This window comes from Bufo bufo, chromosome 7 (genome assembly GCF_905171765.1).
Source record: "Bufo bufo chromosome 7, aBufBuf1.1, whole genome shotgun sequence".
NCBI lineage: Eukaryota > Metazoa > Chordata > Amphibia > Anura > Bufonidae > Bufo > Bufo bufo.
Window position 1 is genome coordinate 174063270 of NC_053395.1, and position 72089 is coordinate 174135358.

A 72089-nucleotide genomic window follows, 5' to 3' on the forward strand; every position below is an offset into this window, starting at 1 on the left:
ACAGAGTAGCAAGGTGACATAGTGTGGATGTGGCGGCAGCATCAGGAGGCCACAGAGTGGCAAGGTGACATAGTGTGGATGTGGCGGCAGCATCAAGAGGCCACAGAGTGGCAAGGTGACATAGTGTGGATGTGGCGGCAGCATCAGGAGGCCACAGAGTGGCAAGGTGACATAGTGTGGAGGTGGCAGCCACATGAGGAGACCACAGAGAGGCAAGGTAAAATAGTAGTGAGGTGGAAGCAGCATTTGGAGACCACAGTGTGGCCTAATCACAGAGTCTGTAGGTCGTAGCAGCATCAGGAGGCCACAGAGTGGCACAATGACATAGTATGGAGGTGGCAGCAGCATCAGGAGGCCACAGAGTAGCAAGGTGACATATAGTTGAGGTAGGAGCAGCAGGAGGAGACCACAGAATGGCAAGGTGACATAGTGTTGAGGTGGGTGGCAATACCAGTACCCACTGAAGATGGGTGAAAGAAGGAGCACTTGGCATCAGATGTGTGGTATCAGGTGGGTGAGGCAGGTAGCCAGAAGAAACCAGTCGCTTTTGTCAAGGTGCTTGTGTGGCACCATGGATTATCTAGTCTGATGCATCAGGAATTGGTGGGTGGAAATACTGGCTGATCCACGCCTGATTTATCTTGACAAAGGTCAGTCTCTCCACATTTTAGGTGGACAGGTGAATTCTTCTTGAGGTAACTATGGCCCCACCGCACTAAACACCCACTCTGATGCCACACTACTGGCCGGGCAGGACAGCTTTTCCAGGGCAAACTCGGCCAGTTTTGGACACAAATCCAGTTTGGCTGCCCAGTAGTCCAGTGGATCTTCAAGGTCGGCTGGCAGGGTACACTCCATGTATGCCACCACCTGCTGGTTCAGGTTCTGCTCTATGTCTAGCTGCTGTTGAGTAGTTTCTTCACTATGCGGGTGAAGAAAGCTGCTCATCAGCGACTGTAGACTCAGGCTGCTGCTGATGGAGCTAGTACTGCTCCTGCCACCCCACCCCTCCCCAGCAGCCATGGCAGTGGAATATAAGCACAGAGGCCCCCCCCTTCCCCCCCCCACGGTCAGACCTGCGAGAGGATGGACGATGGCGCAGATAGGCAGTGGCCAACTGACTACATAGGATGTCTCTATAGTAGTACAGTTTGTCATCCCTCTTAGCGGGTGTGAAAAAGGCCCTCATTTTGGACCGGTAGTGAGGATCAAACAAGGTGGAGAGCCAGAAGTCATCCCTCTGCCGAATGGTGACAATTCGGCTGTCACTACCCAAGCAAGTGAGCATGCAGCAGGCCATTTGTGCAAGTGACTCTATCTCCACTGCATACTGCCACAGTGTGTCTGGGTCCTCTGCCTCATCTTCCTCATCGCCCTGTAGCTCCTCTGGCTGCTCCTCCGGCTGCTCCTCCTCTCCTGTCACCTGTGTAGCAAAGCCACCTATTTCGTTAGACATTGCTTGTGCTCCAATGTCCTCCTCCTCCTCCAGTTCAGCCCCCACAGGGCTCATGTGGCCGTGAGATCTAGGCGCAATGTCTCCAGTGCCCTGACCAGCCATATTTACCAGCATCTGTTCCAGGACATGAAGCATTGGAATGACATCATAAATCCCGTTGTCCTGGTGACTGACAAATAATGTGGCCTCCTCAAAGGGCCTGAGCAAACGGAAGGTGTCATGCATGAGCTGCCACTGGCTGACATCGAAGTTACACAGGGGAGTACTCCTGTCCGCTTGAATCATCAGGAAATCGTTGATGGCCTTTCTTTGTTCGTACAGTCGGTCCAACATATGGAGGGTGCAGTAAAGGACATGTATTGTCCCGGACCGTAGTTACAGTGTTATGCAAGCGGGTGTGGACCCACTGCACCACTGACTGGGTATACTCTGGAGGGGCGTAACTAAGCCACTACCTGGTCTTCACTAGAGCCTCTGATGGTAAGGATAGGCTTGGGCCATTAGGGTAGTTGCCAGGGGCTACTCCAGAGCAGTACCCGAGTCAGTGGCAAAGTACTCGGTGCAAGCACCGAGGGGATATCCGTGGCCAGGAGCTTCCGGGTCTGGACAGATGGCAATCATTTAAAGTCAATAAGAGAAGTCCGAGGTCAGAGGCAGGCGGCAAACAGGCAATCCAGAAGTTTAATAAGCAAGGTCCGGTACACAGCGAAGCAGACACAAGAGACACCTTAGCACTTGGAGATAGACAAGCTAAAACCATGAAGTTGCTCAGGCATCTTCCTGTGGTAGGAAGCGCCTTTAAATACCTGCTGCAATCCAGGAATAGGCTGCTGAGACAGAGGGCGTGTACAGTCTTGTGAAAAAATTAGGACACCCTTTGAAAGCATGTGGTTTTTTGTAACATTTTTAATAAATGGTTATTTCATCTCCGTTTCAACAATACAGAGAGATTAAAGTAATCCGACTAAACAAAGAAAACTGAAGAAAAGTCTTTTCAAGATCTTCTGTAAATGTCATTCTACAAAAATGCCTATTCTAACTGAGGAAAAAGATAGGACACCCTTGCCCCTAATAGCGAGTGTTACCTCCTTTGGCTGAAATAACTGCAGTGAGACGGTTCTTGTAGCCATCTACCAGTCTTCGACATCGGTCTGAGGAAATTTTACCCCACTCCTCAATGCAGAACTTTTTCAGCTGTGAGATGTTTGAGGGGTTTCTTGCACGTACAGCCCTTTTCAAGTCACCCCACAGCATCTCAATGGGATTCAAATCTGGACTTTGACTTGGCCATTCCAGGACTCTCCATTTCTTCTTTTTCAGCCAATCTTTGGTTGATTTACTAGTATGTTTTGGGTCATTGTCATGTTGCATGGTCCAGTTCCGCTTCAGCTTTAATTTTCTAACTGATGGTCTCACATGTTCTTCAAGCACCTTCTGATACACAGTAGAATTCATCGTGGATTCTATGATGGTGAGCTGACCAGGTCCTGCTGCAGCAAAGCAGCCCCAAACCATGACACTTCCACCTCCATGCTTCACAGTTGGTATGAGGTTCTTTTCTTGGAATGCTGTGTTTGGTTTACGCCAAACATGTCCTCTGCTGTTGTGTCCAAATAATTCAATTTTGGACTCATCTGTCCAAAGAACATTATTCCAGAAGTCCTGGTCTTTGTCAACTTTATCGCTGGCAAATGTCAGTCTGGCCTCGATGTTTCTCTTGGAAAGCAAAGGTTTCCTCCTTGCACACCTCCCATGCAAGTTAAACTTGTACAGTCTCTTTCTGATTGTAGAGGCATGTACTTCTACATCAACAGTAGCCAGAGCCTGCTGTAGTTCTCGAGATGACACTTTAGGGTTTTTGGATACCTCTTTTAGCATCTTGCGGTCTGCTCTTGGGGTGAACTTGCTGGGGCGACCAGTCCTGGGCATGTTGGCAGTTGTTTTGAAAGCCCTCCACTTGTAGACTATCTTCCGGACAGTGGAATGGCTGATTTCAAAATCTTTTGAGATCTTTTTAAATCCCTTCCCAGACTCATAGGCTGCTACAATCTTTTTTCTGAAGTCCTCTGACAGCTCTTTTGCTCTCACCATGGTGCTCACTCTCACTTCAACAGTCAGGAGCACACCAAACTAAATGTCTGAGGTTTAAATAGGGCAAGCCTCATTCAACATGCAGAGTAACGATCTACTAATTATGTGCACCTGGTGTGATATACCTGTGTGAGATCTGAGCCAATTTAAGAGGGAATACATGTGAGGGTGTCCTATCTTTTTCCTCAGTTAGAATAGGCATTTTTGTAGAATGACATTTACAGAAGATCTTGAAAAGACTTTTCTTCAGTTTTCTTTGTTTAGTTGGATTACTTTAATCTCTCTGTATTGTTGAAACGGAGATGAAATAACCATTTATTAAAAATGTTACAAAAAACCACATGCTTTCAAAGGGTGTCCTAATTTTTTCACATGACTGTATGTGCTGCTTCATAGGTGGAGAGAGTCACACCCATACAAGTTCAAACACCAGTACAAGTCTCCAGCAGGAAGGAAACTCTGGCATGGAACACAGATACCATAGTTAAGGGTACTTTCACACTAGTGTCGCTGGATTCCGGTAGGCAGTTCCGTCGCAATCTGTATGCAAACGGATACCATTTGAAGACGGATCTGTAGACGGATCTCTCCGGTTGTCAGCCAGAGAAATGGATCCGGTATTTATCTTTTTCACATTTTTAAAGGTCTGCGAATGTGCAGACCGCAAAACTGGATGCATTTTTCCGGAACACTTAGGGCCGGATCCGGAATTAATGCATTTCAATGTAAAATAATGCCGGATCCAGCATTCCGGCAAGTGTTCCGTAGCATGCTGCGGTATTTTCTCCGTCCAAAAACCGTACAGTGACTGAACTGAAGACATCCTGATGCATACTGAACGGATTGCTCTCCATTCAGAATGCATTAGGATAAAACTGATAAATTTTTTTCCGGAATTGAGCCCCTAGGACGGAACTCAATACCGGAAAAGGAAAAAGGCTAGTGTGAAAGTACCCTAAGCTATCTCCTGGCCACGCTTGTCAGCACGGTGCATGGCGGCAGGGAAAGAGGGAGCCCGGCACCCTTGCCTGCGCTCAGGGGGAGCAGCGCCCGCTAACAGTATACCCCCTACACCCCCTCTCCTCAGGCCTGGTCCTGGACAAGAAGTTTTTCAGAACAAGAGGGGCATTGATGTTTTCTCTAGGTTCCCAAGATCTTTCCTCAGGACCAAAGCCCTTCCAATCCACAAGAAACAGGGTTTTAACTCTACTCTTCCTCATCCCCAGAATAGCTTTTACCTCATAGATGTTTTCATCACTGACCGCAACAGGAGCTGAAACAGTTTTTTTGACAAAACGATTCATTATGACAGGTTTCAGCAGGGAGACGTGGAAGGAATTTGGTACCCGAAGAGAGGCTGGCAGCTTAAGCCTGTAGGAAACATCATTAATTTGCTTGAGGATCTCAAATGGAGCAATGAAGCGTGGACCCAATTTGTAATAGGACATTTTAAGCCTAATGTCTTTGGAGGCAAGCCACACTTTATCACCAGGATGGAACTGAGGAGAATCTCTACATTTTTTTTTAACAGCAGCCTCCTTCATGCGCACGGAAGCCTCTTTCAGAGCTGCCCTGGTCTCCTCCCAGATTTTAGAGAACTCTCTCAAAGTTGCATCTGCTGCAGGGGTACCAGAAGTAGAAGACACCGGGAGTGGGATGTTAGGTTCTTGACCGTAAACAACAAAAATTGTGATTTCTTGGAAGACTCACTGACATGGTTATTATACGAAAACTCAGCCCAAGGTAATAACTCGACCCAGTCATCATGATGGAGGATGGTGAAATGTCGCTAAAAATTGGTCAGAATTTGATTGACACGTTCAACTTGACCATTAGACTGCAGATGAAAAGCTGAAGAGAAATCCAGAGACACATTCAAAAGATTAAAAAGAGATCTCCAGAACTTAGACGTGAACTACACACCTTTATCTGACACAATACGGCGGGGAAAACCATGGAGGTGAAAAATGTGTTCAATAAATTTTTTCGCCAGCTGAGGAGCAGAAGTAAGACCAGGCAGAGGGACGAAGTGCGCCATTTTGGAAAAAACTATCCACCACTAGTGATAGCCTAGCGGTTAACCCGGCAGTTGGTTCGCGGTGAAATTTGCGCGTTCGTGATCCGCAGAACATGCGAACATATGGCGATGTCTGCGCTCGCCATATTCTTTTGCACTGCGCTGAACTTTGACCCATGACACATCCATCAGGTGGGACAGGACAGCCAATTGAGACTTTTCAGCACATGGACACACCCTCAACCCTATAACAGAACCCGATTTGGCAGCCATTGTACATTATGTGTTTTGCCAGTGTAGGGAGAGGTTGCATTTTGGAGCAGGGACAGGCTGTTAGGAACTTAGGGACACCAAACGCTAGCTAATAAAGCCACAAAAGTCATTTTAAGGACTGGTAACGTTGTGCTATCGATAGGTGGGATACAAAGAGGGGTGTGATATACTTATAATATACTTTCTAAGATAGAAATTATATTATTGTGCAATTGTATGCTTCCAGAAAATACTGATTGAGGGCTGCGATCTATCAGCTTCCACAAAATAGTGATTGAGGTTTTCCATATACCTGCATCCACAAAATTACTGCTTGAGGGTGATATACCAGCTTCAACTAACAACTGATTGAGGCCTTCAATATATCAGCTTCCACATAATAGTGATAGAGGTTTTCCATATAACTACGTCCACAAAATACAGATTGTGGGTTTTGATATACCTGCTTCAACTAACAACTGATTAAGGCCTGCCATATATCAGCTTCCACAAAATAGTGAGAGAGGTTTTCCATATACCTGCGTCCACAAAATTAGTGCTTGAGGGTGATATACCAGCTTAAACTGACAACTGATTGAGGGCTGCCATATATCAGCTTCCACAAAATAGGTATAAAGGTTTTCCATATACCTGCATCCATAAAATACAGATTGCGGTTTTTGATATACCTGCTTCAAATAACAACTGATTGAGGCATGCCATATATCAGCTTCCACAAAATAGTGATAGAGGTTTTCCATATACCTGCATCCACAAAATTACTGCTTGAGGGTGATATTGTCACGGCCACGGTTTTGGCCGTGACTCCTTGGGAGCCGCATACTGTTGCCCGCGGTTTTGGGTTGTAGTGTCAACCGCAGCTTGAGGCATAAGGTTGTTAGCCTCAAGTGCGGTTGCCGCGGACAACAGCTATGTGTGCGGTTCCCTCGGAGTTGTGTGCGCGTTTATAAGCACTTTTGTATGTCTGTGTGCACTTTGTTTATGTTTGGTGTGCACTGACATTTTGCCTTCACTGTGGCTGTCCGTGGGAACGTTTGGTTGTATGTTGTACATGTGGTGGCAGTGTCCCGGCCTTCGGGCTGACTCCCAGGACACGCTGGCCACCCATGTCGTTGCCTGCGGCAACAGCCACAGTATGTTTGTTGTTTGGACACTTCCCCTTTAAGTTATGTTTTCCCTTCTGTGGTTTTGGAAGGGTTAACTCCCTTTCAGTGTGTGTGAGTCACGGGGTGTGTCTGATTGTTGGGTGTGGCCTCTTGGCCCTATAAAGCCTCAGTTGTAGACAGTAGCCAGAGAGGGTGTTTCAGCCATGCTGGCTGTAGACATCCTCCTGGTTACTTACCAACTGCCAGTGGGGGCCAACCTTCTGGTCATAAGCAAATATATATGTCCTTTGGTGTCTTGAAGATGTGTTTGGTTTTATGTTTCTTTATTGCACCTGTGGTCCTGGGTTCCCGTGTGTTGTGTGTTTGTGTGCTGAGTCCTGCTGTCTGTGGGCTGTACATCCACATGGGTTCCAGGCTTGGTTGTCTGTGGTAGGTCTCTGCTATGTTTGTGACAAGTACCTGCCATTGCCATAGGTTGCATTTGTTTCCCCTTGCTTGCAGCTTGGCCAGTGAGACTCCTGTTCCTCCGGATCCAGAAGGAACAGGATGTCTTACCCTGACTCCTAGCCCAGGGACCGGTCGGAGGGTAAGTCAGGGCTCCGAGGTTCCTGAGCATGGGTCCTCCTACCTTCAAGGTCGGCCCATGCAGGTAGGAGTTAGGGTCAGGTTAGGGACGCTGTAGGAGGTGACCTGCTCCCTAATCCTGTTTGTCCTGGTCAAGCAGCGACCATCATCCCTCGGCACACGGCTGAGGGTTTCCCCCATCCTCAGCCGTGACAGATATACCAGCTTCAACTAACAACTGATTGAGGCCTTCCATATATCAGCTTCCACAAAATAGTGATTGAGGTTTTCCTTATACCTGCATCCACAAATTACAGATTGCGGGTTTTGATATTCCAGCTTCAACTAACAACTGATTGAGGCCTTCCATATATCAGCTTCTACAAAATAGTGAGAGAGATTTTCCATATACCTGCATCCACAAAATTACTGCTTCAGGGTGATATACCAGCTTCAACTAACAACTGATTGAGGCCTTCCATATATCAGCCTCCACAAATTAGTGATAGAGGTTTTCCATATATCTAGGTGCACAAAATACAGATTGTGGGTTTTGATAAACCTGCTTCAACTAACAACTGATTGAGGCCTGCCATATATCAGCTTCCACAAAATTGTGATAGAGGTTTTCCATATACCTGCATCCACAGAAAACAGATTGCGGGTTTTGATATACCTGCTTCAACTAAAAATTGATTGAGGCCTGCCATATATCAGCTTCCACAAAATAGTGAGAGAGGTTTTCCATATACCTGCCAACACAAAATTGGTGCTTGAGGGTGATATACCTGCTTCAACTAACAACTGATTGAGGCCTTCCATATATCAGCTTCCACAAAATAGTGAGAGAGGTTTTCCATATACCTGCATCCACAAAATTACTGCTTGAGGGTGAGATACCAGCTTCAACTATCAACTGATTGAGGCTTTCCATATATCAGCTTCCACAAAATACTGATAGAGGTTTTCCATATACCTGCATCCACAAAATACAGATTGCGGGTTTTGATATTCTAGCTTTAACTAACAACTGATTGAGGCCTGCCATATATCAGCTTCCACAAAATAGTGATAGAGGTTTTCCATATACCTGCGTCCACTAAATTACTGCTTGAGGGTGATATTCCAGCTTCAACTAACAACTAATTGAGGCCTGCCATATATCAGCTTCCACAAAATAGTGATAGAGGTTTTCCATATACCTGCTTCCACAAAATTAGTGCTTGAGGGTGATATACCAGCTTCAACTAACAACTGATTGAGGCCTTCAATATATCAGCTTCCACAAAATAGTGATAGGGGTTTTCCATATACTTGCATCCACAAAATTACTGCTTGAGGATGATATACCAGCTTCAACTAACAACTGATTGAGGCCTTCCATACATCAGCTTCCACAAAATAGTGATAGAGGTTTTCCATATACCTACGTCCACAAAATACAGATTGTGGGTTTTGATATACCAGCTTCAACTAACAACTGATTGAGGCCTGCCATATATCAGCTTCCACAAAATAGTGATGGAGGTTTTTCATATACCTGCTTCCACAAAATTAGTGCTTGAGGGTGATATACCAGCTTCAACTAACAACTGATTGAGGCCTTCCATATATCAGCTTCCACAAAATAGTGATAGGGGTTTTCCATATACTTGCATCCACAAAATTACTGCTTGAGGATGATATACCAGCTTCAACTAACAACTGATTGAGTCCTTCCATACATCAGCTTCCACAAAATAGTGATAGAGGTTTTCCATATACCTACGTCCACAAAATACAGATTGTGGGTTTTGATATACCTGCTTCAACTAACAACTGATTGAGGCCTGCCATATATCAGCTTCCACAAAATAGTGATAGAGGTTTTCCATATACCTGCTTCCACAAAATTAGTGCTTGAGGGGGATATACCAACTTCAACTAACAACTGATTGAGGCCTTCCATATATCAGCTTCCACAAAATAGTGATAGAGGTTTTTCATATACCTGCGTCCACAAAATTACTGCTTGAGGGTGATATACCAGCTTCAACTAACAACTGATTGAGGCCTGCCATATATCAGCTTCCACAAAATAGTGATAGAGGTTTTCCATATACAGTCCTGATCAAAAGTTTAAGACCACTTGAAAAATGGCAAAAAATCTTATTTTACATTGTTGGATCTTAACAAGGTTCCAAGTAGAGCTTCAACATGCAACAAGAAGAAATGAGAGTGAGACAAAACATTTTTTGAGCATTCAATTAATTGAAAATAACGAATAAACTGAAACAGGCTGTTTTTCAGCTGATCCAAATTTTAGGACCACATGCCTTTAAAAGGTTAAATCTGTGCAAAGATGTGGATTCATTGTCATTTTCTGTCAGGTAGTCACACGTGATGGCAAAGGCAAAAAAACTCTCCCTTTTTGAACGTGGTCGGGTTGTTGAACTGCATAAGCAGGGTCTCTCACAGCGCGCCATTGCTGCTGAGGGGGGACGCAGTAAGACAGTCATTTGGAATTTCTTAAATGATCCTGAGGGTTATGGAACAAAAAAGTCAAGTGGAAGACCCAAAAAAATTTCATCAGCACTGAGCCGGAGGATCCAATTGGCTGTCCGTCAAGACACTGGACGATCCTCGACCCAAATTAAGGCCCTTACTGGTGCTGACTGCAGCCCCATAACCATCAGACGGCATCTGAGACTGAAGGGCTTCAAAGACAAAGAACGTCTTCAAAGACCTCGTCTCCTTGAACTCCACAGAACTGCTCGTTTGGACTTTGCAAGAGAGCACCAAACATGGGACATTCAAAGGTGGAAGAAAGTTTTATTCTCTGATGAGAAAAAATTTAACCTTGATGGTCCTGATGGTTTCCAATGTTACTTGCATGACAAGCAGATCCCACCTGAGATGTTTTCTACGCGCCACAGTGGAGGGGACGCCATAATGGTCTGGGACGCTTTTTCCTTAAGTGGAACAATGGAGCTTCAGGAAGTGCAGGGGCGTCAAACGGCCGCTGGCTATGTCCAGATGTTGCAGAGAGCATTCCTCATGACTGAGGGCCCTCGTCTGTGTGGTAACAACTGGGTTTTTCAACAGGACAACGCTACAGTACACAATGCCTGCAGGACAAGGGACTTCTTCCAGGAGAATAACATCACTCTTTTTGCCCATCCTGCATGTTCCCCTGATCTAAATCCAATTGAGAACCTTTGGGGATAGATAGCAAGGGAAGTTTACAAAAATGGACAACAGTTCCATACAGTAGATGGCCTTCGTGCGGCTGTCTTCACCACTTGGAGAAATGTTCCCACTCACCTCATAGAAACACTTGCATCAAGCATGCCGAAAACGAATTTTGGAAGTGATAAACAATAACGGCGGAGCTACTCATTACTGAGTTCATGTTTGGAAGTTGGAATTCTGTTTTGGGGGGGTTTAGTTTTTTTTTGGAGGTGTGGTCCTAAACTTTTGATCAGCTGAAAAACAGCCTGTTTCAGTTTATTCATTGTTTTCATTAAATTGAATGCTCAAAAAATGTTTTGTCTCACTCCCATTTCTTCTTGTTGCATGTTGAAGCTTTACTTGGAACCTTGTTAAGATCCAGCCATGCTAAATAAGATTTTTTGCCATTTTTCAAGTGGTCTTAAACTTTTGATCAGGACTGTACCTGCATCCACAAAATACAGATTGCGGGTTTTGATATACCAGCTTCAACTATCAACTGATTCAGGCCTGCCATATATCAGCTTCCACAAAATAGTGATAGAGGTTTTCCATATACCTGCGTCCACAAAATTACTGCTTGAGGGTGATATACCTGCTTCAACTAACAACTGGTTGAGTCCTTCCATAAATCAGCTTCCACAAAATAGTGATAGAGGTTTTCCATATACCTACATCCACAAAATACAGATTGTGGGTTTTGATATACCTGCTTCAACTAACAACGGATTGAGGCCTGCCATATATCAGCTTCAACAAAATAGTGCTAGAGGTTCTCCATATACCTGCGTCCACAAAATTAGTGCTTGAGGGTGATATACCAGCTTCAACTAACAACTGATTGAGGCCTGCCTTATATCCGCTTTCACAAAATAGTGATAGAGGTTTTCCATATACCTGCGTCCACAAAATTAATGCTTGATGGTGGTATACCAGCTTCAACTAACAACTGATTGAGGCCTTTCACATATCAGCTTCCACAAAATAGTGATAGAGGTTTTCCATATACCTGTGTCCACAAAATTACTGCTTGAGGGTGATATACCAGTTTAAACTTACAACTAATTGAGGCCTGCTATATATCAGCTTCCACAAAATAGTGATATAGGTTTTCCATATACCTGCATCCACAAAATTACTGCTTGAGGGTGATATACCTGCTTCAACTTACAACTGATTGAGGCCTTCCATATATCAGCTTCCACAAAATAGTGATAGAGGTTTTCCTTATACCTGCGTCACCCAGCGGAAGAGGAGGTAGCAAAGGCCGCCACCCAGCGGTATGACGGCAGTACCCAGATCAGCCCAAGGAGGTGGGTTCCCGCTGTTGCTGCCTACTCCGAGATCTCTAATGTCAGTGATGGTGAAGGTGACGATGATGACATGTCGATGGACGTCACGTCGGTGCCCACAAGAGAGGAAGAGGAGGGGAGTTTAGAAGGAGAGACGGAGCAGCAGATAGGGAGGAGAAGGAGGAGAAGCAAGCAGAACTCGCAGTGCACAGGAGGCAAAAAGCAGACTGCAAATGTATCTAGAGCAAGCCATCCACCATGCACGGTCACATCTTGCGCTCCCAGGACGCCGATACATGGCTCTGCAGTGTTGGCTTTTTTTAACGTGTCAGCTGCTGACAATAGTGTTGCCATCTTCAGCCTGTGCTGTCAACGCATAAGTCGCGGTAAGCCCAACACTCACCTAGGGACAACCGTCTTAAGAAGGCACCTGGCCTCCCATCACCAAGCCCAGTGGGAGCAACGCCGTCAGAACCCACAAAGCCACACTCCCAGATCTCCACGTACTGACTCTTCTCCTTCTCCTCTCTCCTTCCATTTATCCTCCAGTCCACCATCCACCGTGCCATCGTCGCATTCATCTGGCACAAGGCCCAAATGTTCGAGCATAAAAAAATGATGACGCCGGATAATCCTCTTGCCCAACAGCTGACCGCTGGCTTGTCGTAACTGCTAGCCCGTCAACCAGGGGCGTTGCTAGGTTAAAACATTCGGGGCCTGGGCCCCTGATATTTTGGCACAGGCCCCGAATGTCCTGGCTGCCTGCTAGATACAACTGTATTGCCATCCACAGGACAGCAATACAATTGAATCTAATGCGGTGGAAGAGCTGAAGGACCTGTGGTGACATAACAGATCATGTGACCAGTAAAACAGTCAGTGGTTGAGAAGGACCTGCGATGATGTCACCATCATGTGACCAGTGCAGGATAGGGCGGCAGTGAAGAGGGAAAGAAGCTGTGGTGATGTCTGCTACTTTAGGAGAGGTAAGTGAAGGGAGAGGCAGAGCAATGCTGGGAGTTGTGGTTATTTAACTGGAACTGTATGCTAGGGCTGAAGGGAGGGATGTTATTTACATGGAACTGTGTGTTGGAGGTGGCTGGGGAGGGGGTTATGTTATTTATATGGGACTGTATGTTGATAGTGGCTGTAGGAGGGAGTGATGTTATTTACATAGGACTGTATGTTGGAGAGGGCTGGGGCAGGGTGATGTTATTTACATGGGACTGTATGTTGAAGGCGGCTGTGGTAGGGTATTATGTTATTTAAAAAGTCCAGCAAGGGTACCCTGTTATAATATAAGATGGCTAAATTTAATAAGAAAAATGGAAGTATACATAAACAAAAAGTCTAAATATTATATCCGAGGTAAGAGGCCAGTATACAGCCAGATGCACTGGGTAAGTGGTGGGGAACGAAATCCCTAGCACTGATACCCTAAACTGGTCCTCTGCCCAGGGACGTCTCCTGATGGTGGGGACGCCCTGTCCACGTGCCTATTCTCAACCTCCTGGCTGTCCCTGGTAAGGTGAACAGTGGAGGGAGATAGGTAAAGAGTGGTATCCTACCGGATAACTAGCACATAATAGGAAATTGAGAAAGGTGTCCACTGTATACTACCCTCGTGACAGTTAGCCAGGAGGTACAGGGTCCACCGAGAGGATAAAAAATATACAAACAGACACACGCACAGATAGACACAAATATGATGACAATAGGTGACCTACAACCCCGACGCGTTTCACCCACAGCAGTGGGATCATCAGGGGGTGATAAGGGGTAGGTTTGCTGGGGACCGGAACCCGTGACACTGGTGATAACAGGCCCAATCCAAAGAAGTGTGCGTAAATAAATGCGTAGATATACAAACACTTATAACGCGGAAACAGACCCAAATTACTAAGTAGTTGCCGAATGGCAGATTACATACGGTAAATCAGCGGCACGATTAGTGAATTCAAACGCCCAGATGCAGACTGCAATTCTATATAGAGAACAAAAACATGAATAAGAGTATATAGAACAAAAAGTATACACATATAGCGCTAAACCGTCCTAGTAAGTACCTGAGATTGGCGATGGCAATCAGATCGCGTCAGGATAATATGTGAAGAGGCACATGCAGGGGCATAAATAATAATAATCAACCCCGAACCTACCTAGCAATACAAAACACAGATTGAGCATAATGATCCTTAACCGAATGACCCTCGACCCATATAGCCAAGATAGAAGAGTCCTATATCAATACCTAGTAAACACTCCAGGAGTATGATAGCGAGGTTCGTAGCTCCTCAGGTGTAGGGCTACCCGCCAGGGAGATGCCTAAAATGCATAAGTACCTGAAGTTAAACTCACTCCTGCATCTAAGAATATGTATATATAGTCATTATTCTATCTTTATCTCCCTTGGCACATTATTCCCCCCGCCCCCTTTCTCCTAATATTCCCTGGTTCCTTTACGTTACGCCCATTTCTCTTACCATTACCCTCTCTAGTATTTATCCCATGTGTGGCCGTGGTTGGGGTACATGGAGAGCTTGGGTTACCATCCCCTGCTGTCTGTATATTAAATACACGAGTGAGGTTCTTCCTTCCGTGCTTTATTATCATGATTATTATTATTATTTTTCTCCACGCCCCCAATATGTGCACCCACCCTAGCCCACTTATGGTTCCTCTGGGCATTCGGAGGTATGCGGTCCACATACCGCACCTCCGGCCCGGTAGCAACTCAGCTTCGTCATGCCGGGGTGCGTTCCATGCTGACACGCATGTTATACGCTACACACCACACTTCCGGTCTTGCAGTAACTCGGCGTGCGTCACTTCCGGCGTGCGTTCCACGCTGGCACCCACGCCGTATTGCCAGCCACATATGGGTTGGCTGTATTACACTTACCGGATATCCGTCCGGCTAATCACCTGTCTAGGACGCAACCTAGCGTGCGTTCCACCTTGGAACGCAATAATCATGCATCGGAGCTGTCTCTCTCTTTCTTTCCCCCCGGGCATCCGCCTTATCCTATGGAATGGGCGCATAGGGTATTTAAAGGGCGGGGCTATACAGCATTACCGCCTCAGACCCACCCTCCGACACCTACGGCGGCAGCATGTAAGTACCAGTATACTTTATCCATTATAGCCTCTATACGGCCTAGTTCCTGAGTTTAACTTCAGGTACTTATGCATTTTAGGCATCTCCCTGGCGGGTAGCCCTACACCTGAGGAGCTACGAACCTCGCTATCATACTCCTGGAGTGTTTACTAGGTATTGATATAGGACTCTTCTATCTTGGCTATATGGGTCGAGGGTCATTCGGTTAGGGATCATTATGCTCAATCTGTGTTTTGTATTGCTAGGTAGGTTCGGGGTTGATTATTATTATTTATGCCCCTGCATGTGCCTCTTCACATATTATCCTGACGCGATCTGATTGCCATCGCCAATCTCAGGTACTTACTAGGACGGTTTAGCGCTATATGTGTATACTTTTTGTCCTATATACTCTTATTCATGTTTTTGTTCTCTATATAGAATTGCAGTCTGCATCTGGGCGTTTGAATTCACTAATCGTGCCGCTGATTTACCGTATGTAATCTGCCATTCGGCAACTACTTAGTAATTTGGGTCTGTTTCCGCGTTATAAGTGTTTGTATATCTACGCATTTATTTACGCACACTTCTTTGGATTGGGCCTGTTATCACCACTGTCACGGGTTCCGGTCCCCAGCAAACCTACCCCTTATCACCCCCTGATGATCCCACTGCTGTGGGTGAAACGCGTCGGGGTTGTAGGTCACCTATTGTCATCATATTTGTGTCTATCTGTGCGTGTGTCTGTTTGTATATTTTTTATCCTCTCGGTGGACCCTGTACCTCCTGGCTAACTGTCACGAGGGTAGTATACAGTGGACACCTTTCTCAATTTCCTATTATGTGCTAGTTATCCGGTAGGATACCACTCTTTACCTATCTCCCTCCACTGTTCACCTTACCAGGAACAGCCAGGAGGTTGAGAATAGGCACGTGGACAGGGCGTCCCCACCATCAGGAGACGTCCCTGGGCAGAGGACCAGTTTAGGGTATCAGTGCTAGGGATTTCGTTCCCCACCACTTACCCAGTGCATCTGGCTGTATACTGGCCTCTTACCTCGGATATAATATTTAGACTTTTTGTTTATGTATACTTCCATTTTTCTTATTAAATTTAGCCATCTTATATTATAACAGGGTACCCTTGCTGGACTTTTTGGTTTTCTATACTAATACTCTGATTCGGTATAATACTTGTATCTTCATTGCTGGACTCCTTTATTATGTTATTTACATGGGACTGTATGTGCGAGGGGGCAGGGGGATGTCATTTACATGGGACTGTATGTTGGAGGCGGCTGTGGGAGGGAGTGATGTTATTTACATGGGACTGTATATCGGAGGGGGCAGGGGGAGGCAGTGATTATTTATCTGGGACTGTATGTTGATGGCAGGCTATGGGAGGGAGTGATGTTATTTACATGGGACTGAATGTTACAGGGGTCTGAGGGAGGGAGTGATGTTATTTACATGGGACTGAATGTTGAGGGGGTGATGTTTACATGGCAATGCATGTTTAAGGCGGCTGGGGAGGAGGTGATGTTATTTACATGGGACTGTATTTTGGAGAGGGCTGTAGATAGAGAGGGATGTTATTTACAGGGGACTGTATATTGGAGGGGGCTGGAGAGATGGTGTGATGTTATTTACATGGGACTGTATGGTGGAGGGAGGGAAATAGTGTTATTTATATGGGACTGTATGTTGGAGGGGGTGAAGGGAGAGGCTTGATGTTATTTACATAGGACTGTATTTTGGAGGGGGTAGGAGAGATGGTGTGATGTTATTTACATGGAACTGTATGGTGGAGGCGGGAATATAACAACAGGGTGCACTGCAAATCCAGGGGACATTTTAGGCGTTCTTATTACTACTGAGGGCTCTATAGGAGGGACTTATACAGGGAGTGCAGAATTATTAGGCAAGTTGTATTTTTGAGGATTAATTTTATTATTGAACAACAACCATGTTCTCAATGAACTCAAAAAACTCATTAATATCAAAGCTGAATATTTTTGGAAGTAGTTTTTAGTTTGTTTTTAGTTTTAGCTATTTTAGGCGGATATCTGTGTGTGCAGGTGACTATTACTGTGCATAATTATTAGGCAACTTAACAAAAAACAAATATATACCCATTTCAATTATTTATTTTTACCAGTGAAACCAATATAACATCTCAACATTCACAAATATACATTTCTGACATTCAAAAACAAAACAAAAACAAATCAGTGACCAATATAGCCACCTTTCTTTGCAAGGACACTCAAAAGCCTGCCATCCATGGATTCTGTCAGTGTTTTGATCTGTTCACCATCAACATTGCGTGCAGCAGCAACCACAGCCTCCCAGACACTGTTCAGAGAAGTGTACTGTTTTCCCTCCTTGTAAGTCTCACATTTGATGATGGACCACAGGTTCTCAATGGGGTTCAGATCAGGTGAACAAGGAGGCCATGTCATTAGATTTTCTTCTTTTATACCCTTTCTTGCCAGCCACGCTGTGGAGTACTTGGACGCGTGTGATGGAGCATTGTCCTGCATGAAAATCATGTTTTTCTTGAAGGATGCAGACTTCTTCCTGTACCACTGCTTGAAGAAGGTGTCTTCCAGAAACTGGCAGTAGGACTGGGAGTTGAGCTTGACTCCATCCTCAACCCGAAAAGGCCCCACAAGCTCATCTTTGATGATACCAGCCCAAACCAGTACTCCACCTCCACCTTGCTGGCGTCTGAGTCGGACTGGAGCTCTCTGCCCTTTACCAATCCAGCCACGGGCCCATCCATCTGGCCCATCAAGACTCACTCTCATTTCATCAGTCCATAAAACCTTAGAAAAATCAGTCTTGAGATATTTCTTGGCCCAGTCTTGACGTTTCAGCTTGTGTGTCTTGTTCAGTGGTGGTCGTCTTTCAGCCTTTCTTACCTTGGCCATGTCTCTGAGTATTGCACACCTTGTGCTTTTGGGCACTCCAGTGATGTTGCAGCTCTGAAATATGGCCAAACTGGTGGCAAGTGGCATCTTGGCAGCTGCACGCTTGACTTTTCTCAGTTCATGGGCAGTTATTTTGCGCCTTGGTTTTTCCACACGCTTCTTGCGACAATGTTGACTATTTTGAATGAAACGCTTGATTGTTCGATGATCACGCTTCAGAAGCTTTGCAATTTTAAGAGTGCTGCATCCCTCTGCAAGATATCTCACTATTTTTGACTTTTCTGAGCCTGTCAAGTCCTTCTTTTGACCCATTTTGCCAAAGAAAAGGAAGTTGCTTAATAATTATGCACACCTAATATAGGGTGTTGATGTCATTAGACCACACCCCTTCTCATTACAGAGATGCACATCACCTAATATGCTTAATTGGTAGTAGGCTTTCGTGCCTATACAGCTTGGAGTAAGACAACATGCATAAAGAGGATGATGTGGTCAAAATACTCATTTGCCTAATAATTCTGCATGCAGTGTAGATCTGCCTTATTTCTACTAAGAGCACTATGGGGGCCTTATTACTACTGAGGGGTCTGTAGAGAATTTTATTACCACTGGGGGAACAATAGGGGGGCTTATTTGTACTGGGGGCTCTGTGAGAGTATTATTAATACTGGAGGGCTCTTCTACTAATGGGGAGCATTATCACGTTTGGGGGCACTGTAGGGGGCAGTATTACTATGAGGGGCACTAATTTTTCTTCAGGATAGTATCTGGGGGTATTGGGGGGCACAGCGAGCAGCAGGATAACATTGTTGGGACTCCAGGTTGGGGGATGATGAAAGAAATGTGAGGAAGCTAAGGTGTCACACACTGCAGAGACGATGCGGCTGAGAGAAGTTGTACGGACCTGATGACAGAGAAGATCTACATCCGAGGAGACGTCACCTGGGAGGCCCTGGATGTGAGAGGTATGTGCTGCTGTATAGTGATGAGCGGCAGGAGCAATATTCGAATTTGCAATATTTCGGGAATATTTTGTAGAATATTCATCATATATTCGCGAATTCTCGATTATATTCTTGATTGCAAAAATCGGCAATGTATTATTCGTGTAATGCGCCCAAAATACCTGTGTGTGTCACTTATGCTAAATTTTTCAAGCTGGTATAAGTTTCCTGAGACTGGAGAAAATGGTTGGCAAAGCAGAACATTAGAATAGCTTTATATGCATGCTCCAATATATTTGCGCTTGCGAATTTTCGGCAATTAACGATGCGCATATTTTTTTGCATTACCTGCAACTTGTGACATCACAGCACTATGTCTGTAACATGTATGTATGGACAGCAGAACCTATCACACTGCCTTACACCCTGCACTGGAACCTATCAGCTACACTATAGATCAATCTAATCTACACTGACTATCTCCCCCTAACTATCTGAATTATATATATAAGCTAACTGTCTAATGTAATACAACAAAGCACAGATTACAGCAATGTCACTGCTGTTTCTTTCATAACTGCAATAAACTTTAGAAAATAGCTGCTGAGGAGGTTCTTATATAGTAAGGGGTAAGAAACTTTTCTATTGGTTGCTAGGGATGTTGCTAAGCTGTGACAAAGCCTTCTCATTGGCCCACAAGGTAGAAGAAGGGAGGGATGATCACCTGATGTGTACTGTGTTAAAAAACAAAAACGAATATTCATCATTACGAACATATATCACTATATTCTAAATATTCGCGAATTCTCGAAGTGCCGATATTTGTGATAAAAATGTGTTTTTCGAATATTCGCGCTCAACACTACTGCTGGATAGCAAGTACAACAAAATGCAGTGTGTGGGGGAGGGGGGACGACTTAGCGAACTGGGGCCATATTCATTGGGGCTTGGGCCCCGGATCTTTTGAAACCTTAGCAACGCCCCTGCCGCCATGGAAATTGGTGGACACGGAGGCCTTTAGAAAATTTGTGGAAGGTCCCCAGAAGGAAATATTTCTCCCAGAAGTGCATCCCTGAACTATATGGACACGTTCAGCGGCAAGTTAATATAGTGTCGGTGCCAAGATACATCTGACCACAGATACGTGGTCTAGCAAACACGGGCAGGGAAGGTACATAACTTTTACTGTCCACTGGGTGAACCTTCTAACGGCCATCAAGCATGTAACCCGTGGCACCCATGTAAATTTGGTGTTACCGCTACGGATTGCATGCAGGCCTGCCTCTTCTTCTCCTCCTCCTCCTCCATCCTCCGTCTCCTGCTCGGCTGACTAGTCCTTTTTCACTGCTACCGCCTCTTCCGCTGCACCCCCCAAGCTCCCCAGAACCTATTCGACGTGCCAGGTGAAACGTTGCCATGCTGTGCTGCGGCTGTTGCACCTGGAAGCCAAGAGCAACACCGGTCCTACACTGCTTTCAGCTCTTTAGTCACAGGCCAATTAGTGGCTATCCCTGCTCAATTTGACAGTTGGTAAAGTGGTGTGCGACAATAGTGCCAATCTGCTGAGCGTGCTAAAACAGGGCAAAAAGACACACGTCCTGAACTTAGTCATGCAGCGATTCGTTGTCAAATACCTCGAGGTCTAGGACGTCTTGCGGCAGGCCAGGAAAATATCTGGCCATTTTAGAAGATCTTATACGGCCATGGCTTGCCTTGGTGACGTTCAGCAGCGACACCACCTGCCCGTCAGACGTCTGATTTGTGACTTCCCGACGCGCTGGAACTCCACCATGTACAGTACAGACCAAAAGTTTGGACACACCTTATCATTCAAAGAGTTTTCTTTATTTTCATGACTATGAAAGCATCAAAACTATGAATTAACACATGTGGAATTATATACATAACAAACAAGTGTGAAACAACTGAAAATATGTCATATTCTAGGTTCTTCAAAGTAGCCACCTTTTGCTTTAATTACTGCTTTGCACACTCTTGGCATTCTCTTGATGAGCTTGAAGAGGTAGTCCCCTGAAATGGTCTTCCAACAGTCTTGAAAGAGTTCCCAGAGATGCTTAGCACTTGTTGGCCCTTTTGCCTTCACTCTGCGGTGCAGCTCACCCCAAACCGTCTCGATTGGGTTCTGGTCCGGTGACTGTGGAGGCCAGGTCATCTGGTGCAGCACCCCATCACTCTCCTTCATGGTCAAATAGCCCTTACTTTCAAAGTTTTCCCAATTTTTCGGCTGACTGACTGACCTTCACTTCTTAAAGTAATGATGGCCACTCGTTTTTCTTTACTTAGCTGCTTTTTTCTTGCCATAATACAAATTCTAACAGTCTATTCAGTAGGACTATCAGCTGTGTATCCACCTGACTTCTCCTCAACGCAACTGATAGTCCCAACCCCATTTAAAAGGCAAGAAATCCCACTTATTAAACCTGGCAGGGTACACCTGTGAAGTGAAAACCATTTCAGGGGACTACCTCTTGAAGCTCATCAAGAGAATGCCAAGAGTGTGCAAAGCAGTAATCAAAGCAAAAGGTGGCTACTTTGAAGAACCTAGAATATGACATATTTTCAGTTGTTTCACACTTGTTTGTTATGTATATAATTCCACATGTGTTAATTCATAGTTTTTATGCCTTCAGTGTGAATCTACAATTTTCATAGTCATGAAAATAAAGAAAACTCTTTGAATGAGAAGGTGTGTCCAAACTTTTGGTCTGTACTGTATATGCTTGATAGGCTGCTCCAGCAGAAATGTGCAGTTAACGACTACCTGTACAAACTCTGTAGCAGGATATGTTCTGGGGAGCTTGGTTTCTGCGACCCATGCAGACTTCTGAGGCCATTTGATGAGATCACCAAACTGGTCAGTCGCAGCCAGAGCGCCATCAGTGACATCGTACCTTACGCATTCTTTATGGAGCGTGTATTGCATGGTGTCATTGATCAAGCCGTCGAGGAGCAGGAGCTGGAAGATGAGGAAGTCGCAATGGTGAATAGATTGCCAGGGGGGGCTACTCCATCTGAGACAAGTCAGAAAGAGTCTGAAGAGGAGTCAGAGGAGGATGGTGGCTGGGGGGAGGAGGAGGAGCAAAAAAGCAGGCTTTAAACTTTTCTGGGATCCCTGGTGTTGTCCTTGGCTGGGGGGAGGACACCGAGGACGACATTCTCCTGGGCGATGAGCAGAAGCCAGAACGCTCCACTGCTTCCAATTTAGTGCAAATGGGGGCCTTCATGTTCCAGTGTTTGAAGAGGGACCCCCGTATAAAAAACATAAATGTCAAGGACCTGTACTAGGTGGCAACGTACTTAGACGCCCGTTACAAACACAAAATAGCGGACATGTTACCAGCATCACAGAGGGCTGGCAGAATGCAGCATTTCCAGGCCTTGCTGCGAGAGATGCTGCATTCTGCTGTTGCGGGCACTGGCAGAGGAATTTTCACCCACAGCAAAACAGGTGCGGGTACCAATCCTATCGCGCCTGCAAAAAGATTCTTGCAACCAACCGATCAACAGCCGCCCTCAGGATCTAGCCTCAGGGAGCACCTAGACCGAGAAGTGTCCAACTACATCGGGTTAACGGCCGATGTGGTGGCTCTGAGAAGCGAGGAACCCCTTGACTACTGGGTGTGCAGGCTTGACCTGTGGCCAGAGCTGGTACAATTTGCCATGGAACTCTTAACTTGCCACTCGTCGAATGCCAGCAGGGGGGATCGTGACCGATAAGTGCACACGCCTAGCTCATGACAGTGTCGATTACCTCACATTTTAAAAAGTGAATGAGGCATGGATCTCGGAGGAATTCAACATCTGTGATGACCATGTGTAATTGAATTTCCTCATGCCAGCCCACACATATCCGCCACCACCCAGAACAAAGAATGGTCCTTGCCTTATGTATATACAGCGTCATAAAAGGCCTTTTATGTCAGGTGAATGGCTAGTTTTTGGGTCCTGTACTGGCCGACAGTTACATATTTATTCTGTGACCGCCTAATGTACCTCCAGCCACAGAATCCAACGCTTTTTGCTGTTAGGTGAATACCTATTGCCTAATTTTTTGGGCCTATACTGGCCGACAGTTACATTTTTATCCTGTGACCGCCTAATGTACCTCCAGCCACAAAATCCAAAGTTCTTTGCTGTCAGGTGAATGCCTATTGCCTAATTTTTGGGGCCTGTCCTGGCCGACAGTTACATTTTTATCTCTAGCCACATAATCACCCCCCTGTCTCACTCCTCTGCCTCTCATTATGGTGGCGTATGAACCACATTCACCATAAGGACCTTCTAATGTCACAGGGTCATGTGAATGTGCCCCGTACTGTGCCCCCTTATACCCTGCATTGAGCCCTCTTACCACACCCTGTGCAGAGCCCCTAGTCATTCCCTGTACTGTGCCCTCCTATATCCTTTTACCCGGTCACGGTATGGCAGTGTTATCCGGTCACTGTGCAGAGGTATTATCCGGTCAATATATGGCGGTGGTTTCCAATAGCTGGATGGCCATAACTTTATCCCTTTCCCTGCCCACGCCATCCTTTTTTAGACCTTTGCACCACAATCTGTGTCAGAAATATGCCTAACATAGATGTATTTCTATATAATAAATGATCACCTAATTGTATTATTATTCGGGGGTAGGGCTAATATCTTTATATTATATAGATTCTAGTGTATTATACTGGGCCCTGTATTTTCCAGTAGAAAATGATCCTTGGAAACACAGTCCTCATCCCTGACCACCAGGACCAGGTAGCGCTCTGTCAGTACATGGCGGCCTCCCCTCTCCGCCACGCTGCTCCGCTGTGTACTGGTGCTTATTCTGACACTAGGGCTGGGTTCACATCCTATTTTTGCCATCCATTTAATGCATACCAAAAATGTATGCGATAACAGATGCCTCAGACTGATGCCGTACAGTGGCGTCCGTTCACCATACAGTTCCATGGTAGAAATTTACGTTAATGTATGCATTTTTTTTATGGACTTTGCAGGATACAAAAACGTGGAGTGCTGCACATTTGTATACATCAAACCGATAGGAAATAAAAACTTCCTAGGCTCCAGCAGGGCACGTTTTTGAGAGTTTCCCTTTAAGACGCATAAAAATGGCCCCTGATTAAAATGCATATTTTTTGTGGGAATTTTTGCCAATGATCCCCCTCTGGTATGTCACTGTCCATGTTGTGGGGCTATTTGTGCACTTCTAGTAAGTATTTGCTGGCTGCAAATATGAGCTGAAGGTTTTTCAGGTTCGCCTGCCATTAAAGTGAATGGGGCCCGCCGCGAACACGCCGTTCACGAACATTTGATCGCGATTGCGCATTCGCGAATCGCCCCGGCCGATGTTCGTCCATTAATATATATCAGTATCAAAATCTTGGACAAAAAGTTTGTTGAATTTCATATAGCTTTCTGAATACTCCCCACTGGCGCCTATTTGCAGCTCTGTGGGTCCACCGCTGTCTTCACTGCGCATTGGTCTCCACATGTAAACTTCCCGCATGGACGGGGTCACATGCAACACTGCAGCCAATGACTGGCCACAGTGGTGACATGTCCCCAAGAAACACATGACCTAGCAGGTCACCAGCTGCAGTGTTACACATATCCCCATCCATACTGGAAGTTTACATGGGGGGATCAAAGAGCATTGAAGACAGTGGTGCAGGTAAGGAGCAGGGAGCAGGTAAGGCCGGGTTCACATCACTATGTTGTTTTCCGTTCTTCTGATCCATCAGTAAAAACGGAAAACAACAAAAATGAATCCTGTATTTTAAGCATAGTGATGCATTATTTGCATCCGTTTTAGCCATTTTCATCTGAGAGCCGTTATTTTAGATGGAAAAAAGTCCTACATAAAGTTGTTGTTTTTTTGTCCAAAATAACAGATCTCAGGTAGAAATGTCTTAAATGGGTGCAAAATGTGCATAACTGAGAATAGATGCTTAAAATACAGGATCAGTTTTTTCTTTGTTGTTTTCTGTTCTTTTGATGGATCACGAAAAGGTGATGTGCACCCAGCCTTAGGCCTCTTGCACATGAGCATCACGGATTAGGTCAGGATGCGTTTAGGGTGCATTCAGTATTAATCGCGCGATTTTGCTTGCGTGTGGCGTCAGTTTTGTATGTGATTTCGTTGCGTTATTGCATTTTTCCCGCGTGGATGACATGCGGATTGCATGCGTTTTTAACGCGCTTGAAAAAAAACGGATCCATCCTCTAGATTTACCTTTTACAGCAAACACATATACTGTAAATACCCCCAGCATGCATAGATATTTTAGAAAGGAAAATGTTTTTATGGACAGTTTGTATATTTTTTTTATATATAGGGACTCGCAAGGTAATAAGGCCCCTTATAACGTGGGTTGCGAGCTTACAAATTTTGTTTATAACACGGTCTGGAAAATATGTACTATTACCTCATTAATATAAATTTTTATATCTAGCACTAAATGTATGCATGTTTCACCATCATCATTAATAAATTATTACTTAATAAAAACTATCGTCACATGTGTCATGTCACTAAACTCCATCTGGATTGTGTTTTAATATCGTGTGCATAATACATCCACGCCAGATGCATTTATAGTTTAAGGCAGCTGTGTTCATAGCTAGAGGCAGCTTCCATATTTACATGCTGGTCTAGATACCTTATACACAGCTTTCCCGCACTGAGATTGTTGGCTTTACAGTGATTCTCTATCTGTTGATAGCAGTGTTATTGTGGACTGCCCCTGTAGGCACCCTGTATGGTCTCTACATATATGTATTTGTCTGTATATGTTTTTATGTTATAATAAAGATTTATTTTATTGGGTATCATTTAGTACCGGTTCTCTTTTGTTGATATATGTACATTATATTGTATTAATAATATTTTAGTAGATATTTATTATAAGGGTGCTCTCCCACTAGCGTTAGAAGAATCCGGCAGGCAGTTCTATTGCCGGAACTGCCTGCTGAATCCGGAAATCCATATGCAAACGGATATCATTTGTTTCGGGATCCGGATGCAGATCCGTCTGACAAATGCATTGCAATACCGGATCCGTCTCTCCTGTGTCATCCGGAAAAACAGATTTTTTCACAGATTTAAAGGTTTGCGCATTCGCAGACCGGGAAACCGGATCCGGTTTTCCGGAACACTTGGTACCGGATCCGGCATTAATACATTTCAATGGCAATCTGGAATTCAATGGCAATCCGGAATTTTGCCCGGTTTTCTCCAGCCAAATACCGTAAAAGGGACTGAACTGATGACATCCTGATGCATACTGAAAGATTGCTTTCCATTCAGAATGCATTGGGATAAAACTGATGCGTTTTTTCCGGTATTGAGCCCCTATGATGGAACTCCATACCGGAAAACTTTAACGCTAGTGTTGAAGTACCCTAACAAAAATAATGTTGAATAAAGATTTTAAATGTGGTTTTTAATTTTATAACCAAATTAATTTTCTTTTGTGTAAAGGTTAGATAAAACATGTTTACATAGTAAGTGTATTTGGCTTATATTAATGTATATTAAATGTGTGACATAAATATCATTATGCACTGTATAGAATAAAGACAAAGAACACTGAAATGCATGAAAATAAAAATCTGTTTAATAACACAGATTAGTCAACTTGACTATTTTTTATATTAAATAATAACATATATAAAATATATAAAAAATTATAAATTAATAAACCTGCCAGGTGGAGATGGGGGACCTTGAAATTGAGGGCCATGGTAGGGTTGTTGTGTAGGGGGGCCAGAGTGCACAGATGGGCCAGCCTGGGATGAGGAGGGGACCGGCTGCCCATATGAAGTCGGGGCCTGATATGGTTGGCCATATGGCCGACTTGGTAGGCCATAATGTTCCCTACTAATGGGGAATTGTTGCGGACCCTGGGAAGGCTATGGAATGGGCTTTGGGCGGGGGCCAGACATGTGCCCATGGGTGCGCCAATTTTCCAGACAGACAAACATGTCTGTTGGGTCATTGGGTTGCGTGGCTGCCTCCAGAACGATTCCAAGAGCCGATTTGGTTCTTAGCAATTGTTCTGGAGGCAGACTGCGCAAATAAGGGTCCAGGCTTTGACAGTACAAGTCAAATTGGTCCTCCTGCCGGGCTCTAGACAAATAATCCAGGACCTGGCTATTGACTAGAGCCTCGGCAGGAGGCATGACCCATCTCCTTTGCTTGCTGGGTAGGGGCAAAGTGGGGGGGAGAATCTACTCCAGAGGTGCTGGGTCTCTCTTCAGTCTGTAAAGGAGGTGGGCCAGAGGGAGTTTCCTCCTCGCATGTGCTGGAGTGCTGGGGAGCCGATTCGTCTGCTTCCTCCTCAAGGTTGTCCTCCGTTCTTCACAATGTAAAAGAACAGAACATGTAAATTATAAGGGCAATTTCACACTTGCTGCAGAGGATTCCGGCAGGCAGTTCTGTCGCCGAAACTGCCTGCCGGATCCAGCAATCTGGACGCAAACGGATGCATATGACGGATTGTCATCTGGAAAAATGGATCCGGTATTTATTTTTTTCTCAGATTTAATGGTCTGCTCATGCGCGGACGGAAAGAACGGATCCGTTTTTCCCGAACACTTGGTCCGGATCCGGCATTAAAGGGGTTATCTGACTTAAATAAATTCATTATTATAGTATATTATACTCTTATTATAGTCTATTGAAAGTTTCTTCTAATCACTTACATTAGCTATCTTTCTCCGTTTGGCCAGTTCAATTATGGGTCATGTGACCCCCGACGTCAGCAAGCCGGCTCTGGTGATGACGTCTCGTTTACAGGCTTCTCCCTGCTTGAGGGAGCGGCCAGGCTCTGTAAACGAGACGTCAGCGCCTCTGGCTCCCTCCCCTCTCCAGCTCTTCTCACACTGCCTCGGCGATGGTATGCGATCGCTCATGCGCAGTACATACCAGAGCCGAGGCGATCTCTTCTCCAGCAGCAGGGTATGTTTGTCCCTCCTGCATTCACTGGGGCTAGAGTTAGTGTGATCCCCTCTGCATCTGGGGATCGTACTTACACCCATGTTATCCCCCAACAACTACACATTATACAGTTACCACCCCCTGGGAAAAATAAATATATAATAGTCCATCATATTTTTTGATTCAGCTATATAAAATCCATTTATGCCACCAATATATATATTTATCTAAGCAATATCTATATTGAATATATATTTGAATAATATAGATATTGCTTCGATACAGATACTGATAATGGTACTTGCACACTAGCGTAAGTGTATTTTCACACTAGCGGCAGGACGTATCCGACAGGCTGTTCACCCTGTCGGATCCGCCCTGCCGCTATTTGGCCGTGCCGCTGGACTGCCGCCCCGTCCCCATTGACTATAATGGGGACGGGTGCGGATCTCTGGCGCAGCACGGCAGTGCACGGTGAGAGGTCGCAGGACTAAGTCTACTTTCACACTTTCAGCAGAGTGATCCGGCGAGCAGTTCCGACGACGGAACTGCCTGCTGGATCCGGCATTGCAAAACAACTGAAGGACCTGAAGGACGGATCCGTCATTCCGGTCTGCGCATGCACAGACCATGAAAACTGTGAAAAATACTGCCAGACGGATCCGTCCATCTGCATGACAAGCGGATAGACGGATCCGTTCTTGCAATGCATTTCTAGACAGATCCGCACCCGGATCCGTCTACAAATGCTGTCAGTTGTCACACTGATCGGCGGATCCGGCAGGCAGCTCCAGCTGCAATGTGACAGGAAGATCTTCTGCCAGTGTGAGCTAGGAGATGATCATGTGTTTTTTTTTTTAAGTGCAGAGCAGGGTGAGGGAAAGGTCAGGTTGTTCACGCCCAGAAATATTCATGCGGCAGAGCTCAGGCTTTGTTGTTACACGCCCCCTCAGCATGTACTTCAGCATGTAAACACAGCAATGACAGAACCATGAAATGGTGAACATATGGGTTTTAACTTGATGAAATCTAGCTTAACCAAATTATATGTATATCCTGATGGGTTTTAAGAGTTTTTTTTTTTTTTTTTTTCATTAACTCGGATAACCCCTTTAATGCATTTTAATGGAAATTAATGCCGTGTCCGGCATTCCGGCAAGTGTTCAGGATTTTTAGCCTGAGAGAAAACTGCAGCATGCTGCGGTATTTTCTCCGGCCAAAAACCGTAAGACGGACTGAACTGAAGACATCCTGATGCATACTGAACGGATTGCTCTCCATTCAGAATGCATTAGGATAAAACTGATCAGTTTTTTTCCGGTATTGAGCCCCTAGGACGGAACTTAATACCGGAAAACAAAAACACTAGTGTGAAAGTACCCTTATATGAACACATAATTTTTTTTTACTACTATAGTAACGGCACATATTACTATCATCAGTAAAATACAATGAACACATAGTACTACATTAAAGAGGACTTTTCACCACTCCTGACATGTCTTCTTTAATTACATCATTTATTCCCCATGTAATAACAATTCTGGAGCATCTATTCTTATGGCTCAATGTTGTGCAAGTCCTTTATATTATTTCTACTAGAATTCATGAATGATTTCCTTATAGTCTTCAGTAAGTAAGGGCACAGAGGGGTTGTGAAAAGTTGGGGGGATGTACCTGCACACATAAACATGGCAGCACTGATTGGATAGAATGAGTCAGTGCAGGTACACCCCCCCCCCCCCCCCCCCCCTGTACCCTTTTATTGTAGGCTAATAGCAATTCAATTATAACTTCTAGTCATAGTAATAGATGCTCCATGATTGTTATTACATGGGGAATGAGTGAAACTAGTAAAACATGCATGTCAGTCTTTAAGTAAATGACATATTACATGTGGTCATGTACCAACATTAAGGGAAATAGAAGTGGCATAGCTGGCAATAGCAAATAATACAATTCCACTTGTAATGTTGTTCACATACTTTTGGAAATGAAAGAAGGCTTCACCTTGTTTACTATCGCCAACTATGACATTTCTCATTTCCACATTGTTACAACTTACATTCCCCACATAATCAAAATACAGTGTGCATTGATAAACATGTAGTGGTCATTGTTTATTATTAACTTACGGACGAAGCTCCATGACCGGACGCAGGAACGTCAGCTGCTCCCGATATATATAGGGCCTTTTCTTGGTTAGTCCCGACCCACTACGGCCTTGCTGCGCATTTCCTTTCGGGATTGATCCCTGCAGCTCCGCCAACGATTCTTGACCTCATAAACTGTGTTAGAAAAATTCCAGAAGAAAAATGTTACCAAACAATACCATCCTACAGAGGACAAACAATGCCATGTGCTATGCTAGAGAGGAAAGACGATTCCATGTGCTATGCTAGAGAGGAAAGACGATGCCATGTGCTATGCTAGAGAGGATAAACAATGCCATGTGCTATGCTAGAGAGGATAAACAATGCCATGTGCTATGCTAGAGAGGAATACGATGCCATGTGCTATGCTAGAGAGGATAAAGGATGCAATGTGCTATGCTAGAGAGGATAAAGGATGCCATGTGCGATGCTAGAGAGGATAAACGATGCCATGTGCTATGCTAGAGAGGATAAACAATGCCATGTGCTATGCTAGAGAGGATAAAGGATGCCATGTGCTATGCTAGAGAGGATAAACGATGCCATGTGCTATGCTAGAGAGGATAAAGGATGCCATGTGCGATGCTAGAGAGGATAAACGATGCCATGTGCTATGCTAGAGGGGATAAACAATGCCATGTGCTATGCTAGAGAGGATAAAGGATGCCATGTGCTATGCTAGAGAGGATAAACGATGCCATGTGCTATGCTAGAGAGGATAAAGGATGCCATGTGCTATGCTAGAGAGGATAAAGGATGCCATGTGCTATGCTAGAGAGGATAAACGATGCCATGTGCTATGCTAGAGAGGACAAACAATGCCATGTGCTTTGCTAGAGAGGATAAAGGATGCCATGTGCTATGCTAGAGAGGATAAAGGATGCCATGTGCTATGCTAGAGAGGATAAACGATGCCATGTGCTATGCTAGAGAGGATAAAGGATGCCATGTGCTATGCTAGAGAGGATAAAGGATGCCATGTGCTATGCTAGAGAGGATAAATGATGCCATGTGCTTTGCTAGAGAGGATAAACAATGCCATGTGCTATGCTAGAGAGGATAAACGATGCCATGTGCTATGCTAGGAAGGACAGCTAGGATCACACATGTATAGATTGGCCACTTACCCAAAGTCTGGCGACTCTGCCCTTTCGTTTTCTCCCATATGGCTATGAACAGCTCCTGGGCTATGTCCACCCATGCTGCCGCCTCCTTATACCGGTCGTGGTATTCCCCCGACCTTGTGTCCCAAATGCAGGGCCTCTCCTGGACAAGGAGAATGAGCCTCTCCACGTCCATCGCTTTCGGTGCCTCCGGCATGCTCCAAGTTGCTCCGCAAGGGCATTTTTCTCCTCCTCTCTCATGCAATGGCTGAAGGCACACGCTGTGAAAGGCAACTTCCTGCTTTTAAATCCCTTCACTGTTGCTCAGTTACTTGCGTTTACAACACAACGCAGGTCATCCGGATGCAATGCGATTTTCACGCAGCCCCATTCACTTCTATGGGGCCTGCGTTGCGTGAAAAACTCAGAATATAGAACATGCTGCGATTTTCACACAACGCACAAGTGATGCGTGAAAAACAACGCTCATGTACACAGACCCATTGAAATGAATGGGTCCGGATTCAGTGCAGGCGTCATGCGTTCGCATTACGCATTGCAGCCGCGTGGAAAACTCGCTCGTGTGAAAGGGGCCTAAGAGCGCTTCCCTCGATAGGTCCTGTTGGGTGGGTGGGGGGTATTTAAAGGGTTTCTGTCATCAGAAAAATCATTATGTAGCTGGCTGACTTTAGCGGTGTGCTAATGTCAGCAGAACATAACTGTATGACTTATATCTCCCTGCCTGCCGCCGTTCGCGCTAAATAGTGACTTTTAAAATATGCAAATGAGCCTCTAAGTGCTAGTGGGGCGTTGCTGCAGCACCTAGAGGCTCTCACCGTTTGGCACGCCCTTGTAAAGGTGATTGACATCCTCGGTCTCCTCCGTGCCCCGCAAATCCCGCGCCTGCGCCGTCCATTTTAGTATTAGGCGCAGTGAGTGAAGGACAGCAGCAGGCGAGGAGATATAAGTCATACAGTTATGTTCTGCTGACATTCGCACATCGCTAATGTCAGCCAGCTACATAACGATTTTTCTAATGACAGAAACCCTTTAAAGAACTATATGAAGTTCGACAACCCCTTTGAGATGCATTTCTATATCAAACTTTAAATGAATATAACTTTTGTGCTGTAAAGTTTTAATACAAAGTGTCGAAACCTAAAAGTTTATAAAAGTGATTATTAGCTACAGATTAACGCAGACGTTTATGGCGATAAGAGGATGATAAACGTCTTTCGTGTATTCCAGGCGAACGTGAATTGTATCATCTCTATGGAGCTAATCTAACACAAAGCACAATATTAAAGGGAAGACTTGTATTTCCTTTTTTAATCTTGGTGACTGCACTTGAGTTCACAATGTAATAACCAGTAAAGTGTTTCAGTGCTGTGTTTTTCAGTTTAATAACTTCTACATGAAGGGCAAATATTTCAATGATATACCAAAATATCCTCCATGAATACAAATGCTCCATATTATGGGGAAACAAATGGATGACAGAATGTGTCGAGGTAAAAATGTAATTATATAGTGATAACAGTCATTATCATAATTCATAGTTCATGGCGGACAAATGCTCTCATAGTACATAAGTGTCATTCTTAGGCGATAGCTTTTATTTTCTTGTAACGCATTGTAATATAACTTAATACAGCTAGCAATCCCCTGAAACAAGCAAGGCATGGAGCGTAATGTGTAAATCACCTACTGTGAGGGGAAGGCATTAGAAGATGGTGGAAGCCGTGAACGATTTAGTGAAGTTTAAGATGAAGATTCATCAGTTGGAAGTTTTGCCCGTGTTGAAATCATCTTTTCGAGTAGAAAAAAAAAAATGGAAGTCTTTATTGTTCTACTTTACGGAAGAACTCGATTATTTCAAGATTATTTTCTACAGACAAAGGATCTGCTGGCATTTAGAAAAGTTCCCTCTAGTCTATGAAGAGGACTATGAAGTTTACCATTATCTAAATTTAAAATTCAGTTGTACAGAAACCTAATATCAAGTCTACAGGACGAACAGGAGAAGGCGCCCCCTCGAGCCTATGTCTTGCTCTGTTTTCCCACCTGTGTTTCAAAATTGCTCTGAAAAATGTGCATTTTTGACTGCATAAGGCCGAGTTCACACGAACGTGTGTGGCCCGTGCCCGTGCTGCGGCCCGCAAATTGCGGGCCGCAATGCATGATCGCCGGCCGTAGGTCAGCCACATCGGATCGCGGACCCATTCACTTTAATGGGTCCGCGATCCGCCCGTTCCGCAAAAAGATAGGACATGTTCTATCTTTTTGCGGAACGGAAGTACGGGACGCAACCCCACGGAAGCACTCCGTAGTGCTTCCGAGGGGTCCCGTTCCGTGCGGCCGTTCCGCAATTCCGGATTTGCGGACCCATTGAAGTGAATGGGTCCGCATCCGTGATGCGGAATGCACGCGGAACTGTGGCCGTGTATTGTGGCCCGCAATTTGCGGGCTGCAATACGGCCACGGATCACACACGTTTGTGCGGATCCGTTCAGATAATACAACCGTCTGCATCCGTTCAGAACGGATCCGTTTGTATTATCTTTAACATGGCCACGACGGATCCGTCTTGAACACCATTGAAAGTCAATGGAGGACGGATCCGTTTTCTGTTGTGCCAGATTGTGTCTTAGAAAATGGATCCGTCCCCATTGACTTACATTGTGTGCCAGGACAGATCCGTTTGGCTCAGTTTCGTCAGACGGACACCAAAACGCTGCAAGCAGCGTTTTGGTGTCGGCCTCCAAAGCAGAATGGAGACGGAACGGAGGCAAACTGATGGATTCTGAGCGGATCCTTTTCCATTCAGAATGCATTAGGGCAAAATTGATCAGTTTTGGACCGCTTGTGAGAGCCCTGAACGGATCTCACAAACGGAAAGCCAAAACGCCAGTGTGAAAGTAGCCTTATATGAATAAAAATTCCATTCACTTCAAAATGGCACATGTAAAAATATCCTGATAAGAAGGCAGGGATGGATGTGGCCAATTATTTTCAAATAGGCTGCATGGTCCTCTAAATAAGAGATAGGGGTCCTCTTAGTGGGTACAGTAGTACAATTTGCTTAACCCTTTCGATACCAGCGCCGTACATGTACGACGCTGAAGTGATGTGCAAACATTGCGTCCACTCGCACGTGCAGCGGGCGTCATGGCCGGCAGATCTCTGTTGTTTCATACAGCAGAGATCTGCGGCTAATTACCGTGTCTGGCAATAATGCCAATCGCGGTAATTAAATCCTTTAGATGCTGTGACCAAGTGAGGTCACGGCATCTATATGAGCAAAAACTTCCTACCGATGCCCCGTGTGGCCAAATGGGGCATCAGTACTTGCGCTGAAAACCTTCAGCCTCTCTGATGAGGCTGAAAGTGTTCAGGCTGCAATTCTTCTTTTGGCCACCAGATGGCAGGCCAGGATAAGAAATTAGCAAAATTGACTTTCAATGGCAAATATAAAATCCCTGAAAGAACAAAATACAAAATTAAAAAAAACATAATTAATAAGCTCATATATTAGCCACAAAATGAAAAATATATATATAAAAAGTAAAAAAAATAATAAAAGTTTAAATCACACCCCTTTCCGTATAATTAAAAAATAAATAATATTTAAATAACAATAAATAGAAACATCATGGGTATCAACGCCCATATTATTAAAATAGAAAAAAAAATCCAATACGGCGAATGGCGTAACGGGAAAAAGGGTCAAAATGGGCGATTTGTCATTTTTTCATTGCTACTCTTACCCAAATAAATGTAATAAAATGTGATCAAAAAGTCACGCACACTCGAAAATGGTATCAATAAAAAGTATAGATTGTTCCGCCAAAAAATTATCCTCTAAACAGTTCAGGAGACATAAGTATAAAAAAAGTTATGGGGGTCAGAATATGGTGATGCAAAAAAAAATTATTTTATCAAAGTTTAAATTTATTTTTACACTATTTACACATGAAAAACCTATACATATGGGGTATCATTGTAATCATACTGACCCAGTGTCACGGCTGTATGTGAGCAACAAGAGCATACACAGTAAATAGAGCTACTGACCGGACCCAAACTAGGGAGGATAAAGGGTGACCCCTGTCAGACCCTCAAAGCTCTCCCTATGCTGCTAAGCACATGCCCGGATCCAAATGGTGGAACGAGGCATGCCCGCGTACCTAAGACTGATGACCACTGTAACCCCTACAATAGTGGAAGGGGCACGGCCACCGGTGCCCTGCTCAGTATATGGACGGCCCCGGGGTCGCCTCGGATCCAGTCAGAAAACAAACAGAAACACAACAATGTCTGCACACTTAGCTGAAGGAGCTGCAGCAGCAGATGAAGACAGATCCAAAGACAGCTGGCAATATCCAGAGTACTTGCTGCAGCAGAACACAGGTCCAGTGAAATGATAGCACACAAGTGAAGATACTCAAGCAAGAGATACAACTCAAATGAGAAATATAATCCGCTCCCTACAAAGGAGGAGGGGTGATTTAAAGGCAGAGAAATTAAACAGGAGTAACAGCTGGGAGGAAGGAAACAGAAAGTAAAGACCTCATCACAGGGGCGGAGAAACAGAGCAGTGAGAACTCCTCCAAGCTCTAGTAGTGACATCATCACAGGGGTGGAGAAACAGAGCTGTGAGAACGTCTCAAAGCTCTGGTAGTGACAGTACCCCCCCCTCTATGGGTGGACTCCGGACACCCAGGACCCACCTTCTCAGGATGAGTCCTATGAAATGCCCTGATGAGGCGAGTGGCTTTAATGTCCGACACCGGAACCCACATCCTCTCCTCAGGACCATAACCCTTCCAATGAACAAGGTACTGAAGAGAACCACGGACAATGCGAGAGTCCACAATTCTGGAAACCTCAAACTCCAGATTGCCATCAACCAAAATCGGAGGAGGAGGCAAAGAGGAGGGTACCGTGGGCTGGACATATGGTTTTAAGAGAGATCTGTGAAATACATTATGTATCTTCCAAACCCGTGGAAGATCAAAACGGAAGGCAACAGGATTGATGACTGACAAGATTTTATAAGGCCCAATAAACTTGGGACCCAATTTCCAGGAGGGAACCTTCAGTTTAATATTTCTTGTAGACAACCACACCAGATCACCCACATTCAGGTCCGGACCAGGCACACGTCTCTTATCAGCCACACGCTTATACTTCTCACTCATCTTTCTAAGATTACTCTGAATCTTTTGCCAAATGGTAGACAAAGACGAGGAAAATCTCTCCTCCTCAGGTAAACCAGAAGGAGCCCCTCCCGAGAATGTCCTAAACTGCGGATGGAACCCATATGCACCAAAGAATGGTGACTTATCAGAAGATTCCTGACGACGGTTGTTCAGAGCAAACTCAGCAAGAGGGAGAAATGAACACCAATCCTCCTGGTTCTCTGCCACAAAACAGCGCAAATATGTCTCCAGATTCTGATTGAGGCGCTCAGTCTGACCATTCGACTGCGAGTGAAAAGCAGAAGAGAAGGACAGCCGAACCCCCAGGCGAGAACAGAAAGCCTTCCAGAATCTGGACACAAACTGCGTGCCTCTATCGGAAACAATATCAGAGGGAATGCCATGCAATTTAACAATATGGTCGACAAAAGCTTGCGCCAACGTTTTAGCATTGGGTAAACCAGGGAAAGGTACAAAATGAGCCATCTTGCTAAAACGGTCCACCACCACCAGGATCACTGACTTCCCTGAGGAACGAGGAAGATCCGTGATAAAGTCCATGGACGGGAAGGTATGGGTAACAGGAGAAGGGAACCTGAAGGCCGTGAACGAGGGACCTTAGCGCGAGCGCACGTATCACAAGCAGCCACAAAACCCTCCACCGACTTACGAAGAGCCGGCCACCAAAATCTCCGAGCAATGAGATCTACTGTGGCTCTACTCCCGGGGTGACCAGCAAGAACAGAATCATGATGCTCCTTGAAGAGTTTGTGACGTAGCTCAGGAGGCACAAACAACTTCCCAGAAGGACAATGGGCAGGTGCCTCAGTCTGGGCAGCCTGGACCTCGGCCTCCAAATCAGGATATAGAGCAGAAACAACTACCCCCTCCGCCAAAATGAGACCCGGGTCCTCGGAGTTTCCTCCTCCCGGAAAACAGCGAGAGAGAGCATCAGCCTTCACATTTTTGATCCCAGGGCGGAATGTAACGACAAAATTGAATCTGGAGAAGAACAGAGACCATCTGGCCTGTCTCAGATTCATGCGCCTGGCCGACTCCAAGTATGCCAGATTCTTATGGTCGGTAAAAACGGTGATAGGGTGCCTGGCCCCCTCCAACCAATGGCGCCATTCCTCGAAAGCCAACTTGATGGCCAACAACTCCCTATCTCCCACATCATAGTTTTTCTCTGCCGGGGAGAGTTTTTTAGAGAAAAAGGCACAGGGTCGCCATTTGGCAGGAGAAGAGCCCTGGGACAAAACCGCACCCACACCCACCTCGGAAGCATCCACCTCAACAATAAAAGGTAAGGAAACATCGGGATGCACCAAGACGGGAGCAGACGCAAAACTCTCTTTAATCTTAGAAAAAGCTGCAATCGCCTCCTCCGACCAAGAGGAAAAATCCGCCCCCTTTTTTGTCATGTCAGTGAGGGGTTTGACAACAGAGGAATAATTCAAAATGAACTTTCTGTAATAGTTCGCAAAACCCAGAAAGCGCATCAATGCCTTCTGATTCTCAGGAAGCTCCCACTCAAGTACAGCACGGACCTTCTCCGGATCCATGCGAAAACCAGAAGCAGAGAGGAGAAAACCCAGAAATTGAATCTCCGATACCATAAAAAGACATTTCTCTAGCTTGGCGTACAATTTATTTTCCCGCAGAATCCGCAGAACCTGAAAAAGATGATCCCGATGGGTCTGAACATCAGGGGAAAAAATCAAAATATCATCAAGATACACCAATACAAATTTCCCCATTAAATGGTAGAAAATACTGTTAACAAAATGCTGAAAGACGGCCGGAGCATTCATCAGGCCGAAAGGCATAACGAGATTCTCGAAATGCCCGTTAGGGGTATTAAAGGCAGTTTTCCATTCATCCCCCTCTCTGACCCTGACCAGGTTGTACGCGCCTCTCAAATCCAATTTGGAAAAAACCTTGGCCCCAACAATTTGGTTGAAGAGGTCTGGGATCAGAGGAAGGGGATAGGGATCGCGAATCGTGATACGGTTCAGCTCCCTAAAATCTAGGCAAGGTCTCAGAGAGCCATCTTTTTTTTTTAACAAAAAAAAAAACAGCGGCAACAGGTGATTTTGAGGGACAAATATGCCCCTTATCGAGACTCTCGGAGATATAGGTTCGCATTGCGATTCTTTCCGGTTGTGAGAGATTGTAGAGGCGTGCTTTTGGCAGCTTGGCGCCGGGAATGAGGTTAATGGGACAGTCAAACTCCCGGTGAGGAGGTAGCTCCTGAACACCGCTCTCGGAAAACACGTATGAGAAATCAGAGAGAAATGATGGCACAGTTTTAGTAGACACCTCTGCAAAAGTCGCTGTGAGACAATTCTCTCTACAAAAGTCACTCCACTCATTTATTTGCCTTCCTTGCCAATCAATAGTGGGGTTATGTCTAGTGAGCCAGGGTAACCCCAAAACTAGAGGAGAAGGCAATCCGTTAAGGACAAAACAAGATATATCCTCCACATGAGTGTCACCTACAGCTAACCGGATATTGTGAACAATGCCCTTCAGGGATCTCTGTGAGAGTGGAGCAGAGTCAATAGCAAAAACAGGTATATCCTTTTCTAATGTGCAAACCTGAAAACCATGCATGGCTACAAATTGAGTGTCAATAAGATTGACGGCCGCTCCACTATCGACAAAAATCTCACAAGAAATGACTTTGCTCTCTAGCGCCACCCTGGCAGACAGGAGAAAACGGGAACTGCAGGTCAGAGGAAAAGCATCAATTCCTACATCAACTTTGCCCAAAGTAGCAGATGAAGCAGAGTTTGATGATTTACCTTTTGAGGTTTTTCTCTTATTATCGCTCTTAGTACAGTTCAAGAATCTCCTAGACGGACAAACATTTGCCAAATGACCTATGCCCCCACAACAAAAACACACCATACTCTGAGGACTAAATCCTCTTTTATCAGGGGCAAGTCGACCTAGCTGCATGGGCTCCTCCTCAGAGGGGACCGAGACAGGATGAGGCCCCTGCACACTGAATGAGTCCACACCACTGCCCCTAGACTGACAATGGCTGGACAGAGAGGTCTTGTTTCTTTCTCTTAGACACCTGTCAAGGCGTACCGCCAATGACATGGCAGACTCTAAGGACGTTGGTCTCTCATGGAAAGCAAACGCATCTTTCAATCTCTCTGAGAGACCATGACAGAACTGACTCCGGAGTGCAGCATCATTCCAACCTGAATCAGCTGCCCATCTCCGAAATTCAGAACAATAAAGCTCCGCAGACAGTTTGTTCTGGCATAAAAAACGTAAGTTAGATTCGGCCAGAGCAACACGATCCGGGTCATCATATATCTGCCCCAGGGCCACAAAAAATCTTTCCACGGACCGAAGGGAGGGATCCCCTGATGGCAGCGAAAAAGCCCAAGTCTGAGCATTACCCCTGAGCAGGGAGATGACAATCCTCACCCTCTGCTCCTCATTACCAGAGGAATGGGGACACAAGCAAAAATGGAGTTTGCATGCCTCTCTGAAGCGAACAAAATTCTCATTGCCCCCGGAGAACGTTTCCGGAAGTGAGACCTTTGGCTCGCAACAGATTCCATGGGCCGGAACATAGCCCAATGCATGAAGCTGAGTCATAGATTGACGGAGATCCGCTACCTCCAAAGAAAGACCCTGCATGCGGTCAACCAGGCCAGAAAGCGGATCCATGTCAAAAAGGACGGTTTTGGCGGATTATAATGTCACGGCTGTATGTGAGCAACAAGAGCATACACAGTAAATAGAGCTACTGACCGGACCCAAACTAGGGAGGATAAAGGGTGACCCCTGTCAGACCCTCAAAGCTCTCCCTATGCTGCTAAGCACATGCCCGGATCCAAATGGTGGAACGAGGCATGCCCGCGTACCTAAGACTGATGACCACTGTAACCCCTACAATAGTGGAAGGGGCACCGCCACCGGTGCCCTGCTCAGTATATGGACGGCCCCAGGGTCGCCTCGGATCCAGTCAGAAAACAAACAGAAACACTACAATGTCTGCACACTTAGCTGAAGGAGCTGCAGCAGCAGATGAAGACAGATCCAAAGACAGCTGGCAATATCCGGAGTACTTGCAGCAGAACACAGGTCCAGTGAAAGGATAGCACACAAGTGAAGATACTCAAGCAAGAGATACAACTCAAATGAGAAATATAATCCGCTCCCTACAAAGGAGGAGGGGTGATTTAAAGGCAGAGAAATTAAACAGGAGGAACAGCTGGGAGGAAGGAAACAGAAAGTAAAGACCTCATCACAGGGGCGGAGAAACAGAGCAGTGAGAACTCCTCCAAGCTCTAGTAGTGACATCATCACAGGGGTGGAGAAACAGAGCTGTGAGAACGTCTCAAAGCTCTGGTAGTGACACCCAGAGAATGAAGGGCATGGGTCAGTTTTGCCGTAAACAAAACTCTGTGGGAACAAAATCTATAAAACGGTGGGGGGATTGCTTTTTTATTCCAATTCCACCCCATTTGGAATTTTTTTCCCACTTCCCACTACATTTTATGCCATAATTAATAGTGGCATTAGAAAGTAAAACTTGTCCCGCAAAATATAAGCCCTCATACAGCTATGTGACCAGAAATATAAAAAGGTTATAGCTCACAGAAAATAGGGAAGAAAAATGAAAACACAAAAACAAAAAAACGTCCGGTAGCCAAGGGGTTAAAGAGGACCTGTCCCATCTCTTGACATGTCTGTTTTAGTAAAGCCGAGTTCACACTTCAGGTATTATTTCCATCAGTTGTGAACAGGTGCAGATCTTTCCCTTATACCTTACCTCTGAGTAGGTTTTACTACTGGTTTTGGCTCACAATAACTGATGGAAATAACTGTCCAAATAACTGAAGTGTGAACTCAGCTTAAGGCCTCTTTCACACTACCGTTTTTTTTTTCCGTTTTGCGGTCTGTTTTTTGCGGTCCGTATACGGTCCGTATACGGAACCATTCATTTCAATGGTTCCGCAAAAAAAAACGGAATGTGTTCCGTATGCATTCCGTTTCTGTTTTTCCGTTCCGTTGAAAGATAGAACATGTCCTATATTTGGCCGCAAATCACGTTCCCTGGCTCCATTAAAGTCTATGGGTCCGCCAAAAAACGGAATGCATACGGAAATGCATCTGTATGTCTTCCGTATCTGTTCCGGTTTTTGCGGAACCATCTATTGAAAATGTTATGCCCATCCCAATTTTTTCTATGAAATTACTGTATACTGTATATGCCATACGGAAAAACGGAACGGAAAAACAGAACCGAAACGGAAACACAACGGAAACAAAAAAACTGAAAAACGGATCCGTGAAAAACGGAACGCAAAACACTGAAATGGACATACTGTAGTGTGAAAGAGGCCTAAGGCTGGGTTCACACGAGCGTGTCTGGATTAGGTTCGGATGCGTCCCGGTGTATTGCGGCAAACCCGCGCGAGTAGGAACGCAATTGCAGTCAGTTTTGACTGCGATTGCGTTCCGATGTTCAGTTTTTATCGGGCGGGTGCAATAACACATTTATCGGGCGGGTGCAATAACACAGTTGCACGCGCGTGATAAAAAACCGACTGTGGTACCCAGACCCGAACTTCTTCACAGAAGTTCAGGTTTGGGTTAGTTGTAGTGTAGATTGTACACAGCTCAAAAAAATAAAGGGAACACAAAAATAACACATCCTAGATCTGAATTAATTAAATATTCTTCTGAAATACTTTGTTCTTTACATAGTTGAATGTGCTGACAACAAAATCACACAAAAATAAAAAAATGGAAATCAAATTTTTCAACCCATGGAGGTCTGGATTTGGAGTCACACTCAAAATTAAAGTGGAAAAACACACTACAGGCTGATCCAACTTTGATGTAATGTCCTTAAAACAAGTCAAAATGAGGCTCAGTAGTGTGTGTGGCCTCCACGTGCCTGTTTGACCTCCCTACAACGCCTGTGCATGCTCCTGGTGAGGTGGCGGACGGTCTCCTGAGGGATCTCCTCCCAGACCTGGACTAAAGCATCTGCCAACTCCTGGACAGTCTGTGGTGCAACGTGACGTTGGTGGATAGAGCGAGACATGATGTCCCAGATGTGCTCAATTGGATTCAGGTCTGGGGAACGGGCGGGCCAGTGCATAGCATCAATGCCTTCGTCAGCCACATGAGGTCTAGCATTGTCTTGCATTAGGAGGAACCCAGGGCCAACCGCACCAGCATATGGTCTCACAAGGGGTCTGAGGATCTCATCTCGGTACCTAATGGCAGTCAGGCTACCTCTCGCGAGCACATGGAGGGCTGTGCGGCCCTCCAAAGAAATGCCACCCCACACCATTACTGACCCAATGCCAAACCGGTCATGCTGGAGGATGTTGCAGGCAGCAGAACGTTCTCCACGGCGTCTCCAGACTCTGTCACCTCTGTCACATGTGCTCAGTGTGAACCTGCTTTCATCTGTGAAGAGCACAGGGTGCCAGTGGCGAATTTGCCAATCTTGGTGTTCTCTGGCAAATGCCAAACGTCCTGCACGGTGTTGGGCTGTAAGCACAACCCCCACCTGTGGACGTCGGGCCCTCATATCACCCTCATGGAGTCTGTTTCTGACCGTTTGAGCAGACACATGCACATTTGTGGCCTGCTGGAGGTCATTTTGCAGGGCTCTGGCAGTGCTCCTCCTGTTCCTCCTTGCACAAAGGCGGAGGTAGCGGTCCTGCTGCTGGGTTGTTGCCCTCTTACGGCCTCCTCCACGTCTCCTGATGTACTGGCCTGTCTCCTGGTAGCGCCTCCATGCTCTGGACACTACGCTGACAGACACAGCAAACCTTCTTGCCACAGCTCGCATTGATGTGCCATTCTGGATAAGCTGCACTACCTGAGCCACTTGTGTGGGTTGTAGACTCCGTCTCATGCTGCCACTAGAGTGAAAGCACCGCCAGCATTCAAAAGTGACCAAAACATCAGCCAGGAAGCATAGGAACTGAGAAGTGGTCTGTGGGAACCACCTGCAGAACCACTCCTTTATTGGGGGGTCTTGCTAATTGCCTATAATTTCCACCTGTTGTCTATCCCATTTGCACAACAGCATGTGAAATTGATTGTCACTCAGTGTTGCTTCCTAAGTGGACAGTTTGATTTCACAGAAGTGTGATTGACTTGGAGTTACATTGTGTTGTTTAAGTGTTCCCTTTATTTTTTTGAGCAGTGTATTATTTTCCCTTAAAACATGGTTATAAGGGGAAATAATAGCATTCTGAAAACAGAATGCTTAGTAGATGATTAATTGAGGGTTAAAAAAATAAAAATAATTAACTCACCTTCTCCTCTTGATCGCGTAGTTGCCGGTCACTTCTTTACTTCTTTAATGATGAGCTGTGGGCTAAAGGACCTGTGGTGACGTCAGATCACATGCTCCAATCACATGGTCCATCACCGTGGTGATGGACCATGTGATTGGAGCATGTGATCTGACATCACCACAGGTCCTTTAGCCCACAGCTCATCATTAAAGAAGTAAAGAAGTGATCGGCAACTACGCGATCAAGAGGAGAATATACGTTCAGTAAAAATAGGGGAAATAAACAGTCCAGCAAAATCTGCCTTCCAAAAACCGTATGGCATTCCTTTACTTCTGCGCCCTGCCGTGTGCCCGTACAGCAGTTTACGACCACATATGGGGTGTTTCTGTAAACTACAGAATCAGAGCCATAAATATTAAGTTTTGTTTGGCTGTTAACCCTTGCTTTGTAACTGGAAAAAATATATTAAAATGGAAAATCTGCCAAAAAAGTGAAATTTTGAAATTGTATCTCTATTTTCCATTAATTCTTGTGGAACACCTAAAGGGTTAACGACGTTTGTAAAAATCAGCTTTGAATACCTTTAGGGGTGTAGTTTCTAGAATGGGGTTATTTTTGGGTGGTTTCTATTATGTAAGCCTCACAAAGTGACTTCAGACCTGAACTGGTTCTTAAAAAGTGGGTTTTTGAAAATTTTGCAAAAATTTCAAGATTTGCTTCTAAACTTCTAAGCCTTGTAACATCCCCAAAAAATAAAATATCATTCCCAAAATGATCCAAACATGAAGTAGACATATGGTGAATGTAAAGTAATAACTATTTTTGGAGGCATTACTATGTATTATAGAAGTAGAGAAATTGAAACTTAAAAATTTGCTAATTTTTAAAAGAAATTTGGTAAATTTGGTATTTTTTTATAAATAAAAATGAATTTTTTGGACTCCATTTTACCAGTGTCATGAAGTACAATATGTGATTAAAAAACAATCTCAGAATGGCCTGGATAAGTCAAAGCTTTTTAAAGTTATCACCACTTAAAGTGATACTGGTCAGATTTGCAAAAAATGGCCTGGTCCTTAAGGTGAAAATGAGCCCGGTCATTAAGGGGTTAAATATTACCGCCATATTATTCCAAAGGGTGGTGCTATACAGTGTGCTTACCTAATAGCGTCATATGGTCCATCACCGTGGTGATGGACCATGTGATTGGAGCATGTGATCTGACATCACCACAGGTCCTTTAGCCCACAGCTCATCATTAAAGAAGTAAAGAAGTGATCGGCAACTACGCGATCAAGAGGAGAATATACGTTCAGTAAAAATAGGGGAAATAAACAGTCCAGCAAAATCTGCCTTCCAAAAACCGTATGGCATTCCTTTACTTCTGCGCCCTGCCGTGTGCCCGTACAGCAGTTTACGACCACATATGGGGTGTTTCTGTAAACTACAGAATCAGAGCCATAAATATTAAGTTTTGTTTGGCTGTTAACCCTTGCTTTGTAACTGGAAAAAATATATTAAAATGGAAAATCTGCCAAAAAAGTGAAATTTTGAAATTGTATCTCTATTTTCCATTAATTCTTGTGGAACACCTAAAGGGTTAACGACGTTTGTAAAAATCAGCTTTGAATACCTTGAGGGGTGTAGTTTCTAGAATGGGGTTATTTTTGGGTGGTTTCTATTATGTAAGCCTCACAAAGTGACTTCAGACCTGAACTGGTTCTTAAAAAGTGGGTTTTTGAAAATTTTGCAAAAATTTCAAGATTTGCTTCTAAACTTCTAAGCCTTGTAACATCCCCAAAAAATAAAATATCATTCCCAAAATGATCCAAACATGAAGTAGACATATGGTGAATGTAAAGTAATAACTATTTTTGGAGGCATTACTATGTATTATAGAAGTAGAGAAATTGAAACTTAAAAATTTGCTAATTTTTAAAAGAAATTTGGTAAATTTGGTATTTTTTTATAAATAAAAATGAATTTTTTGGACTCCATTTTACCAGTGTCATGAAGTACAATATGTGATTAAAAAACAATCTCAGAATGGCCTGGATAAGTCAAAGCTTTTTAAAGTTATCACCACTTAAAGTGATACTGGTCAGATTTGCAAAAAATGGCCTGGTCCTTAAGGTGAAAATGAGCCCGGTCATTAAGGGGTTAAATATTACCGCCATATTATTCCAAAGGGTGGTGCTATACAGTGTGCTTACCTAATAGCGTCATATACTGGACAAAGAATGGTGCTGTATGCTGCCTAAGTAGAAACATATGGGGTCATTTATCAAACTGGTGTAAAGTAGAACTGGCTTAGTTTCCCATAGCAACCAATCAGATTTCACCTTTTATTTTTGACAGCTCCTTTGGAAAATGAAAGGTGAAATCTGATTGGTTGCTATGGGCAACTGAGCTAGTTTTACTTTACACCAGTTTGATAGATCTCCCCCCATAGTTTGTACCATGACATAAGTTTGCAACAAGCTTTCATGCAGGATTTTCAGAGGTGGCTGCTCATTGTTGGAATGGGGATGTAAAGATCCTGGAAATTCAAGCAAATGTCATCAGAATCCAATTTTCATTTTTCAAGCACAGAAAATAATTGAAAATTAATGAAGTTATCTTAAAATGAATTAGCAGAGCAAAGGGTCACTGTGCACTTTCAGTATAGTAGTTATAATCTACATAAAAAGTTAAACTATTATGGAAATATTCTGGAGTTGCTTTATTCCGGAGTGGACTTGACATTGCTGTGGCCAGAGCAGTCATGTGATGTGACGTCATTAGTGATATCACATGAGCACAAGAAACTGTAATAGGTTCCATTTATCTAAATAGGGTTGTATTGGAGGCAAGCATGTGGATTTCTGCATGCCCCATTTAGGTGAATGGAACTTATTTTTATTCAAAGAAAATTTCTGCAACAAAATCTGCTACATCTGAAGATGCCCTAAAGAAAATACTAGAGCAGGGTTTCTCAACTCCGGTCCTCGGGACCACCTACCAGTCATGTTTTTAGGATTTCCTTAGTATTGAGCAGGTGATATAATTAGTGTTCATGCATCAGGACTTACTACAGGTAGTCATTCTGTGGGATAATCTCAAATCCTGACTGGTAGGTGGGTCCCGAGGACCGGAGTTGAGAAAACTACAGGCTGTACTATAGGCTGCTAACTTTTTTTGTTACTCTATTCACGCCCTACATTCCAGAATTCCAGCTTCAAAAAGTAGCAAAATAGGGCTTTGCAACATTGGAAGGGAAAGTAGGGTGTCACTTGTGTAAAAAAAAATTGCAACTTACTTCAGTTTGGAAAAGTGGGTAGGAAAGTGAGTGTGGTTAGGTATGTTAATAAGTTCCTCTCTATCACTGCAATTTATTTATTTTTAAAGTCACAAACTCACAAAATTAATTGCATCAAATTAAACAATGTGCAATATTTGATAAATTTGACATAAAGTACACTAATGTAGACTCCTGCAAAACTAACATCAAATATTACACTGATGATAAATTCCCCCCACAGTGTTTGTAGGAAAAACAGCATGCTTCCTATCGTTTTTTCCCAATTTTTTCCTCAAAAAAAAAAAAAAAAAAACAGAGGCCATTAACTGTAACTCAATATGGAATTATGACTGCACTACAACAGTGCAGTGTTTTACCTCAATTTTAGAGCATTTTTTGGGTCTATGTTTAATTTTTTCTGAATGCAGCATACACTGTGTGTTGTAAGGATATTTTAAATAAGTCCTAGTTGGTTCTTTCCCCTTTAATTATTATATTACCTTTTATATTCCTTGTGATGTAGAGTTAGGGATAGTTAGTTAACATACAAAGCCACATTTCAGAGTGGATAACCTACAGACATGAACACTGCACACTGGGAATCATCTCAGACAGACCAGAAGGTATACATTTTTCTGCATTAACAAAGAGCTTCAAGCTCCAGGAGACATCATGTGATGAAGGATGTCTGTTACCACACCTGTCGTATCACTTCGGCCGTTAAGTGCTATGTTGGTAGCATGGCCGATTGGAGCTTAAAGGGAACCTGTCACCAGTTTTATGGTGTCCTAACTAAGGGCAACATAAATAAGTGATTGATTCTCTTAGCACAATGCTGGGTCACTTTCTTTAATTGACCCAGTCAATCTGCCAACATCTTGTATTGAAAATCTCCAGCTGATAATGATGAGTCATAAATATTCATGAGCTCCTGACTCTCCCCGCCTACCTGCTGCTGAGTGACAGTTATTTTCCATATGAATCAGCAGCAGGTGGGCAGGGGAGTGGCTATAGCTCTGAATGAAATATACGCTGGACTCAATGACATCACGCTGGACTCAAATCAGCTCATTAGCATGCGGCTTCTTTGTGTGTATATTATGAGATAACCATCTGTCACACCAGTAAGTGAATACATCTAAGGCACTTTTTAGTAGTTAATTATTGTATATAATTAGTCAGATTATAATCAAATATCCACATGACAGGTTCCCTTTAAGCGTTGCTTTAAACACAGGTTAGAGTGATTTAAAAAAAAATATGTATGTGAGTTGTTTGTCTGTTTTATCTTTAATATATTCAATCAGACTTAGTAAATATTTTTCTTACTTAGGCCTACAAAGGCTATTTATTCTTGAATCTTGGAATTCACGTTAAAACAAAATGCATGTCATGAATCTGTGAGCAAAAAACACCAGAAGAAAACACTTGTTCCCATTTATTTCAATGAGGGATGTAATCGGCATCAAAATTCACAAAGAAATTTGCAACATGTGAAGGCACTCTAAAGGTGAGTCATCAAATACCCTTTTAATATTTTTTTAACATTTTTCGGTAACAAATTAAAGTATAATATTTCTCTGCCATTTTTACAATACATGCAGAAAAAAAGCTGGGAAAACTCCACTGGTGAAGATACAGTTTAATTATTTGACACCATTTTGAAATCAAAGCACCACATAGGATGGAATAGCAGATCAGTCAACACAACAGAGGATTATTGCAAGGAAGCAGCAGGGTATTGGTCCTGTATTGGAAAGAGTGAAAATAAATTACATAAAAAAAAGGCAGAAAAAGCGATGACTGTATACGAGAAAGATCCTATATTTTACATTGGTGTTAATGGTGAAGCTCTGTGTTAATAAGGTTTATAGCTATTTGCCCCCAAGGTCATGAGATGGTTAACAATATTAGGATTGCATTATTCTATATTTGTGACTTGTATGGCCCCAAATTTATTTGAAGGTTGCCACTAGTGAAGAATACCACTGCAGTAAGGTGCCATACATACTGCGGCATGTGGAATACCCATAACCATGGCATGTGGTACGGATCTGTAGAGACTCCTTGTGCCAGCAGACTGCTCCGTGCATCGCACCTTGCATTTAATTATTTACAAAAAAGGACAATTAAAGGACATATATTTTAAAAGGTATATCCCATGATCAATATGAAGAAAATGACAATCAATCATGTAGTACATGACCAGCCTTATACCTTACATGGATAAAAAGATCTCCCCATTTATTGCTCCAATTACTCTACTAGGCTTGCAGCTCAGGGATGTTTGTCCTTTCTGGTGCCGTTCTCACCCTGTAGCTTGTAAAAGAAGTTCTGGCTGGAGGTATTTGAAGGATGGAACTGAAAACGTGTGACCACCTCAGTGAAGTGGACAGAGAACTAAGGAAAACTACAAACAGCAGATGGCGCTATACAGATACATTTTATTGAATAACTCAGACTATACTAACATTTTATTTACATGCAATTTCAAGAGTATTCAGATGCAGGTGTAGTTTTGAAAAATACAGAGTTTATTTTAGGAACAATTTATAAAATTTTTAGTTAAAACTCTCTTTAAAGGATTCTTCCTTTACAGTTATGACGCACTCATAAAAAAGGTGGTATATCTGGAATCTACGCTGCTCAGCAATAATTACTTTTCTTCATATTTGCAGGACATAATCCACCCCCAGGTATGATAAACCAGCTTTAAACAAACCATAATTTAGACTTGCAAATTGTACAGCTCTTCTTTCATATTCAGATGTGGTGCTGCTCATTCATCATATTACAGTATAATTAAACATTTAAACGGCATAACCCACTTACATAAATTCATATAATAAAATGCGTCTTTCAGGCCCTCATTTATTCATTTTCTTTTATGTCTGATTCATCCAAAATACATCTCCTGATAAAATATAAATATAATAACAAGATATCCAGAAACAAAAACAAAATTTTAAATCTATGCATTTGAATCAGTCAGCAGAAACAGATGGTGTCACACAGCTGCACTCTAAAAAACAAATTCATGAAAAACACTGTTGACATGTAAAAAAAAAATTTTTTAAATCCTCACGCCAGACACAATGGCTTCTATTTTTGTCCCACACCCGGCTTTTGTAGATCCGGTAAGCATGGTGACGGTAATTTTGTTGGCTTTGGCATACATTTTTTTTGCAGATAGTAAAAACGAGGTGGGTGTCCAAATATGGATTCATTTTTATTATTGAAAGATTGATTTTCTTGAAAATGTGCCAACATATAATTATAAGAGCCTAAGGCTACTTTCACACTAGCGTTGTTTTAATCCGGCGTTCAATTCCGACACCGGAACTGCCCGCCGGATCCGGAAAAACGTGTGAAAACGGATTACATTTGAATCCTGATCAGGATTTTGATCACAATGAAAAACTGCATTGGAAAAAACGGATCCGCCATTTATGGACATTAACTTTTTTTCCAAATTTTTCGGGTTTAACATGCAAAAGCCGGATCTGTTTTGACTGAACACACAGCGCCGGATCCGGCGTTAATGCAAGTCAATGGGAAAAAGGCCTGATCCGGCGTTCAGTCAAAGTGTTCAGGCTTTTTGGCCGGAGGTAAAAATACTGCATGCTACGTTTTTCTGAAAAGCCTGATCAGTCAAAAAGACTAAACTGAAGACATCCTGATGCATCCTGAAGGACTGACTCTCCATTCAGAATGCATGGGGATAAAACTGATCAGTTCTTTTCCGGATTTGAGCCCCTAGGACGGAACTCAGCGCCGGAAAAGAAAAACGCTAGTGTGAAAGTACCCTTAGGCTACTCTTACACCTGCGTTCCGTGCGGATCCATCTTGTATCTGCACAGACGGATCCGCACCGATAATGCAAACGCTTGTATCCGTTCAGAACAGATCTGTTTGCATTATTCTTTCAAAAAAAAGTCTAAGTCAAAATTGCACCATATTGTATCACTGAAAACGGAGCTGTCCCCATTCATCCGTTTGGCTCCGCATCGTCAGGCGGACACCAAAACGCTGCAATCCGCCCTAACACTGTACTAGCAAAGTGTATGAAATTAGACAAATCTCATGGACACTTTGCTTTTTCTCTGATTGACCTCAAACACTTTTTTCACACCAAAAACTGCACAAAAAGCACACCAAAAATGGAATAAATAGTGCAGATTTATGTGTGTTTTTTGTGTGGTTTTGATGTGGATTTTCTACACACAAATCTGCACCGTGTGCAGCAGAGGCAGACTAGCCATAGACCATACAGGGAAATTTACTGCTGTAATTCCTACACCGTTCACCTGATTTGGATGTAAATACCCTCAAATTAAAGCTGACAGTCTGTAGTTAAAGCACATCTTGTTCGTTTCATTTCAAATCCATTGTGGTGGTGTATAGAGCCAAAAATGTTAGAATTGTGTCGATGTCCCAATATTTATGGACCTGACTGTATATGACTGATCAGTGATTGTGAGCCAAAACCAGCAGTGGGGCCTACACAGAGATGAGGTATAAGGGAAAGATCTGCTCCTGTTCTGTTTTTGACCTGCACCTGGTTTTTGCTCACAATAACTGATGGAAATCACTGACCAAACACTGACTGATGTGAAAGTGGCCTTAGTCCATTTGATCTTTATTGTCTTTGAAGGTCATGCTGAGTGATTCCAACTGTAAAAAAAAAAGATTTAATAATCTGACAGACACATTTGACCAAGATATCGTAACAGACAAAAGCTAGAGAAAATACCCAGAATTGATGTTCCCTTCATACAGCATATAAAAATTGATCCCAAGTAATATTTTGCAAAAACCATTAGCTTGGGCTGGTCTTACATCATTCACTGTAATGTATTATGATTTAAAGGCATTGTCCCACAAGAAAATATTCAACAGTTTTCAAACCAGCACCTGGATCTGAATACTTTTGTTATTGCATGTAATTAAAATTTTAGTATAGCCACTGAGTTATTCAATAAAATGTACCGTATTTTTCGCCCTATAAGACGCACCGGCCCATAAGACGCACCTAGGTTTTTAGGGAGAAAAATAAGAAAAAAAATATTTTTAACCAAAAGGTGTGCTGTGTGTTTGGTGGGTTTGGAACTAATGGTGGTCTGTGGATGGCACTATTACTGGGGATCTGTGGATGACTGACACTGTTATGGGGGGATCTGTGGATGACGGACACTGTTATGGGGGGGATCTGTGGATGACGGACACTGTTATGGGGGGGATCTGTGGATGACAGACACTGTTATGGGGGGATCTGTGGATGACAGACACTGTTATGGGGGGGGATCTGTGGATGACAGACACTGTTATGGGGGGGATCTGTTGATGACGGACACTGTTATGGGGGGGATCTGTGGATGACGGACACTGTTATGGGGGGGATCTGTGGATGATGGACACTGTATGGAGGGAATCTGTGGATGACGGACACTGTTATGGGGGGGATCTGTGGATGACGGACACTGTTATGGGGGGATCTGTGGATGACGGACACTGTTATGGGGGGATCTGTGGATGACGGACACTGTTACAGGGGGATCTGTGGCTGGCACTGTTACAGGGGGGGGGATCTGTGGCTGGCACTGTTACAGGAGGGGATCTGCGGATGGCACTGTTATGGGCTGGGGGGATCTGTGGGTGGCACTGTTATATATGTGCCATCCACAGACCCCCCAGCCCATAACAGTGACATCCACAGTCCCCCCCCAGCCCATAACAGTGACATCCACAGACCCCCCCCAGCCCATAACTGTGCCATCCACAGATCGCCCCCGCCTCCCCCTCCCCCGCTGCCGCCAGTATACAAATATAAGATGTTATATTCATTTATTAGTTATTAAACATGCCCCCTCAGTCCTATTATTACCTTACATCCTAATCGCTTCTGTAGAATTCAGGCAGCCCAAGCCGGGCGGCCGGCGCGTCTCTCACTGACGTCACTTGCCTGCGCCGCCGGCTTCATTCAGGCACATGACAAGAGTTACGCTGCCGCCCGCCTGGCCTGCCTGAATTCTACAGATGCGATTAGGATGTAAGGTAGTAATAGGACTGAGGGGACATGTTTAATAACCAATAAATGAATATGACATATTATATTAGTATACAGCGGCGGGGCGGGGCTATACTACACTGACTGCACCGCCCCGCCGCTATTTCCAGCCCCCAGATCCTCCTCCCAATCCCTCGCCGAGTCCCCGCTCGCTCCTACATCGCAGCTTGCGATGTAAAACGGCTAGCATTCGCCCCATAAGACGCAGGGGCATTTCTCCCCCATTTTGGGGGAAGAAAAAGTGCGTCTTATGGGGGGGAAAATACAGTATCTGTATAGCGCCATCTGCTCTTTTTTCTTTTTCTTATTTCTTTGCCCTGCTCACTGAGATGGCCGCACATGCTCAGTTTCATTCTTCACCTGCCTCCTGAGTTTTGATAGGAAGAGCATGGACACGCCCCCTTAGCTGCAGCAGAAAAGACCCTCCCCTTGAGCTTGATATAAATCTAGCAGAGCAATGAATGGGGAGATCTCTGGATCCATGTGAGGTACAGGGCTGGTTCTAGCTTTGTTAGAAAAAGATTGTCATGTGCTATATGATGTCTGATTTTCATTTTTTACATTAATCATAGGATAACCCCTTTAATTTTATCTGATCCTTTCTTTCTCCCATCTCTAGCAAAAACTCATGCACATACTACCGGGCATTTTTAGAGAGACAACAGCTATGTCATGAGTAGGTCACCTTAGCAGAAACAACCACCAAGATTGGCTTCTATGGAAATTACATACAAAAGGATATTACATTTTTAACCCGTCCTTTAGTCCTCCTGAGTTATAGTTAGAGCATGGATTTCTATGTACAATCCAGTACTTGTAGTACCGATCCTACCGTGTTAAAGAACAATTCCAAGTGTGATGTTTTTTTAGATTGTTTTTACTATTTTTTTTAATTTTAATAAATCAACTACACAGTCGAGTCACATTATTATAACCATTTCCTACTTCCGATGTCAGCAGCACGTAGCTCATGAAGTCAGGTGTGGTGAGCTGGCTCAGTGGGTGTATAAGGTGTGTGATAGGCTGTCTGAACACATATCCCCTGTTGCTGTCACGGGTAAAAGGGAAGATTTATCAGATCTGAAAAAAGTGTTGATTATTGGCTTTCGGGCCAAGGATGGCAGTATTTCTGAAACTGGCCAGTTTGTGAACTGTTTTCGTACTGCGGCGGTGGGATAAAAGTTAATAGCGAGTGGACAAATGGCACTATTGTGAATAAACAACGTGGAAACTGCGAAGCACCACGTGCCACTGATGGGAAGGGTGAACGTCGGCTACAAAGGTGCGCAAGGGCGGATAGACGCACTTCAGTGGAGCAGCTAACTGCCAAAATTAACCAGAGGGCTACCAGATGTGTGTCTAAGATAAGTGAACCATACTGTGTATGAGTCTCCAAAGCAGAGGGATGGTCACTGCACCTCTTGCATAGTCAGAAAAGGCTTCAATTTTTGCGGTAGTATCTGGATTGGAGCTACAGTGATTGGCAAAAGATTGCCTTCTCTGATGGTCACATTTTCTTCATCATCGAACAGTTAGACGTTGGCATGTCATGCGAGAAACATCAGCGAACAAACAACCTGCAACCATTGCTGGAAGAACACAACCTGGTGGTGGCAGCGTTATGGTCTGGGGAATGCTTTTTTTGTGGCATTCTCTGGGTCCACTCATTCATGTGGATGGCACTCTTAACGGATTTGGGTATGAATCTTTCCTTGCAGATAAGGTACACCCATACATGTTTCACTTGGCAGATGGGGTCTTCCAGCAAGGCAATGCGACATGTCACATGGCTAGAAATTGGTTGGAAGAGCATGACCAAGACTTCCAAGTACTACCTTGTTCCCCTAATTCCCCAGACTTGAAGCCGATTGAGCATCTGTGGACCACCTCGATCGGTGGGTTCACTCTATGGATCCTCCCCCACGCTCCCTCCAGCAGCTGTGGGATGCACTGCAGTCAGCATGGCTCCAGATGTCTGTGATAATCTACCAGGACCTTACTGAGTCACCCCTAGCCTGTGCGGTATGCCAGACCTTGCAGGGGAATTATGTTTGAGGTCATGGTGTGAGCAATAGGTGGGCCGAGGTAAATACAGTTCTGGTTACTCACGGTTATGTCGTCTCTGGGAGGCTCGCATAAGTGAAGAGGAGAACGGCACAAGGATTCTCTGGGGCACACTCTGGTGTAAGGGACACTGGCCAGATTTTGGTTTGAGGTGCCCTTGGTGGTCTGTATTAATGTGCCAGTGGCAAGGTCCCTTGTAGTTGTGACGCCAGTACCTTTTGTATGGAGGTACAATCATTTACTGTTATATTAATAGAGGAACTAGAGTCTGAGGCAAGCAGGATAGAACTCAAAGTTGAACTTTACTGAAGATGACTTTTGATAACAGTTCATCCAATGAATTAAACAGAGATTTTACTGCTGCAAGTCCTCTGCTGACAGGTGTATGTCCCTCTCAGGATATTAAATAAGGAAATGGTAACCTTACTAGTAGTAGAGTTCATGAATGGTCCTGGTTAAGGCTTGTGAAGTCGCCAAAGGCTGGTAAATCCTTCACGGTGGAATCCAAAGGTCCTAAGGCACTAAGAAGATGGGTCCAATAATCCTTTGGGGGTCTCCTTTCAGTAGTATTCTGATTGAATCAAGCACTTCAGCTCTGGGCTGAGATATAGCTGAGAAATGAGGATAACAGACTGCATACACTGCTAGACTGTGCTCAACTGTCACTGTAGACTCAACAGGAAGTAAACTGCACTAGACTCAACTGGAACTGGTCTGAACTAGCTAGGCCTATATATGGGAGGTGTTATCTCCCCCTAGTGTTGAGCTCAGTGTGAATGAATGCAAATACACCTGTTAGCAGGGATGATCCATAAGGACATATAGCAGTTTATAAACAGGCTATATAAAGGCATATAAAGTATTAATACAACAACTTTGCAGTACCCACGAGGGTAGTGGGACGCTGCACCTGTCTAGCTGCTGTCCAAGCTATACATGGCGGTTCTCTGGATATTAGCTGGTGGTCATAATAATGTGACTCGACTGTGTAAAGATTGAGGATATACTTTTGAAAAAACAACAAATAAATAGTGCATGCAAATGTTTTTCTGCCGCTTTCTAAGCGGTAATTAATATGTAGCGCACGTATATGCCTTTCAACAGCATCCACTTTCAAATAAAGACATCAATAATTTTACTTGATTACAGTATAATTATTCAAATGGCTTTAATTGTGCGCTCTAAACTAATTTCCATATTTGTTATCATTAAAAGAAATTGTTACAGATAATGTTTCCCCAAAAAAATGCCCGGAATTGAAAAATGCAATTCTCAAATAATAACAGATAACACAATAACAATAACCCAATATACAGGCTGTGTTCGTGGCATGACTATAATTATCTTGTATTTTGAACACATGAGCCAGTCATGAAAGCTGGAGAACAAGGATATCCACATGGACATGCCTTATAGCTTCACATTAGATGTATGTTTGGACCGTATTTTTACATCCATTGACTTTAATGTGTCTATTAATTTTTTATCTATGATATTATAATATATATATATATATATATATATATATATATTGAATAGATGAATAGATAATATATATATATATATATATATATATAATCTATTCATCTATACATCCATACGTCCTGCGGCGTGTGATCCCGCGAGACCCACCGCAGGAGGGCACGAGTCTCGCGGGATCACGCACCGCAGGACGGGGTTGCGCACCGAAGTGACTGAACTCATGCCCACGCAGCCCGCAAGTAGCGGATCAGCGGAACAACTACAAGGGTGGGTGGGGTGATGATCTGTAGGGTTGCCCAGGATCCACTCCCATCAATATTAAAGGGCCCAAGCAAAGATTTCTGCAGTGGTGAGGAAATGAAACATAACAGATATTGGAAAGTTACCGAATGTTGTATTATATAATGACTGCAGTTAAGCATGCCTTTAATATGCAATTTGAACACAGTGGGCTTGTGCCCCGAATGTTTTCAGACCCTAGCAACGCCCCTGCCGACCCGTCTGCTTCCCCATCCACACCATGGCCACTTTTCTTGACCTGTTGGAAAAGTGGCGGGAGCAGGGAAAAGTTGCAGATCTTGCCACAAAATTGCGTGCTACAAAAGTGGCGTATATGAGTTCATAAATGATCCCCTCAGTGCCTACTATTAAGGCATAATGTGAGCACAGTATTTGGTCTTTGTGTAGTTGTATTAATTGACCATTATAACGTATGATGGCACAGTTTTGGATTGGGGTTGCTAGGGCTCATCTGTCACTACCAGAGCTTTGAGACGTTCTCACAGCTCTGTTTCTCCACCCCTGTGATGATGTCACTACCAGAGCTTGGAGGAGTTCTCACTGCTCTGTTTCTCCGCCCCTGGGATGAGGTCATTACTTTCTGTTTCCTTCCTTCCAGCTGTTCCTCCTATGTTTGATTTCTCTGTCTTTAAATCACCCCTCCTCCTTTTGTAAAGTGTGGATTATATTTCTCATTTGAGTTGTAGCTCTTACTTGAGTATCTTCACTTGTATGCTATCTTTTCACTGGACCTTTGTTCTGCTGCAGCAAGTACTCCGGATATTGCCACCTGTCTTTGGATCCGTCTTCTCTGCTGCCGCAGCACCTTCAGCTAAGTGTGCAGACATTGTAGTGTATCTGTTTGTTTTCTGACCGGATCCAAGGCGACCACGGTTCCCTCCATATACTGAGCAGGGCACCGGTGGCCGTGCCCCTTCCACTATTGTAGGGGTTACAGTGGTCATCAGTCTTAGGTACGCGGGCATGCCTCGTTCCACCATTAGGATCCGGGTATGTGCTTAGCAGCATAGGGAAAGCTTTGAGGGTCTGACAGGGGTCACCCTTTATCCTCCCTAGTTTGGGTCCGGTCAGTGGCTCTATTTTCTGTGTATGCTCTAGTTGCTCACTTACAGCCGTGACATCACCAGAGGAAATTATTCTCAGGACCCCAGCCCCATATAATCAATAAAATCGAATAGGTTTTTAATCAGAGAAATAGACTCTAGTGACAAATGATTGTCTCCAAAGGCAGCTCCAAATGTTTTTTTTTGTCTCCCAGAGCTATGGGGCCCACTATGGCTTCAGAGACTGGGCCAACCCGAGGATCCCCTGGCCGTCTGGTGGGCCAATCCAAATCTCTGATGGTATTATGTGGGTACAGTATTGGGCCCTTTACATGGGCTGACAATTGAACAGATCTTCGCTAACCAGCCTTACTAGTAATGCTTGTTAGCAATGATTTGGCGGTGTAAATGCCTATTCATTGGGTAATTGTACCTTTAGTGCAGCACAAATGATCACTGTTTGCCAGGGGCAGATTGTGCTGTGTAAACATGATCTGCTGCCGGGAGACAACAAGTCAGTATGGGGAAGAGAAATGGCGTTAGTGATTGCTTCTCCCATACTCTGGAGGAGCTGGAGGAGATCAGAGTGTGTAAATGCACCGGTCTCCTCCACCGTCAATCAGTGGATTGTCGAGAAGGAACGCTTCCTTCCTGACAATCTGCTAGATTGATGACTCTTGTAAAGGAATCTATTGTAAAGGACAATATTATTTGGGTTTTGTATGGCGATAATATTTTGGCACTGTACGGTGTTATTATCTGAGCACTGTATGACAGTATTATTTAGGAATTAGCTGTGAATGACACCAAATTATCCCGTGAAATGCCATTCATCAAAAACAATTGGTCTACTTTGGAATTAGCACTGAGCAGACGACATGGTGCAATGTACTGAAGAAGTAGCAAACCAGTTTTTCAGTTATTTGCTCCCCTGTAATCACTGTCATTATTTACTGAATGCAATGTGAAGCCTGCAGACTTTTAAACTTGCTTTGTTTTTTTTTTGTCCCTTTTTGTTCATTTGAATTCTGTGCACTCAGAAAAAACTGCAAACAAAGTATTGTGCTCATCACTGCCTGGGTGTGAAGAGAAAATGTGAGTGTCTTTGCATTTTTTATTTTTGGTGGCTTTAAATTTATTCCCACTTGTCTTGTATAATTGCTTGCTCTGGGGGTTTAGGTCAACTGAAGGTTTGCTTAATCCCCTTCTTTTGATTTTAGCTTGACTGCGATTTCTTAGTCCTCATTTGTGGTTTGTTAGTATGCAAACACATGCACTCTTATACAGTTCAGAGGCAAGCGGGGAGGCTCAGCGTTGTGCTAGAATAGAGTCAGCATCATTTTACAGTGAAGTAGGCACAATCTGTGGAGTGAGATTCCAAAACATCTTACGGTAACTTTGTCATAATAAATTCTGGTCATAACAGGGACTAGTTAGATTGGGACTACTCACCGTTGACTGCCTACGGGGCCTTTCTTTGAGTCATCAGATTTTGTCATTTAATTTAGCAAATGTCATTCAAACAACATTCTCAGTCTTGGCTACTTTCACACCAGTCTTTTTGCTGAATCCGTCATGGATCAGCAAAAACGCTTTTATTTTGATAATACAACCGTCTGCATCCGTTATGAACAGATCCGGTTGTATTATCTCTAAAATAGCCATGACGGACCCGTCTCTAAAACCATTGTAAGTCAATGTGGGACGGATCCATTTTCTAGTGTGTCCGAGAAAACAGATCCGTCACCATTGACTTACATTGTGAGTCATGACGGGTCCGTGCACCACAACGCGGACAGAAAAACGATGATTGCAGCGTTATTTTGTACGCGATGGAGACACAACCAAACGGAATGCATTCTGGTGCACTCGGTTTCGTTCAGTTCAGTTTTGTCCCCATTGAGTTTTGAGTTTGACACTGACCATGTTCTTGTAGCCTGGTTAAATACATAGATGCAACAGAGAAATAGTCCACATCTATAACAGTGGTCACGGTACAGGAAGGAGAGTCTTCAGAAGTTTGTGAAGCGCTAGCTCTATGGCACTCCAGCTGTTGCAAAGCTACAAGTCCCAGTATGCACTGAAAGCTTGCTGCAGTAGAGGGCATGCTGGGAGTTGTAGTTTTGCGACAGCTGGATAGCCATTAACTGGAGATCACTGCATTATATGGTAATTTGGTCCATGTACAGAGCCCAAGGCAGAGCTTGGGGGGGGGCATGGTGGCTCAGTGGTTAGAAATGTAGTCTTGCAATATTGGTGTCATATATGACCAACAGCAGCATCTGTATGGGGTAGGGGAGGTGTATGTTTCCCCAAATGTTGCTTGGATTTCCTCCCACACTCCAAAAACATACTGATAAGTTCATTTGGCATTTGGATTGTGAGCCCCAGAGAGGAAATTACAGCGCTATGGAACATGCTGGTGCAATGTAAATGAATATAACAATGTGACAGTACAATCACTGCAGACAGCTGCATGATGAATCTTGGTCTTAGAAATATGATAGACCCTCACCCCCAAGAAAAGTTTTCCAAAGTGTTCAATATAAAAACACACAAAACCATTTAAAGGGGTTGCGTCACAAAACATATTCTACACTTTTCAAACCAGCACCTGGATCTGAATACTTTTGTAATTGCATGTAATTAAAAATTTAGCATAGCCAAAGAGTTATTCACTAAAATTTATCTGTACAGCGCCACCTGCTGTTTGTACTTTTCCTTATTTTTTGTCTGTTTCGCTAAGCTGGTCGAACGTGCTCAGTTTAAATCCTCAACTGTCACCAGCCGTATGTTCTGTTAGAAGCTGTGGCAGTTACAGGGAGAGAGCTGCAGCAGAAAGGACATGCCCCTGAGCTGCCAGGCTGAAGATAATCTAGCAGAGCAATTGGGGCAGTTAATATGGAGATTTCTGGATCCATGTGAGGTACACGGCCGGTTCTAGCTTTGTTTGAAAGGCATTGTCAGATTTTCTTTTTTTTACATCAATCATGGCATAACCCCTTTAAGTGAATATTAAATGGTTATCTTTATTCAAAATTGCGTGACAAATGGCATTAGATCCCTCAGATGTATAACCACCAACAAGTCATCAATTAAAGGGCTATTCCTATAATAGGATATGCTATGACTTTCTGTAAGATGGGGGTGTGACTGTTGAGACCCCCAGCAATCCTTAGTATAAAAAATGACAATATAAAATGGAAAAGTCTTTTCATAGCCTGTGACAAAAATTTACATCAGGGTCAGGTGCGAGTTACAGCTCCGTGATATACATTTTTATCATGATGACATCAGGGGCAGGGCTTTATTACTATTACACAACTCTGACCTCAGCAGTTTAACCCCTAAGATACCATGGTCACTAGCAAGCATTGTTTCTAAGCAGTCATGCCATTACCCCGTCATGCCATTACCCCGTCTGCTAAGGTAACTGGGCACCTAACAATGGCCCCCCAGGACTGCCATGTACTCTGACAGACATAATATACTGCCAAACAAAAGTATTGCAGGTTAATTCAGTGATGAAGTCAGCTTTTGTTCCAGTCCCAAAGTGACACCAAAAATATTTTTCAAAAAGTTAAATAGATCACATTGACTATAATCAGATCTGTTAGGTTCTCATTTGCAGAGAAAAAAGTGCTGCATGCATGACCGGAGTATTGTCGAGTCACTTACCTCTTAAACTCCCCTCCCCCCACCCAATAATGACTCAGCAAGTGGATTATATGGCCACAGCAGCCTTTTATTAATAACATAAATACAAATAAATATCATAAATACATAACTTAACCCTTGGCATTCCCACCTGAAGGCCCCGCCCTAAAACCTTACCAAGAACCCATGAATGCCAACACGTGGAGGGTCCTTGGAGCCCCATAAATGACGGATAACTGGCCTCGCCCTCAGTTAAATTAACTCTAGCCGATAAACGCCAGCTCAGAGGCAGGAACCGGTAACCAAGGGCAACCAACTTGGGCCGCTACCCGCCTGATCACACCTTATACCAGTACCTGGGGAGTCCAGAGCCTCCTTTGGCTCCCTCCCCACCACGCCAGAGCCACCATATCCACCAACTCCATGACAAAGCTCACCCTCCAATCACTGCCGGACCACCCATAATCCACTCGCAACCCCCCGGCCTAACACCAACACTAAGAAACACTCGAGGACCCCCACCTAACCCAGGCAAACCGCAGCCAAAATAAAAACAAAGGGGTGGGTGGGCGGGGACTGCTGCCACACTGCTGTCCTCACAAAATGGCCCCTTCTCCAGCTCCTTGCTATCCCTTTTATGCCCTTAGCCACACCTCCATCCCTTCTGTCACTATCCTTCCTCCTTAACCCTTCGTAACCCCGAATCCTCTCCCTCCAAGCCCCAGTCATGCCAGGCCTCCATCCAGCCTTGCAGCCCTGATTCCGGCCTGCACTTGACCGGCGTATTGTTGAGTCGCTTACCACTTAAACTCCACTCCCCCCACCAAATAATGACAGACTCAGCAAGTGGATTATATGGCCTTTTATTAATAACATAAATACAAATAAATATACTAAATACATAACTTAACCCTTGGCCTTCCCACCTGAAGGCCCCGCCCTAAAACCTTACCAAAAACCCATGAATGCCAACACGGGGAGGGTCCTTGGAGCCCCATAAATGACGGATAACTGGCCTCGCCCTCAGTTAAATTACCTCTAGCCGATAAACGCCAGCTCAGAGGCAGGAACTGGTAACCAAGGGCAACCAACTTGGGCCGCTACCCGCCATATCACACCTTAAACCAATACCTGGGGAGTCCAGAGCCTCCTTTGGCTCCCTCCCCACCACCGCCAGAGCCACCATAACGACCAACTCCAAGGACCCACCACCGCCCACGACTCAAGAAGGTGAACACCTCACCTACTTGTGTCCCGCCACACCCGCAGCGCTAATTCAATGCCGTCCTGCAAACCAGAACACCAGAGATCAATCCCCACCCCGTTCAAGTGCACCCCATTGCTCCTCCAAAACGCCCCCTCACCGGACTCCAGCTCCCTATGCCGAACAACAATGCCACCGTTACGTGCCACAAACCTACCAACTGCCCTGTTCACCTTAATTCGCGCCTTATTCAGCCGCTCCACAGACCTCGCCTCCCTCCAATGCTGGCGCGGCACCATATCCAACCAAACCGTCACCAGTTGCGGATATTGCGCCCACAATCGTAGCAAGTCAAACTTAATGTCCCTCGCTAACTCCCTGAAAGGGCGCGCCCCCAAATCATTCCCCCTACATGAAACACCAGGAGGCCTATCCAACCGTGCAAACCTGGGAAACTCAGGAAGAACCCGACTCCACAGCATCCCTCGCATCCCAATCCAACGAATCACCGCCACCTCTCTCGAAAACGACTACTGCCTCCCGTCCGGCCTGACTGCTGCTCGCAACGCTCCCCAGAACACGTAGGAGTGCCCCATAATCCAAACTAAGCACGGTGGAACACCTACAAGAAACAAAGCAAAAAACGTCAACCAAACACCGCCACCTGCCCCCCCCCCCCCCCCCCGCAAGTTCCTTATACCCATGCGGGCCTCACATATGACCGAAATCTAATAGACTCCCAACGGCCAATGCGCCGAATAACATCATCACCCAACCCCCTCCTGGCAGCCTCCGTGGCCGCCCCGATCCGAAAAGAATGTCCCCCATACAAAGAGGGATCCTTATTCAAGCCCAACAAGCATGATCGCAGGACCGCTATAAACTGGAAACGAGAAAGATAAGACCCGTCTCCATGAACTAATAAAAGGCCCACTCTCCCTGTCCCACCCCATCCCCAAAACTCCCTGAGGCATCGAACCGGGCACGCGACCGATCCTTCTACTTGGAACACCACCACCCGACAACCCCGACCCAGCTGGTCCGTTTTTGACCGTCTAATGCAGAATTTCAATCGGTCATCAAATAATTCCACATCCTGCCCACAAAAGGCCACAAGCCCGCCCCTTACTCGGACTAACCAACTCCCCGATCCTCAAGGCCCCAAAAAAGGCGAGCGAAAAAGCCAGCTTAAACAGCCTAACCTCCCCCTCCGAAAAACAAACCCCCTCCAACTGACCCAACAGATCCACCAACAAAGTAAAAGAAATCGGACGGCGACTATCAGTGGCGTACTGCCAATATAGGCAGACCACGCCGTTGCTATGGGGCCCGCGGCACAGGGGGGCCCGGAGGGCATGAAAGGCTCCGCCCCCTACTCTGCACAACAAGACAGTGACAGTTTATTCATAGTTTTTCATGCGGCATTCTTGAACTTCTCCCTCCGGCTCCAACCCCACCCATTGTTCGGGCTGCATCTCCCTCCCAGGCAAGGATCCTGCTGCTGCTGGTTGGCCAGTGTATCAGGCAGCAGGAGCAGCGCAGCCAGGCACACATAGAGACTAGGGTGGCCACTGGCGTCATGGATCTCGCCGGCCACGCCCCCAAAACTAACAAACCACGCCCACCTCCGCGAAGCCACGCCCCCATCGCCTGCCGGGAAACGGGTGGAGGAGAGGTAAGAACTTGTGGAGGGGTCATGGGTGTCGTGGAGGGACAGTAGTAGTTATTAACGGTAACCCCTTTCAGCAGTACCCTATTCACAGTATTTATTAACCCTTTTCAGCAGTTCCCTGAGGGCTTAATAAATACTGTGAATGGGGAACTGCTGAAAGGGGTTAATAAATACTGTGAAAGTGTGAAGGGCCTTCACATTAACCCTTTTCAGCAGTCCCTCATTCACAGTATTTATTAACCCCTTTCAGTCCCCTCTTCACACTTATTTATTTCCCCCTTTCAGCTGTTCCCAGGACCCACACAGTAGGTATTATTAACCCCTTTCAAAATTACCAGCGCCTGCCCTTCCCTCCTTTGAGCAATCCCCGACGGCCCACAGCACAGACCAGGGAGTACCTCAGCGCAGCTGCGCTCCTCAGAGTCTGTTCCTCCACTTCCTGCGTGGCCGCGCCTGCACAAACCAGAATTGACTGGCGCGATGCAGGAGCTGCCGGACGTGCGACTGATGTCGGTGCGCTCTACGCCGTGATGTGAGTGATCCTTAAAGTGCCCCGTACTCATCGAGTCTAGAGTCGCTGATGACCACAAAAAAGGAGGACTTCTGGTTGTCCGTCCTGGCCTTGTTCCGGACGGAGGACCAGGAGTCTAAAAAACGGACGTCTGGTCACCCTAATAGAGGAGTGCACCCGGCGTGGCAGAGTTATCCTCTGCGCTAACGTGCTGCCCGCCATCTGCCGCCCACCCTCAAGACAGTCATCAGCCAGTGAGTGCCCCCCACCCCTGGTCCATACTGACGGACTGGTCAGTGAACACAGAAGTGTGCCACAGTAAGAGGACAGCAGCAGACTTAATATAAAGTTCATATGTGGTATTTGTTGGATATGGGTATTCTTGATAGGGGAAGGGCAGCAGCAAGTAGTGGAGTTTGGGGGAAGGGGGCCCTGTAGGATCATAGAGGACTCAGGAGGACAGTGTGCTTTCCTCCTACTCCCCCCCCCTCACTCCCCGGGGAGAAGAGGGTGGAAGCACACTGTCCTCCTGAGTCCTCTATGATCCTATAGGGCCCCCCAGCATATCAGTCACCTTGCAGGGGCGGGGAGAGAATATGATTGGAGGCTATGTGCACACTTAGCATCAGCAGCAATGAGTTAAAGGGGTTATCCAACCCCTATAATGCCCCCCAAAATGCTCGGGCCAGGCACCTTACTTACCTCATTCCCCAGCACCCGCATTGCTCCTGATGCCCACACAGCCGCCACTGCCTCCCTCCCGTCACGCAGATTAATACATCCAGCGACATAGGGGGGAGCAGCCAATAGCAGGCCACAATGGGAACGAGCCTCCCTAGCATCGCGGGTGACGCTAGGGAGGCTCATTTCCGACGCAGCCTGCTATTGTCTGCACCCCCCCATTGGGCATAAGTATTAACTGTATGCGGTGCCTGGGCAATTTGGGGGGCATAATAGGGATTAGGTAGCCCCTTTAACCCTTAGGATACCAGAGGTTTTTTCATTTTTGCATTTTATTTTTCCTTCCCTATCTTCCTTGAGCCATAACTTTTTTTTGTGGGAAAACCCCACAATCTTTCCACCTTTTTAGAGGTTTTGTTCCTACAGCTTTACCTTTGTGGCAAAACTGACCTGTTCCCTTCATTCTCTGGGTCAGTACGATTACAACGATACCACATATGTATAGGTTTTTTATGTCTAAGGGCTCTTTCACACCTGCGTTCTTGTCTTCCGGCATAGAGTTCCGTCGTCGGGGCTCTATGCCGGAAGAATCCTGATCAGGATTATCCTAATGCAATCTGAATGGAGAGAAATCCGTTCAGGATGCATCAGGATGTCTTCAGTTCCGGAACGGAACGTTTTTTGGCCAGAGAAAATACCGCAGCATGCTGCGCTTTTTGCTCCGGCCAAAAATCCTGAACACTTGCCGCAAGGCCGGATCCGGAATTAATGCCCATTGAAAGGCATTGATCCGGATCCGGCCTTAAGCTAAACGTCGTTTCGGCGCATTGCCGGAGCCGACATTTAGCTTTTTCAGAGTGGTTACCATGGCTGCCGGGACGCTAAAGTCCTGGCAGCCATGGTAAAGTGTAGCGGGGAGCGGGGGAGCAGTATACTTGGGGCGCTCTGACGTCATTCTGGAGCGCCCCGGGAGCCGCACGGACTGTAAGTATACCGCTCCCCCGCTCCCCGCTCCTACTATGGCAACCAGGACTTTAATAGCGTCCTGGGTGCCATAGTAACACTGAACGCATTTGGAAGACGGTTCCGTCTTCAAATGCTTTCAGTACACTTGCGTTTTTCCGGATCCGGAGTGTAATTCCGGCAAGTGGAGTACACGCCGGATCCGGACAACGCAAGTGTGAAAGAGGCCTAAATAGTGTAAAAATACATTAACACTTTAATAAAAAAAAATATATATTTACTTTTTTACATCACCATATTCTGACCCCCATAACTTTTTTATAGTTATATGATCGACTGAGTTGTGTGGGGGCTCATTTTTTGCGGGAGGAACTGTAGTTTTTATTGATACCCTTTTGGAGTGTGTATGACTTTTTAAATCACATTTTATTACATTTTTTGGGGTGAGAGAAGTGATGAAAAAATGGCGCTGGTAACAAAGCTGTGTCAGGCTTTACCGCAGTGGGCACAGGCAGGAGGAGTGATATATGTGCGGGCTCCTTCCCTGCACTCGTTCAGTTGTGCTCGCATACATATGGCGCCCTGTGCCCGCTCTGCTAAAGCCTGACATCGCCCATTTATGCCCGACTTTACCAAAGCAGACAGGCAGGAGCAGTGATGTGTGCTGTACATGGCTGAGATCCTTACTCCCATACAAAGAGAGTATGGATTATAAAGCGCTATAAGCACCTGAATTCAGCACCTATTTCTTAAAGGTTTCTAACGGTTTCAGTAGAACATGTATACATTTTTTTATTGGCAAATGGGGGTGTGGCAGAGGAGGAGCCAGGAGGTGGGATGGGCCAGGGGTGGGTAGTGGGCGGGGTTGGGGGCCCAATTCAGACTCTTGCTATGGGGCCCAGTGATTTCTGTGTACGCCCCTGGCGACTATCCACCTCGGATGCACGCCTCCTCCAACCCCGTAAAGCTTGCGCAACCCAAAAAGACTTCGTCACATCCCCCATCCCCCGGCTCAGACAACCAAAAGCCACATCCGCCATAAACTTAGTCAACCTGGAATACGACCACCCCACCCAAAGCAACATCAACGCGCTATCCTCCAACCCACAACCCTGCAAACGCCGCCTCCAGGCCTCCCACAGGGCCCACTCCCGTTCATACGCCGCCCAGGTCCCCGCCGCCAAAGAACCCCTCACCAGATCCTCAACCGACCCAATGGCAGATTCCACAGTTACGGTGGTAAGCTGGTCCCCTCAGTCTCCGCTGCCAAATGCACGAAAACGATCCCACTGGAAACGAGACAAAGCATCCGCAATCCCGGTACATGAGACGCCACCACCCACGCGTTCAAGGATAGGCAACCCAACGTTAAATACTGAAGCAACCGCACAACCGGTGGCGACGAAGCGGAATTGCGATTAATGGCCTAAACCACCCCCATATTATCGCAATGAAAACATACCTTCCGGTCCCGAAAAATTCCACCCCAAATGGACACCGCCACCACAATGGGGAAAAGTTCCAGTAACACCAAGTTTGTCAACAAGCCCTCCTCCTTCCATACTTCCGGCCATTCCCCCACACACCAACGGCCCCCCAGATACGCCCCAAAACCTTGGCCCCCAGCCGCATCCGTAAACAAGTCTAAATCTGCTGCCGACACTCTGTCCGCCATCCACAAGGACCGCCCGTTATACATTTCCAAAAAAGACGCCCACACCGTCAAGTCGTCCTGCAACTCACGGGTAATCCGAACAAAATGTTGGGGAGACCGCACTCCCGCCGTCGCCCTAGCCAATTTTCTACCAAAAATCCGCCCCATGGGCATTATGCGACACGCAAAGTTGAGCTTGCCCAATAGGGACTGCAACTCGCGGAGCCGCATTTTGAGTTTGCCGCAAGCCAGAGACACCTCCCGCCACAAATCCACAAGTTTATCCTCAGGCAACCTGCATTCCATAGCCACCGTGTCAATGACTATCCCCAAAAAAACTCAACCGCGTTGTCGGGCCCTCCGTCTTTCCAGACGCCAAAGGAACACCGAAAAGGCGAGACATGGCTTCAAAAGAATGCATGAACATCACTGAGCAGGCATTAGAACATGGCGGCCCGATAAACAAAAAATCATCCAAATATTGAATGATAGAACCCCAACCTGACCGCTCGTGTACAACCCACTCCAGAAAAGTACTGAACTTTTCAAAATAAGCGCACGAAACCGAACACCCCATCGGCAAACACTGGTCAACAAAATACCCCCCATCCCAGAAACACCCCAACAAGTGCTGACACTCCGGGTGTATCGGCAAAAGACGAAACGCCGCCTCAATGTCAACTTTGGCCAACAGCGCCCCCTGCCCATACAACCTGACCCAACGAACCGCCTCATCAAACGACGTATATACAAACGAACACAATTCCGGCGCAATCCCATCATTGCTTTCTTTTGGGAAAGAAAGGTGATGTATAAGGCGAAATTTATTCGGCTCCCTCTTAGGTACGACCCCCAATGGAGACACCCGCAAATCCTGCATCGGCAAGTCCCGAAAGGGCCCTGTCATGCGACCTAACTCCACCTCTTTCCGCAGTTTTTCGATCACCACAGAACGTAAATTTTTCCCCCCCAACCCACCAACCCCCTCAACATACGGTGTCCGAAAACCCTCCCAAGAACCAGCAAGCAAAAATTCTGCCGCCTCCACATCAGGGTATTCATTTAGAAAACGCTCCATCTCGGTTACCCGTATTGGCGTCCGCCCCTTTTCCAGCCGCATCACCCCCACTCTTACCCCTGCGCCCCCTGAAGCACCGCTGCGCTCCGTGGTTTCCGCCGCAAAAAGAACACTCGTGCTTGAACTTGCACTTGTCCCCGTACTTGCATCCCCCCTAATTGAACAAAAAACAGAGTCCCTTAACTGAGGCCGCTGAGCGCTCTGATTGCCCCGAACCCCCGGTGCCCCCCGGAAAGGGCTGCCCAGCCCTGGCCGGAGTCATAACCCGCATCCACAGGCCAATGTCTTTATGGTCCCAGCGCATACTAGGCCGGACCGCCTTCCGCTGCCTGAACTGCTCATCGTACCTCAACCACCCCAAACCCCCATACCCCTCGCCTATTGCATCCAGATAACAGAAAAGTGCCGAACAATTGTCTGCTGCTTTCTCCCCGATAACACTGGCCAAGATCACAAAAGCCTGTAACCAGTTAGAAAAGGTCCACGGAATCAAAGGGAACGCCGCTTATCCTCCCCCTCCTCCTCCTTTTTCCTATCATCCCGCCTATCCTGGTCCAAATTAAATCGCTCCAGGGGAAGTAGCGAAAATATATCCACGTACTCCCCTTTCCAAATTTTTTCCCTAACTTCGTGCTTCAAGTGCGCCCCCAGCAGCCCCTCAAAGCACACATAAACCTCCCCTTTCGCTGCGTCATCTAAACGCGGCTCCTCACCATCCTTCTCCTTTGCCCTGTCCCTTCCTTTTTCGCCGTCCTTAACTGCCACTCTCTGGTGTGCCGCTCCAACCACACCTCCAGCTCCGGAACTGACCTCCCCAGCGCCCGCCCCACCAAGACCCCCAGCCGCACTCGTACCCAGCAACCCCGGACGTTGTACCTACCAACCCCGTCACCAAATCACGCAACCCCAACAACAACTCCCCCAACCCACCGGCAACAGACACCCCGGAGACTCCCACAACCCCTGAGGCTCCCACACTATTAGCAACCACTAAAGAGGAATCCCCGCTTATCTCACCTGGCTGTGCGGACGCTGTGACTCCACCAGCCGGAACGTGAGGCACCGAAACTTGACTGGCGACGTACTCCCGTCCAAAGCTGTTCCGTAACGTCTCCTCTGGAATCTGCAGACCCTGCAGCCTGCAATCCTGCAGATGCGCCACTAGATGTCTCCGTTACAGCACTTGTAGATCCCAAGGCCTGCAGTATCTCAGCCTCGCCACCTGATGTCGCCATCGTCCCGCTTGGAGCTCCAAGAGCCTGCAGTTCAACAGCTCTGCCACCAGATGTCGCCCTTCCTTCACCATCGAGAGCCGACCTGAAGCCAGCGCTGCGCTGCTCCGGTAAGGAAACCAGCACAGGGCCACACACAGGACCCCGCCGACCAGCAGATGCAGTCTGCCCTCCTCTCCCACGTTGGGCAGGGAGACCGGGGACCGATCCCCCTGCCGAACCAGCTCCAGATCTGGATCCCACACTGCCTGCATCAGAGGAAAGGGGGGGGTCTCCGCACCCCCCTCCAAGGTTCCCGCCGCACCACAGGATTCCTCCCAGCACGCGACCGCCTAGAAGCCCTGGTACTCACCGCAGCGCGTGTTGGAGGGTCCACAGAGGGGCTCCTTAACCGGCGCCGGACCCTCGGGATCATTTCTGGACTTGGGCGCGCCGGAGGCCTTGTCCTCCGCGGCCAGCTGGAGGGGAGAGCTGAAGCAGCAGCCTTCCCAGACCCCGGGAGCAGACCTTGAATGGTAGCCTGCAGCCACCCAGATCCCCTGCTCTGCGCTGCCGTACGGAGCTGTGCCAGGAGCGCTTCCACTTCGGACATCGTGGGACAGGAACCACCAAAAGAGGTACTGCAGCAGCTCAGACACGGGCTGCTGCCACACTGCTGTCCTTAGCCACACCTCCATCCCTTCCGTCACTATCCTTCCTCCTTAACCCTTCGTAACCCCGAATCCTCTCCCTCCAAGCCCCAGTCATGCTAGGCCTCCATCCAGCCTTGCAGCCCTGATTTCGGCCTGCACTGGACTTTTCTCTCCACTATTTTTGGCGAACTCTGTGACGGAGGCCCTGAACTGAGAATCCAATGCAGATGTGAACATAGCCTCATTTGTAAAGACCCACGCTATAAAATCATCACATTATTTAACTTCTGTGGTGAATGGCAGAATTGCTGTTCTTAGGTCACTTTTCCTCTGAAAAAATGGAATAGCAAGAAATCAAACATTTTTATGTAGTACCAATAAAACAGTCAACTCAGCCAACAAATTTGGTATCACTGTAATTATACTGACCCACAGAATAAAGTTAAAGGGGTTTTCTGAGACTTAAATACTGATGACCTATCCCCTGGATAGGTCATCGGTTTCTGATCGGTGGGGGTCAGACTGTAGCACTCTGGCCTTCTCGCAGCTTTCCCTAGGATGAGTGATCACTGGTTCACTGGTCATGTGACCTAGGCACAGCTTAGCCCCATAGAAGTAAAAGGGGCTGAGCTATGATACCAAGCACAGCCGCTATACACCGTACAGCACTGTGCTTGGTGAGTACGGAGGAGGCCACATCGCTCACAGGGAACACCGGTGCCTTCTCAAACAGCTGATTGCCACGGGTCCTCCACCAATCAGATTCTGATGACCTATCCTGAGGATAGGTCATCAGTAGGGATGAGCGAACTTGCGTTTTCAAGTTCAATATACATTGTTCGGGTTATCTAAGAATTCTGTTATGGTCCGTGGTAGCAGAA